The sequence below is a fragment of the Amblyomma mixtum genome, chromosome 6, assembly GCF_055824585.1.
Source record: "Amblyomma mixtum isolate Tamu chromosome 6, ASM5582458v1, whole genome shotgun sequence".
Taxonomy (NCBI): Eukaryota; Metazoa; Arthropoda; class Arachnida; order Ixodida; family Ixodidae; genus Amblyomma; species Amblyomma mixtum.
Window position 1 is genome coordinate 456,125 of NC_143017.1, and position 66,103 is coordinate 522,227.

Genomic DNA, 66,103 nt, shown 5'->3' on the forward strand with positions numbered 1-66,103 from the left:
GCTGGGCATCTTGCCAGACTCCCTCGCAATGTTATTGTGGCCGCATGGCAGTGCGCGCACTCGCGAGCGAACTTTGGTGAGCCTCTGTGTTTTCCTCGAACAGGCGGGCTTGACGTCCCGTCTGTTCTCCGCCAGGTAGTTGTGTGCAGTGACGTGAACATTCCACGCGCGCTACCTTGGACGGTGAACAGCTGGACGCCCCCACTCCAGCTGTTTTGTGCAATGTGTCGTGCGCGCGTGATGGACCATCGATCGCCCAGATCAACACGCGCGTGCGACCTGTATATATGTATATTTAATCTAGTTATCGTGCGCGTGTGACGGAGCAGTGGTCACTCAGAGCTCCACGCGCGTGCGTGTTGTACATATGTATATTTTATTCCTTGTAGATATGTAAATAGAATGATTGAAAGTGTACCCCTCCCCCTGTCCTTTCTACTGTCCCCTCACCACTTTTCTTTCACTTCTACACTCTGCCTGCTATCCTTTATTTCGCTGCCCCAGCTCAGGTGCTTCCTGTCGCGATAGCAGATGCCGGGGCAGCAAATATTCTTTTATCTTCCGTATCAAATGCATAATAAATAATCACTTACTACTACTACTTTCGAGACCCTCCGTTCAGCGGCACCCAGAATGCTGGAAACCGCCCGGTTTCGAGGATCCCTGGAGGCGCGCGTAGCGAGCGGTTGTATACGGCGTCGCTCCGCGCTAGCTCAGCTATTTCACCACGTGGTCATCACTCCTGATGCCCTAATTGAGCCCCGCTATTAATTATAGCAACAGCCGCGCTGCCGGCGCCGCACGGCGCTTAGGGGGCTTGCAACATGGAGCCCCCGCGATTTCCCCACGCGAGTCGATCGCAGCGAAGCTCCGAGCACGTGGCACCACCGCGATCCTACAGTCTTAACGCCAGGCCATGCACTATAAGTGCCCTACAAGACTTACTGATCGCGGTGGAGCGCGCGAAGCAAGAGATGCAGCTTTCTTCATCTCGGGGTGCTGCCTCGACCGCTTGGAAGCCGCTGCCACCGAGAGTGTGGCCGCAGCCACCACGTGCTCGCGATAGCGAGCACGCATCTCATCAGGAGGCCGCTGTCTTCCCTGCTGCTGCGGCGAGCGCCCGAGACCTCGGGGCAGGCACCGCGAGAGGACCCGCAGACCTGGCGTTGGAGGCGATGGACGAGAGCTCGCACAGGAAGCGGGTCCGATCGCCGTCTCCCCCACCACGACGCAGCGTGGATGGCGTGCAAGGCGCTGCTGATGCAAGCCTGGAAGGCATGGCCAAGCGCACGCATACCACGAATTCCCCGGACCACGTGGAAGCGGCCGTTGACCTCGAGCATCGAGCGGCCCACGCGCGAGATTCCCCTCCCGCGGCGGCGCTTTCCCCCTCGCAGGTCCCTCTCTCCCAGCCAGCTGTCACCGGAACCGGATGGCGCGCTGCGGCGGCGGCGCCACCAGCGGGGCCCGCATCGTCAGCTGGCCAGATTTCGTCTGCTAGCAGCGAGCACGCGCCGCCTCCCTGCTCGTCTCAACCCGTGGCCTCTCAGCAGCGGGACCTGATCCCGTGGCGAATGCAGACCACCAAGGCTCAGAGACGACGCAGGGCGGCCCTGGCTCGAGCCGCGGCTGCTGTGGAGCTGCCTGCGAGCCTGGTGGGCACGGTGCTGTTCCGGCCAGCTGACCGAGGGGCTGCCTTCACCAAGCACCAGGGCTGGGAGCTGGCAGAGGAGATCGGGCCCCGACCTGGCGTCCTGGCGGTCCGGGTCAATACCCGCCGCAATGTGGTGGCCGTGGACGCGGGGAGCAGCGACGCCTTCCAGGCCCTGCTAGCCACCACGGTCATCAGGGGCGTCCAGGTCCACGCTCGAGAACCCTCCCCTCGAAACCAGTGCGCGGGCCTCGTGTTTGGCGTGGACGAGAGGAAGACGGCGGAGGAGCTGCTCGCGGCGTCTGAATCATCAGTGCCGATGACGTCGGCGTCGCTGTCTGGTGGCACGCTCACCATCAGATTCGCGGCGCCGACGCCACCGGCATTTGTATCTATTTACAGACGCCGCCTTGCTGTCCGGCCCTGCCGCCCGCGGCCCCTGCAGTGCGCGAAGTGCGCGAGCCTGGCGCACGCAACCGGGGCCTGCCGGGCTCCCTCACGCTGCACACGCTGTGGCGGCCCGCACGAGACCGGGGCTTGCACCACCAAGAAGCCTCGGTGCATTAACTGCGGCGGAGCTCACGCGGCCACGGACCCTGCGTGCCCGCACTGGCAGCGTGAACGCCATGTGGCCACCTTGATGGCCACATCAGAGGCGCCCCTCTCCAGGCGGGCGGTTCGGGCCGTGGTGCAAGCTGAGACAGCCCCGCGAGCCGCACAGCAGCAGCAGCAGCAGAAGAGGGAGCAGCGCGCGCCGCGCCCTCTCTCGTACGCGCAGGCAGTCGTCCGGGGCGAGCAGCAGCAGCAGCGCCACCGGTCCAGCCAGCGGCCGCGCCGCCAACTAAGCCAGCAGACGGCAACCGGCTCGGAGGAGGAGAGGCGCAGCACGCTGGCCCCGCAGCGCGCTGCGCCGCGCGCGCCAGCTGATTCACGGGACCAGCTGATTCTACAGCTACAGCACGCGCTGCGCGCGATAAGCGCCCTGTTTCCCGAGGGCAGCGATGGACAACGGGCCTGCTTAGAAGCTGCAGGTGCCCCCGCACGGATAGGCCAGCATCATGGCTAGTCGCCGGGCTCCCCCCCGTATCCCATCCATCCTGCAGTGGAATGTACGCTCTCTTGCAGCGCGGTACCCTGAGTTGCGAGTTCGCATCGCGGAGGATGCTCCGGAGGTTATCGCGCTGCAAGAGACGTACATTCGTCTCCAAGAAGGGGAGCCGCAGATGCGACTGCCTGGATATATTGGCTATCACTCACCAACAACGTGCGAGGAACCCACCTGTGCTGCAGTGCCGTGTTGTGACCGTGCCCATCGCCCCGGGAAATCGCGGTGCGCGATTTACGTGCGCAGTGACGTTTTGCATACTCTCGTCGGTTCGGCGGCGGCGACAACCGATGCCCAGGAGTGCGTGGTGGTGACAGTGCGCGTCGGTGGTGTTGACACGTCGGTGGCTTCTGTGTATGTGCGCCCAGCTGTCGCGTGGAACGCGCTGTGTTTTCGTGCGGTTTCCTCGTGCTGTGCCCCGCGTCAGATCATCTGCGGTGATTTTAACGCTCATCACAGTGCGTGGGGCAGTGTGCGACATTCCGCGCGAGGAGACGACCTGCACGACGCAGCAACGCAGCTGGGACTCACTCCCCTGAACACCGGCGAGCCCACCTTTCGACGACGCGGAACACCCGGCTCCTGCATCGACGTTGCCTTCGCATCCAGAGGGATAGAGGCGACATGGCATCGATCACCATCACTCTGGGGCTCAGATCATTACTCCATCCTAATTGAGCCCACTGCTACGGAGGCCCGCGCCAAAAGAAGCTACTCCATCGTCAACTGGAGCGCGTTCAGGCAGGCGGTCGATGAAGCGGCCGTCACTGGAGCCGACTTCTTCTCGAGTCTGGTTCGGAGCGCCCTAGCAGCCACCAGACGAGCAGAGGTGCGGGCAGGACAACCCACACCAGATATCAAGCTGCTCGGTCTGCGCGAGAAACGCGACCGCGCAGAAAACAGGGCGCGACGAACCGACCGAGCGGCCGATTGGACCGTTTACAACCGCCTGGACGCAGTGGCGCGGCGCCACTCTCACAAATTGTACCGACGGCAGTGGGCTTCGCTATGCCAAAGGATGGAGGAAGACACCAGCTCGCGGAGGCTATTCGACATGCTGCGACGAATTACGAAGCAACAGGTGAACCCTCAGCCTTTGGCCGCGCTTGCCATCTCAAGCGGCCTTAGCTATGAACAGCTGGCAGAGAGGTTCGCCGATCGCTTCGCGCCGCCCAGCCTCACGAACGACGCGAGCTCAGACCCACCTGAGAGCCCCGGAAGCGATGCCAGCCTCTTCCCCGTCACCTCAGATGGCCCCTGTGACGCGCCTTTCAGCGCGGCGGAACTGAACAATGCGCTCGCGCGATGCCGCCGTCGCTCGGCGCCCGGGCCGGACGGGGTGACTTATCAGATGTTACGCAACCTGGATGCGAAGCAACGAGAGGTCCTCCTGCAGCAGATCAACTTGGTGTGGGAACGCGGGGAACTCCCGGAGGATTGGCGCACTGCGGTCGTCTGTCCCATCCGAAAGCCAGGTCGCCCACCCACGGAGCTGAGTGGATATCGTCCAGTGGCTCTAACATCGGCGGCTGGTAAGCTCATGGAGCACATGGCATTGCAGCGTCTGAACGAGCGGGCCGCGGCGGCCGATTTGTTTGACGAGCGGCAGACGGGTTTCCGCGGAATGCGGTGCACGGCTGATTCCATCTCGGACGTTGTCACTGCCCTCGAGCACGCCAGAGTGGCAGGCCAGGTAGCGCTGCTGCTGCTACTGGACGTCTCGGGAGCATTTGACAACGTTCACCGCGCACCGATTCTAGCGTTGCTTGAAGCGGCCGGCGTGTGCGGACGTCTTTTGCGATATGTTCGCGGCTTCCTGAGCGGTCGTACCATGCGCGTGAGAGTGGGGGGGAAACTCTCTGAGCCTCGTCCGGTGGATCTGGGCGTGCCGCAGGGCTCTGTTTTGTCACCAATCCTGTTTAATGTGGCCATGTCGGTGGTGCCGGGTTCCCTTCCCACGGGCGCCCGACATCGCGTGTACATGTCCATATATGCAGATGACATTGCTCTGTGGTGCCTGGGACCACCGGGCGAGGCGCTCCGCGTGCGGGGATGCCTTCAGGGGGCCCTGACCGCAATCGACGCCTGCTTACGCGGTCTCGGTCTGTCGCTGAGTGCGAGCAAATCGGTAGCCATGGCCTGCGTTTCACGCTCGCGTGCGCGCCCAACGCCACTGTCACTGGACGGGACTCCCATTCTTTGGCGAAAAACGGTGCGGTACCTCGGCTTGGACATCGACCAGCGCCTTTCTTTCCGCCCCGCGGCGACCAAGGCCTGTTTGCAGATGAAGAGGATCTCCGCCGCCGTTCACAAGCTCACCGCTCGAGGCCAGGGCATCTCGCAACAAGCCGCGCTGCGTCTGTACAACGCCGCAGCCTTGGGGGCGATGCTGTATGCATTGCCGCTCGTCTCGGTGCGCAAGCCATGTTGGACGAAACTGGAGCTCCAACACAGGAAGTCCCTGCGCGTGTGTCTCGGTGTACCGCGCACTTCACAGTGCGCTGCAACGCTAGCCGAGGCAGGAGCGTGGCCACTTCAGCTCCAGGCCACGCGCAGGGCTCTGAATCACATCGATCGGCTCCACCGCGCACCAGACGGCGGCTCGCTGCTACAACGCCTGCGCACGCGCCCTCGTTCACGCATGGGCGCGGCGTTGCTCGAGTACGAGACCCTCACCAATGGCTCGCCCCCTTACGACACCTGTGTGCCCTGGCCGGCTGCCACGGAGATACAGCGAGAAATCGTCGGCATCGCGGGAAAGCGGAGCACACCCCTCTGCGCTGTGCAGCAGCTAACCAGGGCCGTCATGCACGAGGAATTACAGGACCATCTCCTCGTGTTTACAGACGGCTCAGTGGTTCGTGACAGCTGCTCGCTCGCAGCGGCCGCCACCATCCCTGCCCTGCGACTGCACAGCCAACAGCACACAAACTATTTGGGTTCTTCCACCACGGCGGAACTCGTGGGACTCCAGCTCGGGTTGGAACTCGTGCTCACCATCGTCCCTCCGCCGCCCAAGTGTGCTGTTTTGTGCGACTCCCGCGCCGCCCTCAGCCGGCTGCAGAACATCGGCCGTGGTACCCCGTTAGTGCGCGCAATCCGAGCGTGCCTTGCGCAACTGGCACAGCTTGGATGTGTTGTGCGCGTTCAGTGGGTGCCCGGCCACTGTGGAATCGCCGGCAACGAGGACGCTGACGATCTCGCGACCGCCGCACACCAGCTCCCTTCCAGCAACCTACCCCTCGCGCTAGAGGACGTGCGTGCGGTCATTCAGACTCATCTCCGACGGCAGCACCCCGATCCCCGCATCGCAGAAGGTGAGCGCATTCATCTCGTCACCGGCTGTCGCTCGCTCACGCGGGCGCAGCGCGCAATGATCCTTCGACTGCGAATTGGATGCGTGTGGAACGGGGAACGACGTGCGCGTCACGGGTTCGCGACGAGTGCAGCGTGTGTCGGGTGTGGTTGTGACGAAACACTCGAACACTTGCTACTTCGCTGCACCGCGCTCATAGATGCCCGTCGCGACATGCTTGCGGCCTACCGGGCGCTGGGCATCTTGCCAGACTCCCTCGCAATGTTATTGTGGCCGCATGGCAGTGCGCGCACTCGCGAGCGAACTTTGGTGAGCCTCTGTGTTTTCCTCGAACAGGCGGGCTTGACGTCCCGTCTGTTCTCCGCCAGGTAGTTGTGTGCAGTGACGTGAACATTCCACGCGCGCTACCTTGGACGGTGAACAGCTGGACGCCCCCACTCCAGCTGTTTTGTGCAATGTGTCGTGCGCGCGTGATGGACCATCGATCGCCCAGATCAACACGCGCGTGCGACCTGTATATATGTATATTTAATCTAGTTATCGTGCGCGTGTGACGGAGCAGTGGTCACTCAGAGCTCCACGCGCGTGCGTGTTGTACATATGTATATTTTATTCCTTGTAGATATGTAAATAGAATGATTGAAAGTGTACCCCTCCCCCTGTCCTTTCTACTGTCCCCTCACCACTTTTCTTTCACTTCTACACTCTGCCTGCTATCCTTTATTTCGCTGCCCCAGCTCAGGTGCTTCCTGTCGCGATAGCAGATGCCGGGGCAGCAAATATTCTTTTATCTTCCGTATCAAATGCATAATAAATAATCACTTACTACTACTACTTTCGAGACCCTCCGTTCAGCGGCACCCAGAATGCTGGAAACCGCCCGGTTTCGAGGATCCCTGGAGGCGCGCGTAGCGAGCGGTTGTATACGGTGTCGCTCCGCGCTAGCTCAGCTATTTCACCACGTGGTCATCACTCCTGATGCCCTAATTGAGCCCCGCTATTAATTATAGCAACAGCCGCGCTGCCGGCGCCGCACGGCGCTTAGGGGGCTTGCAACATGGAGCCCCCGCGATTTCCCCACGCGAGTCGATCGCAGCGAAGCTCCGAGCACGTGGCACCACCGCGATCCTACAGTCTTAACGCCAGGCCATGCACTATAAGTGCCCTACAAGACTTACTGATCGCGGTGGAGCGCGCGAAGCAAGAGATGCAGCTTTCTTCATCTCGGGGTGCTGCCTCGACCGCTTGGAAGCCGCTGCCACCGAGAGTGTGGCCGCAGCCACCACGTGCTCGCGATAGCGAGCACGCATCTCATCAGGAGGCCGCTGTCTTCCCTGCTGCTGCGGCGAGCGCCCGAGACCTCGGGGCAGGCACCGCGAGAGGACCCGCAGACCTGGTGTTGGAGGCGATGGACGAGAGCTCGCACAGGAAGCGGGTCCGATCGCCGTCTCCCCCACCACGACGCAGCGTGGATGGCGTGCAAGGCGCTGCTGATGCAAGCCTGGAAGGCACGGCCAAGCGCACGCATACCACGAATTCCCCGGACCACGTGGAAGCGGCCGTTGACCTCGAGCATCGAGCGGCCCACGCGCGAGATTCCCCTCCCGCGGCGGCGCTTTCCCCCTCGCAGGTCCCTCTCTCCCAGCCAGCTGTCACCGGAACCGGATGGCGCGCTGCGGCGGCGGCGCCACCAGCGGGGCCCGCATCGTCAGCTGGCCAGATTTCGTCTGCTAGCAGCGAGCACGCGCCGCCTCCCTGCTCGTCTCAACCCGTGGCCTCTCAGCAGCGGGACCTGATCCCGTGGCGAATGCAGACCACCAAGGCTCAGAGACGACGCAGGGCGGCCCTGGCTCGAGCCGCGGCTGCTGTGGAGCTGCCTGCGAGCCTGGTGGGCACGGTGCTGTTCCGGCCAGCTGACCGAGGGGCTGCCTTCACCAAGCACCAGGGCTGGGAGCTGGCAGAGGAGATCGGGCCCCGACCTGGCGTCCTGGCGGTCCGGGTCAATACCCGCCGCAATGTGGTGGCCGTGGACGCGGGGAGCAGCGACGCCTTCCAGGCCCTGCTAGCCACCACGGTCATCAGGGGCGTCCAGGTCCACGCTCGAGAACCCTCCCCTCGAAACCAGTGCGCGGGCCTCGTGTTTGGCGTGGACGAGAGGAAGACGGCGGAGGAGCTGCTCGCGGCGTCTGAATCATCAGTGCCGATGACGTCGGCGTCGCTGTCTGGTGGCACGCTCACCATCAGATTCGCGGCGCCGACGCCACCGGCATTTGTATCTATTTACAGACGCCGCCTTGCTGTCCGGCCCTGCCGCCCGCGGCCCCTGCAGTGCGCGAAGTGCGCGAGCCTGGCGCACGCAACCGGGGCCTGCCGGGCTCCCTCACGCTGCACACGCTGTGGCGGCCCGCACGAGACCGGGGCTTGCACCACCAAGAAGCCTCGGTGCATTAACTGCGGCGGAGCTCACGCGGCCACGGACCCTGCGTGCCCGCACTGGCAGCGTGAACGCCATGTGGCCACCTTGATGGCCACATCAGAGGCGCCCCTCTCCAGGCGGGCGGTTCGGGCCGTGGTGCAAGCTGAGACAGCCCCGCGAGCCGCACAGCAGCAGCAGCAGCAGAAGAGGGAGCAGCGCGCGCCGCGCCCTCTCTCGTACGCGCAGGCAGTCGTCCGGGGCGAGCAGCAGCAGCAGCGCCACCGGTCCAGCCAGCGGCCGCGCCGCCAACTAAGCCAGCAGACGGCAACCGGCTCGGAGGAGGAGAGGCGCAGCACGCTGGCCCCGCAGCGCGCTGCGCCGCGCGCGCCAGCTGATTCACGGGACCAGCTGATTCTACAGCTACAGCACGCGCTGCGCGCGATAAGCGCCCTGTTTCCCGAGGGCAGCGATGGACAACGGGCCTGCTTAGAAGCTGCAGGTGCCCCCGCACGGATAGGCCAGCATCATGGCTAGTCGCCGGGCTCCCCCCCGTATCCCATCCATCCTGCAGTGGAATGTACGCTCTCTTGCAGCGCGGTACCCTGAGTTGCGAGTTCGCATCGCGGAGGATGCTCCGGAGGTTATCGCGCTGCAAGAGACGTACATTCGTCTCCAAGAAGGGGAGCCGCAGATGCGACTGCCTGGATATATTGGCTATCACTCACCAACAACGTGCGAGGAACCCACCTGTGCTGCAGTGCCGTGTTGTGACCGTGCCCATCGCCCCGGGAAATCGCGGTGCGCGATTTACGTGCGCAGTGACGTTTTGCATACTCTCGTCGGTTCGGCGGCGGCGACAACCGATGCCCAGGAGTGCGTGGTGGTGACAGTGCGCGTCGGTGGTGTTGACACGTCGGTGGCTTCTGTGTATGTGCGCCCAGCTGTCGCGTGGAACGCGCTGTGTTTTCGTGCGGTTTCCTCGTGCTGTGCCCCGCGTCAGATCATCTGCGGTGATTTTAACGCTCATCACAGTGCGTGGGGCAGTGTGCGACATTCCGCGCGAGGAGACGACCTGCACGACGCAGCAACGCAGCTGGGACTCACTCCCCTGAACACCGGCGAGCCCACCTTTCGACGACGCGGAACACCCGGCTCCTGCATCGACGTTGCCTTCGCATCCAGAGGGATAGAGGCGACATGGCATCGATCACCATCACTCTGGGGCTCAGATCATTACTCCATCCTAATTGAGCCCACTGCTACGGAGGCCCGCGCCAAAAGAAGCTACTCCATCGTCAACTGGAGCGCGTTCAGGCAGGCGGTCGATGAAGCGGCCGTCACTGGAGCCGACTTCTTCTCGAGTCTGGTTCGGAGCGCCCTAGCAGCCACCAGACGAGCAGAGGTGCGGGCAGGACAACCCACACCAGATATCAAGCTGCTCGGTCTGCGCGAGAAACGCGACCGCGCAGAAAACAGGGCGCGACGAACCGACCGAGCGGCCGATTGAACCGTTTACAACCGCCTGGACGCAGTGGCGCGGCGCCACTCTCACAAATTGTACCGACGGCAGTGGGCTTCGCTATGCCAAAGGATGGAGGAAGACACCAGCTCGCGGAGGCTATTCGACATGCTGCGACGAATTACGAAGCAACAGGTGAACCCTCAGCCTTTGGCCGCGCTTGCCATCTCAAGCGGCCTTAGCTATGAACAGCTGGCAGAGAGGTTCGCCGATCGCTTCGCGCCGCCCAGCCTCACGAACGACGCGAGCTCAGACCCACCTGAGAGCCCCGGAAGCGATGCCAGCCTCTTCCCCGTCACCTCAGATGGCCCCTGTGACGCGCCTTTCAGCGCGGCGGAACTGAACAATGCGCTCGCGCGATGCCGCCGTCGCTCGGCGCCCGGGCCGGACGGGGTGACTTATCAGATGTTACGCAACCTGGATGCGAAGCAACGAGAGGTCCTCCTGCAGCAGATCAACTTGGTGTGGGAACGCGGGGAACTCCCGGAGGATTGGCGCACTGCGGTCGTCTGTCCCATCCGAAAGCCAGGTCGCCCACCCACGGAGCTGAGTGGATATCGTCCAGTGGCTCTAACATCGGCGGCTGGTAAGCTCATGGAGCACATGGCATTGCAGCGTCTGAACGAGCGGGCCGCGGCGGCCGATTTGTTTGACGAGCGGCAGACGGGTTTCCGCGGAATGCGGTGCACGGCTGATTCCATCTCGGACGTTGTCACTGCCCTCGAGCACGCCAGAGTGGCAGGCCAGGTAGCGCTGCTGCTGCTACTGGACGTCTCGGGAGCATTTGACAACGTTCACCGCGCACCGATTCTAGCGTTGCTTGAAGCGGCCGGCGTGTGCGGACGTCTTTTGCGATATGTTCGCGGCTTCCTGAGCGGTCGTACCATGCGCGTGAGAGTGGGGGGGAAACTCTCTGAGCCTCGTCCGGTGGATCTGGGCGTGCCGCAGGGCTCTGTTTTGTCACCAATCCTGTTTAATGTGGCCATGTCGGTGGTGCCGGGTTCCCTTCCCACGGGCGCCCGACATCGCGTGTACATGTCCATATATGCAGATGACATTGCTCTGTGGTGCCTGGGACCACCGGGCGAGGCGCTCCGCGTGCGGGGATGCCTTCAGGGGGCCCTGACCGCAATCGACGCCTGCTTACGCGGTCTCGGTCTGTCGCTGAGTGCGAGCAAATCGGTAGCCATGGCCTGCGTTTCACGCTCGCGTGCGCGCCCAACGCCACTGTCACTGGACGGGACTCCCATTCTTTGGCGAAAAACGGTGCGGTACCTCGGCTTGGACATCGACCAGCGCCTTTCTTTCCGCCCCGCGGCGACCAAGGCCTGTTTGCAGATGAAGAGGATCTCCGCCGCCGTTCACAAGCTCACCGCTCGAGGCCAGGGCATCTCGCAACAAGCCGCGCTGCGTCTGTACAACGCCGCAGCCTTGGGGGCGATGCTGTATGCATTGCCGCTCGTCTCGGTGCGCAAGCCATGTTGGACGAAACTGGAGCTCCAACACAGGAATTCCCTGCGCGTGTGTCTCGGTGTACCGCGCACTTCACAGTGCGCTGCAACGCTAGCCGAGGCAGGAGCGTGGCCACTTCAGCTCCAGGCCACGCGCAGGGCTCTGAATCACATCGATCGGCTCCACCGCGCACCAGACGGCGGCTCGCTGCTACAACGCCTGCGCACGCGCCCTCGTTCACGCATGGGCGCGGCGTTGCTCGAGTACGAGACCCTCACCAATGGCTCGCCCCCTTACGACACCTGTGTGCCCTGGCCGGCTGCCACGGAGATACAGCGAGAAATCGTCGGCATCGCGGGAAAGCGGAGCACACCCCTCTGCGCTGTGCAGCAGCTAACCAGGGCCGTCATGCACGAGGAATTACAGGACCATCTCCTCGTGTTTACAGACGGCTCAGTGGTTCGTGACAGCTGCTCGCTCGCAGCGGCCGCCACCATCCCTGCCCTGCGACTGCACAGCCAACAGCACACAAACTATTTGGGTTCTTCCACCACGGCGGAACTGGTGGGACTCCAGCTCGGGTTGGAACTCGTGCTCACCATCGTCCCTCCGCCGCCCAAGTGTGCTGTTTTGTGCGACTCCCGCGCCGCCCTCAGCCGGCTGCAGAACATCGGCCGTGGTACCCCGTTAGTGCGCGCAATCCGAGCGTGCCTTGCGCAACTGGCACAGCTTGGATGTGTTGTGCGCGTTCAGTGGGTGCCCGGCCACTGTGGAATCGCCGGCAACGAGGACGCTGACGATCTCGCGACCGCCGCACACCAGCTCCCTTCCAGCAACCTACCCCTCGCGCTGGAGGACGTGCGTGCGGTCATTCAGACTCATCTCCGACGGCAGCACCCCGATCCCCGCATCGCAGAAGGTGAGCGCATTCATCTCGTCACCGGCTGTCGCTCGCTCACGCGGGCGCAGCGCGCAATGATCCTTCGACTGCGAATTGGATGCGTGTGGAACGGGGAACGACGTGCGCGTCACGGGTTCGCGACGAGTGCAGCGTGTGTCGGGTGTGGTTGTGACGAAACACTCGAACACTTGCTACTTCGCTGCACCGCGCTCATAGATGCCCGTCGCGACATGCTTGCGGCCTACCGGGCGCTGGGCATCTTGCCAGACTCCCTCGCAATGTTATTGTGGCCGCATGGCAGTGCGCGCACTCGCGAGCGAACTTTGGTGAGCCTCTGTGTTTTCCTCGAACAGGCGGGCTTGACGTCCCGTCTGTTCTCTGCCAGGTAGTTGTGTGCAGTGACGTGAACATTCCACGCGCGCTACCTTGGACGGTGAACAGCTGGACGCCCCCACTCCAGCTGTTTTGTGCAATGTGTCGTGCGCGCGTGATGGACCATCGATCGCCCAGATCAACACGCGCGTGCGACCTGTATATATGTATATTTAATCTAGCTATCGTGCGCGTGTGACGGAGCAGTGGTCACTCAGAGCTCCACGCGCGTGCGTGTTGTACATATGTATATTTTATTCCTTGTAGATATGTAAATAGAATGATTGAAAGTGTACCCCTCCCCCTGTCCTTTCTACTGTCCCCTCACCACTTTTCTTTCACTTCTACACTCTGCCTGCTATCCTTTATTTCGCTGCCCCAGCTCAGGTGCTTCCTGTCGCGATAGCAGATGCCGGGGCAGCAAATATTCTTTTATCTTCCGTATCAAATGCATAATAAATAATCACTTACTACTACTACTACTACTTTCAAACGCGCGTCGGTTTCGCGCGTGGCAAACGTGACGCAAGTGGGTGTGGAACCGGGGTCTAGCACAAGATTACGCTGCGCCTGTCCTTTAGGTTTGCCGCAAAAGCAAAAGCAAGCCTCTGGAAGGAGGCGGGCGTCCGCGGCAGCGTCCACTTTGACACCACAGCAGCACGGTGTCGACGCGGTTGCGGCTGGTTCCGTGTGGCGTTGGCGCACTGCAACGAGCCTCCCCGCTTGCCGGGGGCGCGGTGTTGAAGGAACGCAACGACAGCTTGTAGAAATACGTCTGCACTTTGCGCACACCAAATGAGGGGCGAAATAACTGAATAGCGCGCTAGCCAGAAACAGCGGCGCAATGACCGCTTGGATGCACGGAACATGTACTGCCAGACACATGATCAGCTGATTTTGTGAACTGCAAAAACAAAAACAAAAAAAAAGGAAGGGAGAGTCAAGGTCTCCTACCAAAGAGGTTGATTCGTAGACGGCTGCTCGCTGTGCAGTCAGTAGGGCTTCTCGTTTGCGTTCCGTTGTTATTGAGTTATTAGTACCATGTTGGCAACATCGTGTCAGCACGGAATAAAACGGTCTGTTTTCTCTGCCTAGATGTAAAGCATTCATAAGCTCTCCCCCCAATGAGAAAATGCCTGTGCGACACCAAGCGTACCTCATGAATCCATCACAAGCTGTTGAATATCGCGCCACTCTTCCCAGTGATACGATACGAGGTCGGCATTTCTTCCTGGAAAGCGGCATCACGACTACGTCCCGTTCCGTTCCGTTGCAAGCAAGCCTTTACGACAAATTATTCCAATGACCGGCGCAGCTCGCAGCACTAATGATGCCGCCATGGCACACTTCTTGCTGCACCACCTTTGTTGAGCTTAATGCGAACTGAACTGTGTCGTCAACCAACTTGTTCGACGGGACAGCGGCGCAACTCGCAGCCAGACACCTGAACAGCGCAAAGCAGCCCACAGGGTACACAGCAGGTAGATCGACGCACCTCGGCAAAGCTGTAAGGGTTGAAGAGAGAAGCGCTTGGGCGCAGAACGCAATAATACATGCAACTCAAAGGAAGCGCAACAAGAGAGACGGCAGATTTAGACATATTGACAAACCCACCCCTTAGGGCATGAATGCCACCTCAGAGTGCGTCGTCGCTTCCAAGGAGGTTCGATGGGTGCACTGTGCAGTCGACAGATCAGTTCGCTTCAAATTTCAAGCTGCACCAGCCAAAACGAGTTCCCAGTTATCGTTATTGAGCACGAAAAATCGCCTGGAGAGCAGCGCGCGCTTAGGGCTGTCTCTGTACACATTGCGTGTGTGTGTCTACCAGCCAAGGAACACTCGCCGACTAACCCGCGTTACTTACAAGTTACTTACTGAAGATGATTCAATGCATCCACAAAACACACACAAAAAAAGGCGAGCAGAACGAGAACCCACTTCTGATGGATGCGGTTATTTACTTCCCTCAAGTTTCCAGAGTTTCCAGTGTTCCCACATCCGCAGCTCATGCACCTCCGAATTTCCTGTAGTTTAAATCCATTAAATGTTTGCACTCTCTTCTTGCAGATAAAAAGGTGCGGAATTGAGAAAACAGTTTGCCCTGCGCAAAGTTGGCAAACCATAGCGAGACACATACCATGACGTACGATTGCACGGAAGGAAAGAGCCGCGAACACTGCGTGGAAAGCGTGCATCATGCCTAACATTTCCCATGCATCTCCAGGCAGTATTCTTCCAGTAACAGGTGGCCAAAGTTAGCAAAAACAGTAGAGCACGCATTGAAGGCACCCCCACCCCTCCGTGATTGAGGTGCATTTCCTGCGGTCGCTTTATAAGCGAACAGAAGCCCATCCATGGATTTTATTTAGGTCACCGGGCAGTGTAATGAGGAAAAACATTTTATTTCGTTCGTCCCTTGCATTTTTCTTTTTCTTCCAGAACCCCGGAGAATGGCACTGCGCGACGCCGCCCAACACTGTTAACAACACATAGTTTCTTGCCACTGGCTACAACTCGAAGTGAACGGGTTTCGGCACCAAAACTTTTGTTGTACTCCGGACGCCGAACGACGAGCAGCTAGCTTCGCTGACTGCTCGGGCGTTCCGAGAGATGTGTAGTTGCTTGCATTTGATTCTTGTATTTAACGCGTAAAATAAATTCAACGAGTTAAGTTTCAACGACTGGATCAAGTCTGATCATTTGTGATTAGGCTAACGAATAGCGGCAGCTACGCATAGTTACAACAAAACATTCTTTGGATAGTAGTGCGCCCCGTCCCTACTAACATCTCGTCCCTATCTTCTGTTCTCTTTCTTGAATAATGCAATGCCCCTCCAAACTCCCGCACTAGCAAAACGGCGCCAGCCAGTAGGGCAACAAAAAGCAAGCCAAACGGAATGAAAAGCCACAACTAAACCAGACTGAGCAGGGCGCACTCGCAATTTCCTCAATTACGTGCAGCAAACAAGACTGAAAAATTTATCCAAACGCTTCAGTCGCCGTACGTGCGACCCGAAATTAAAGCGCCTGAGACTCAAAACGCCATTTAAGGGGAAATCAAAGTGTACGCAAGCCGGGAGCTGCTTCCTCCCCAAGGGAATGCATACCTTCCAGCAGCGCGGTGCACGCAACTTAATCGCCGACGCTTCGCGCGGCCGCGGCGCCACCTTCCTCCAGCTTGCGCAAGTACCTACGCCTCCGAGACCAGCGCCCGGAATCTTGGAGGCAACGGTGCGGCTCCCGCCTCTACTTTCATCCTTTTCATGCACTCCAAAACGCAGGCAGCGCGCTATAGACGCCTGTCTGGACGCCGCAGTTGGGGCACACAAGTTCACAGCCGCCCCAAATAGCAGTTGAGCTGAAAGCTGCACTGGTTGCTTCAAAAAAAACGCACCTCGGAAGTCACCGGCTGCAGAGGGAAACGGTCCTACGGACGGACGGCCAGACTCGCTCAAAAGGCAAGCAGTGAGCTAGCGCGACGTCGCTGTGCCTCTCCCAGGCTCTCTTCGCCATCCACTCTAAATGCTAACACATCCGAGACGCCTTTCACGCACCTGACAGCACACCTTGCTTGAACACACTGCCCTTATTCAAAAGAGGAAAGTGACTCGCGTCAATCAATACACTCATTTTCTGTGGATCGCGCAAACGTTTTCCGCGACACTGACTTTGTAGGAACCGTATGTACACACCACGCATGCAATTTCAGCGTCGTCGGGCATCAAAAATTCGAGGAACAACTGACGACACACACTGGGCACAACAACAAAAGCAACTTTATTTCGCAATGGCGCAAAAGTATTTATATTTGCTGCATTGGTTGGCGCAACAACAAAACACACATGCCCGTAATGAGCTGCGATGCGTTTCAATTCACGCAAGCAATTTCGAGGCTGGCTGGTTCCCTCACCGCGTGATGTAATTGTTTACAAGAAGCCGTGCAGCTAGCTATGCCGCTATTTTGTCCGCATCATCGCAGTTATGCTCCCCAGGTGTTTGGTAGCTGAATTTCATGCACAAGACGTTGTTTGCATTCGCCAGGCGTGTTTACCTGCCTGTCTGTGGCTGCGAAACGAACCGCCGACGAATGTAAATAAATCGCTTCGCCTGCGATTATGAGAGGCCGCGCGCACATAAACAAGGAAATGTGTACAGGGGTTGGTTTCGAAAGAAAGCATAATGCCTCTTTTCACCAGACCCGTTCGCAGCACGCACACACGATTGATTCATGGCGAAAGGTAGGTTGTAAACTTATGGCCGCGAAGCTGAAGCGAAAAATGTCGCGCACACACACGTGCGAAAGCCACACACGGCGGCCGCCCTGCCAAAAACGATGCTGCCTCAGATGGCTACTACTATGGCTGCAGACAGTGAGGCACGGCGCAATCAACTGCTCACCTGAGACCGCTGCAGCTTGCTGTTGTGGCATAATCCGCTCGCTTCCGCAGGCGACAACAAGTAGGCAAAGAAAAAAAAAAACCCATAGAGACAGAGAGAGAGGAACAAACGAGAACCGGAGCTCTGGTTCGCAACCAACAGCTGCCAATCCAGCATTTGGGTAGCCCTAAAAAGGGGTGTTTGACGACGACACGGAGCTGGAGTAGAGGGTGCACGCCGCACAGGGTCCCTTCTTCCTGACGCGGCGACTACCAGCGTGGCCGGCCTAGCCCCCGAAGCCGTACAAGGTGCGGCCCTGACGCTTGAGCGCGTAGACGACATCCATCGCGGTGACAGTCTTGCGTTTTGCGTGCTCCGTGTACGTGACGGCGTCCCGGATCACGTTCTCGAGGAACACTTTCAAAACGCCGCGGGTCTCCTCGTAGATCAGGCCCGAGATGCGCTTGACACCGCCTCGGCGCGCCAGACGACGGATGGCAGGCTTGGTGATGCCCTGGATGTTGTCCCGCAACACCTTGCGATGACGCTTCGCGCCTCCTTTTCCGAGCCCCTTGCCGCCTTTGCCACGACCAGACATCACGATGCAGAAAAGCGCGACCGCTCGGCTCCGATGCAAAACAGAGAATAATAATAGTGATTATTGTCGCGGTAGTGCGCTGGGGGAAGGGGGGGGGAGAAGTGTGGGAAAGCTCAGCCTGGTAATTGCCTCCACGTGGGGGTCACCTCAACCGGGCTTTGCTGGGAAGGGGATAATAGAATAGGGGAGAAGAAGCGGGTCGGGGTCGTGACTGGGCACAGGGCAGGAGAGTCCGGCGCGAGGGCAAGGCAGAAGGCGTCGCTGAGCAAGGCCAAGGGCACGGCGGTACCTGTGCATGTCGGCACAGTAACGTCCCCGTGGTAGACGGTGGCGAAGCGGTCGGCTCTTCCCGAGGTCCAGAAGAATCCGGGGAGTCAGCCGTGGTTGCCGCCGTCCTCGGCTCGCACGGGCGACCGGATCCTACCTCGGGAGCCGATCATCTAAGGCCACACACGGGGCGCACACACACAACACGCACAGGCGCAGTCACTGCCGTTCGTCTAGGCGGCGAACGCGAGGAAACGGGTCGGGCCGTAGGCCGGGGCGTGGCAGCGGCCGCGGTCGTCCGCGATGAGCGGGCCCGTTGCAGACGGCGGCGAAGCGACAGGCTGGTCCCGAGGTCCAGAAGAGTCCGGGGAGGGGGCCGGCCGTGGGAGCTGCCGTCCACAGCAGACACGGGCGGCCTGATCCATCCTCGGGGGCCGGTCGGCTAGTGCCGCAACTGGGCGCACGCTCGCAAAACTGCGCGAGCACGGACACGGTGGGACCGGAGGCCGGCGCACGGGGAGAAGCGTGAGCGAGCCCCGGCGATGCTGCTCGCTCGAGCGTCAGGCACGGACTGCCGTCCACGTGGGGGAGAGCGAAGCGGCCGCGTTGGGATTGGCCCGAAGGCCGCGCGGACGTCGCGGAGAAAGGGCGCGGCTCAGCCAATGAGAGGGGCGCGCGGCGTGCACGCAGAATGCTGGAAAACGCGCCGCGCGCTCGGGCGCTGAAATGTCGTGCACCTCACAGACTTGAGCGCAGGTCACACGCTCCAATAAATGTCAGCAAGTGACGTAAGGCTTTGGTCTGGCTCCCACGATGGCGTGGGGGGAACAGCAGGTCGTCCAGGGTGTCGCACGGCAGGCCGAGATCTCTGTACCCCTGTTGCATGTGTGAGCGCTCCCGTGAGAACGCAGGGCACGCGCACAAAATATGGGTCAAAGATTTCTCTTCACCGCACTGCGAGCACACTGTTGAGGGAGGGTCACAGAATCGGTGAAGACGGTCTACAGACCACCCAGAGCCGGTGCGCAGGCGGAGGAGCAGGATGAAGTCAGCCCACGCGAGTTTGCGCGGGTCTACTGTAGTAAACCTGGCCGCGGTGGCCACTCGTGGGTCCGGGTGGAGGCGCCGATTGGTGCGTCGCAGGGTGAGTTTCGCGTTGTCATAGGGGGTGACGAGACGCGACAGGGGCACTTTCGGGTCGAGAGCCGCCCTGGCTAGTTGGTCAGCCGCCTCGTTCCCCTCGACGCCGACGTGGGAGGGGACCCACTGGAGAATTATTTGGCAGCCGCGGGCACCGAGCAAGTGGAGCTTTAGCGCTGTGAGCTGGAGCAGGCGCGAGCCCTTCTCGGGATGTTGAAGGGCTTGTAGTGAACTCCGGGAATCCGTGAGGATGGCTGCTTGGCTGACGGCCGGGTTGGAGCCAAGAATGTCGGCCGCGAGCGAGATGGCTGTCAGCTCAGCTGAGAGGGACGATGAGGGTGTTTTGAGTCCGATCTGCCGGACGGCGTGCAGAGCGGGAGCAATGCAGGCTGCTGCGGCCCGTCCCATCTCCTCGCTGACGGAGCCATCTGTGTACAGGATGGTGTGGCCTGCGAAGTCTTCGTGCACTTTCGCAGCGACTTCCTGCTGCAGGGCGCATCGCGGGGTGCTTCGTTTGGAGATGACGCCGTGGAGCGTGGTGGCTATGCTCGGCGGCCGATAAATATGCGGCGGCGGGAAGCGGGGCGGTGGTGGTGGGCCGAGCAGCTGATGAATCTGCTTAACAGCCTTGCCCATTTGCGTGCGGGACTGAGCTCTGAGATGTTTGAGCAGAGCCGCACAGGTGCCCGAACGCTGCATGCGAACTACGTGGTTCAGAGCAGTCAGTTGAGCGCGCAAGGACACGGGCCATGTGGCTGTTTCAGCATAGGTTGCTGCGACTGGCGAGTTCCGCGGGAGGCCATAGAATTGACGCAGTGCGTTGCGGTGCGCCTTGTCGACCTGGTTCCACTGTGCCTGCGACAGGCCAACGAGTGGGAGGGCGTAGAGTGTTCTGGCAGTGGCGACCGCTTCGTAAATGCGCAGGCAGAGCGCGGGAGAGCAGCCACTGCCTTTAGCGAGGAAGCGCCGCGCGATGCGGGCGACGAGGGCTGCTTGGCTGCGGATGACTTTGAGCGCGGGTCCCCAGGTGAGGCGCGAATCGATGACCAGGCCCAGATAACGCACGCTCTTGCGCCACGGGATAGGAGTGCCGTTCAGGGTGAGAGGGGCTGTTCGGTTGTGCGCCGCCGCGTTGTTGGGGTGCACCATGAGCGCCTCGCTTTTCCCGGGCGAGAGGGTGAGGCCGATGCCCTTTAGGTGGGTCGCAATCGCGTTTAGGGCATCCTGGATTTTGATGCGGGCTGCGCGCCCGCGGCGGGTTGTGGAACGCGCGAAGACTGCAATGTCGTCCGCGTACACTGCGATGCGGACAGTCTTTCTCGCGCGTGGCGGGATGCAGTCTGTCAGGTGGGCGAGGACGATGTTAAAGAGGAAAGGGCTCAGCACACTGCCTTGAGGCACGCCGCACGGAAGGTGGTGTTGCGAGCTGGTGATGTTGTTGACTCGCACACACATGCGGCGGCTCTCGAGGAAGGAGCGGATGTAGGAGAAAAGCCTTCCTGTGATACCTATGGCTGCGAGTGCATCGGTGATGGCCCAGTGTGGCACTGAGTCAAATGCGCTCTTGACATCGAGGAGGACGAGGAATCCCGCCTCTCCGCAGGCGCGGGCCTGTTCCAGTGTGGCGACGACGTCCGAGATGGAGTCAGCTGTGCAGCGTTGGTGGCGGAAGCCGCTCTGCACTGGCGAAAGCGCTCCGCAGGCGGTTGCAATCCACTGCAGCCTGCGCAGGGCAATGGACTCCATCGTTTTCCCCGCGGCCGAAGTGAGGGAGATGGGCCGGTAGGAAGTGAGGAGCTTCCTCTGTTTGCCCCGTTTGAGAATGGGCACGACCACTGCGGTTTGCCAGGCCTCTGGGAGGGCGCCGCTTGTCCAAACTTCGTTGAACGCCGCGAGGAGAGCCCGGCGCAGCGGGGCATCGAGGTTCCGAAGCATCTGATATGTAATGCCGTCCTCCCCGGGTGCGCTGCCTCGCTTGCGCACTGCGAGCACAGTTTGTAGCTCCCCGATGGTAAGGGGGTCCTCGCAGAGTGAGGTAATATGCACCTCATCACGCAGCGAGACGCGGTGCGCGGGGGGAGGGGGCAGCGCTGGACGTGCTGCTGGCGCTTCAGGGATAAATTGGAGCGCCAGGCGCTCAGTCAGCTCCTCGGTGCTGATGCCCAGGTGGATGGCTGCGGCGAGGACGGGGTGTCTCGGCAGTTTGGGCTGCAGCATTCCTCGAACGATGCGCCAGGCCCGCGGCTGGTATCGCGGGTCACTGAATGTGAAGCACAGTGCTGCCCAGCTTTGAAGGCGGCGGCGGCGGGCGTGTCGTCGGCACACGGCGTCGATACGGTTGTAAACTGTCTTATCGGACGGCCGTCGAGATCGTAACATGCGCCTTTGTGCTCGCCGGCGCGGGGCGCGGAGATTGAGGAGTTTGATGTCGGGCACGGGGGTGCCGAGAGGTACTGTGCAAACGGTGGAGGCCTCCCTCGCGCACTGAACCACGGCCTGTAGGAAGTTCGCGTCAGGTGGGATGGCGGCGCATCTTTCGCGAAAGAGTTCCCACCTGGTCACCACATAAGAGCGCGTGCGTGGGCGCGTGATGGCTGGCAGCAGTGCTATGGGGAAGTGGTCCGATCCATGGGTGTCCGGCGCGCACTGCCACACATAGTCCTGCACGCAAGCTGGCGAGGCAAATGCGACATCGATTGCCGTGGGGGCTCCCGGGGCGTTTAGGAAGGTGGGATCGCCGCGGTTTAGGAGGACGAGGCCCGCAGTGAGCGCTGCATCAAAGATGTCCTTGCCGCGACGATCGCACCGTCGCGAGCCCCACGCAATGTGGTGGGCATTCAAGTCACCACACAGTATGCAGTCCCTGGTGAGCCGTTGGGTGAGGCGCGTGAGTACGGTCGGATCGCACTGGATGCGGGGGCGGATGTAGACACTCGCCACCGAGGTGTCGGTGCCCCGAATCCGCACAGTCACCGCCACACACTCTGTAGACGCGCCGGCGAGGTCCGTGACGTCGTGCACCACGTGTGGAAGTTCGGCGCGCACATACACAGCCACACGTGGCTTGCCGACGGGATGGGAGGGGTTGCGGCACGGGAAATCAATGCAGGCCACTGCACCGCACTCCGAAGCACTGCTGTAGCCAACATAACCAGGGAGCGAGACGTCCTCGGCGCGGCAGTAGGTTTCCTGCAGTGCCAGGACGTCAAAAGGGTGCAGCGGCAGGTGTTCTGCCAGCTCAGCTGATCGGCGGCGCAGGGAGTTACAGTTCCACTGCAACACACGCGGCCGAAATACAGCTGAGCTAGCCATGGTTGGTTAGGGCTTGGTGGGCAGCCAGGGCTGCGTCGCACAACTGACGGGCTGGGGAGGTGGCTGGGAGATAGTCAATTATAGCACTGACCGCTGCCAAGAGAGCCGCGATGACTGCATCTTTCCCACGCTCTGCAGTTGCGCCAGCTGGCCGCGGTGTGCTGTCGGATTTACCTCGCAGCGCGTCACTGTATGATTTCGGCTGTGGGCTGGTTGGGGAGGGTTGGGTCGTGGTTCCAGCCCCCTCTCTAGCGTTTGGCAATGCTGCGGGCGTGGTGGTGGTGGCAGGTGCGAGCTGCGTACTTCTCACCGCGCGCTGGGCCTCCCGCCGTGAGGTAGGAGCGGTGGTTTTGGTGAGAATGATGGCCACTTTGCGTTCTTCCTGCCAGCGGGGGCAGCGGGGCTCACTGGCTGGATGTGGTCCACGACAGTTCACACACCGTGGCTTGGGCGAAGAGCATTCCACGATGAGGTGGGTCTCTGCTCCACAGCGGCAGCAGCGCGACGAGGCAGTGCACGCCGCAGTCGCATGTCCGAATGCCCAGCACTTGCGACACTGCACAGGGCGCGGGAGGCAGGCTCGAACAGGGCGTCGCAGCTTGAACAGTGCCACCTCGCTGGGGGGGGTGTGTCCTTCGAAATGAAGGATTAAATTTTTCCCCCTCCTGGCGCACCCAACGAGTGGAGCTCTGCTCTCGATATTAGCTGCGAGCTCGTTCTCTGGGATGTTGACATCCACCCCATAGAGCATCCCCGTGCAGGTGTTCGTGCGTGCCGCGCGGGCGCGAACTTGGACACCACACACAGAGGTAATTCCCAGGAGCGGCTGTAAATCCGTCGCGGGAGGTGCGTCCACGGCCACAACGTTGCGACGGTGATTCACGCGCACAGCCTGAACTCCTGGTAGCTTGGAAAGTTCCGCTGCAATTGCGTCGCGCGACGAATCCAAAAAGTTTGCCTTTTTGCCCACGGGTCTGAGGAGCACAGTTTCCGAGCGGCCGCCGTCAGCTGGCCGTTGGGCGAGGGGAGCGAAACGGGTTTCCACGCCGAGGGAGAGGGCAGCGCGCCTCTCTGGGCCAGCAGACGACGCCGCGGGAGAAGTGCCGCTGCCGTTCGGGTGGCGCTGCTGTTGCGACGACTCTGGTGCGCGGGGGTTGGGAGAGGGAGTGGACGAGGAGGAAGCCGCTCGGACGGGCGTGGGCAGCTGGCTCACTGCATTTGCCTCTGCCAGGGAGGGGAAATCCTCCGTTGGGGGGGGTGCTGCCTTGGGTGGCTTGAGCAGGCAGTGGCTTGCTTTCTTTGTTGGTTTGAGAGGCTTGTTGGTGCTGCTGCTCGCTGCGTTCTGTGTGCCCAGGGTGGTGGAGGGGGCTGAGAGGGAGGAAGGCCACTGAAACTGGTCTGCAGGGGTTGTTGGCCGCGGGCTACTGCTGCCGGTGGGAGAGGGGAGGGCCGCCTGTGCAGTTGGGGCGAGCTGACTATATCGGGCCTCTTCTGGCGTGGAGGGGGAAGCCTCAGGGGGGGGCGGCGTTGCTTTCTTAAGCTTGCGCCCACCGCGCTTGGTTTTTTTGGATTTCTTTGAAGTTTTCTTGCTCGCTGCAGCAGTGCGGGCTGTTTTCCGGGCACCCTTGGCTGGGGGGAGAGGGGGTGAGAAGGCTTGCTCCCACTGTTTCTCCTCGGGTGCTGCCTGGGTAGAGGAACCGGTATGGTTGCGATGCCGTCGCGGTGGCGCCGGAATTTGCGAACCCCGGTGGTCATCGGGAGAGACACTGTTGATGCGCGCCGCTGGGAGCGCGATTTGGGGCAGGACGAAGGAACTGGCCAAGTCGTTCTCCAGCAAGGATGCACAGCCATGAGCAGTAAAGATGCTTTGAGAGGCATTCGCTGCTCCTTCTTGTAGGAGGAGGATGGAGCTTTTTTCGCCTGCCTCCACAGGGATGGTGACAACTGTGGATGGCGTTGGTGTTGAGGTCAGGGGGCTGTCGTGGGATGATTCCGACATGTCCGCAGGGGTGTTGGGGGAGAGCGGGCGTTGGCCAGCGCTGACAACCTGTCGAGCCTGATGTTGTAGCTTGATGATTTTGGTTGCGTCGGCGTATAGCTGGTGGAGCATACGCGAGCAGCCGACGCTGCCAGAGCGGCGGTGTGAGCTTCGGAGGCCTCTTGGTGCACCCTCCATCGTCTAGTTAAGACGGTTTGGTTGTCTAATTAAGTTAGAGAGCTAGTAGAGAGCCCCATGGTGGGGAGATGATAGGAGACTAGAGGACTCAGAATCAGAGGACAGAGAATGCCCACAGAAGAGAAAGAGTAAGTGAAAGTACAGAGGAAACAAAACAGAGAAACGCGACCGGACGCCGGGCAACCAAACAGAGAGGAAAAAAAGAAACACAGAGAATGCAGGCAGCGAGCCGCGCTATGTGGTTCTTGGTTGGTGAAGAATAAGTCGTGCAGTGCTTGCTGGTTGTCTCCTCTTGGGGTCAGGATCGCTGCACTGCACTGGGTTGGGGACGGGAGGAACAGATGATAGAGTAGAATACGGGCACGGAGACGAGACGGACGCGGGTCATGTCGCGGGAGAAGAGGCACGAGCGGAGGCGCGTAGAGCGACCCCGCAGGGCGCGCGGACCGCCGGGAGACGCAGCCACCGGTTGGTTGAGCGCCGAGCCAATAGGAAAGAAGGCGCTAGAATGCTGGAAAGCGGGCAAAAAGTTGCGCGCGGTGCCAGTTTACAGTGGAATTCAAAGAAAATGAAGTCCCAGATGGCTGCAGGCTTGGAGAGCGCGCAAATAATCACAACACAGCACAGGAAATCGTCACAACACAGAGGCTTCGTGATAGGAGCGTCGTTAGAAGTGGCGTAGTGCTGCGCTGAGGGGAGTAGCGCCCGTGAGACGGAAAGGTGGCTTTGCGCTAAAAGCGCTTCTGAAGCCCTGCGGTGTCAATAAACTTGACTAGGGCTGTCAGTGCACTTTGCGCTTTGCTGGAAGGGCCTTCCGGGAAAGTCAGAGAGCCCACGGTGTCCGATGGGAGTCCCAGTTTGGAATATTTTGCGCGCATTTCTGCGCGTGCCGAGGCGTGAGCAGGGCAGTGGCAAAGTAGATGCTCGACTGTTTCAATGTCATGACAGTCTTCGCATAGAGAGTCGCCTTCTCTGGTGAGTCGTTGGCGTCGCTCTGCCGTCCATACGCAACCAATTCGAAGTCGCAGGAGGGCGGAAAGGGCTCCTCTTCCAAATGCGTGAAATGGGAGAGGCCGAGGACTTTTCCCGGATGCGATGCGCGGATCCGGATGGGAGTGAGAAACTCTGCGGCGGATGATATGCCGAGCGACATCGAAGGCTGTGATAGCGTCCGAAATTGGAGCAGAGGCGTTGGAGTGAGCCTGCTTGGCTAGTTGGTCAGCAGATTCGTTCCCAGACAGACCCACATGTGAGGGGATCCATTGGAGTACGAGATCACAGCCACGGGCACTGGCAGCACAGAGTTTATGATGCAGCCGTTGCACACAGGTTGCGTTGCGCTCCGGGTGTTGGAGTTGCATGAGAGCGAGGCGCGAGTCGGTTAGAATTGCCACACTCGTGAGTTCAATGTGGTCAATAACGATGTCCGCAGCGAGATGAAGTGCGGCTATCTCGGCTGTTGTTGAAGATGCGAAAAATGGTATGCGGCATTGTCTTGCGATGCCGAGGGTGGGTGCGACGCATGCGGCTGCAGCAGAGTTGCCATCGTGCGTCACCGAGCCGTCGGTGTAGAGAGGTGTTCTCAAATTGAAATCCATCTCGATTCGATGTGCGGCTTCTTGTTGGAGTGCGCAGTGTGGTGTTCGTTTTTTAGAGCGAACGCCTGTTAGATATGGGAAGATTTCCAAGGAAGGCTTCACATGTGGTGGGAAACTTTGCGGGGCCGGTGCAGCATCCGTTGGGACGGCGGCTTTGAAGGCGGCGAGAGCCTGTCCCATGCGTGATCGTGGCAAGGCACACAGATCAGCAAGAAGATGAGAGGTCCCTGGGGCACGGTGAATTCGCTCGATGTGGTTCAGAGCGGTGATTTCAGCGCGCAGTGAGATGGGCCACACTCGGAGCTCCGTGTGTGTGGGACCAATTTGCGAGCTGTGTGGAAGGCCTGCGAATCGCCGGATTGCGTTGCGCTGGTCCACGTCCAAGTGTTTCCACTGCGCTGGACGAAGACGGAGGAGAGGGAGCGCATACAGTACGCGAGCCGAAGCGATGCCCTCGTAGAGACGGAGCGGTAGGAGGGGGGTGGCGCCGCTTCCCTTGGCAAGAATGCGTGCTGCTACTGCTGCGATGCGTTTGTTTTCATTCCGCAGCTTGCCTGTAGTCTCGTTGTAGGTGAGCTTGGCATCAATTGTTATGCCCAGGTATTTCCCACTGGCTTTCCAAGCGAGGGGGACGCCTTGGAGAAGAAGAGGTCTGGTGGTTTTGCAGGTTACTGGGCGAGGGTGAAACATTATCGCAACAGTCTTCTCAGGCGAGAGAGAGAGGCCGATGTTGTTAAGATAATCCACTGTGGCGTCGAGCGCAGCTTGGAGATCACGCCGCAATTCTGGGCCGTAAAGTGTGGGGCCGGAGGCAACTATGGCAATATCGTCGGCGTATATGGCCATGCGCAATTTGTGCTGCGTGCTGGGCAGGAATTTTGGAAGCTGTGCAAGTGCCAGATTAAAAAGAAACGGGCTGAGAACGCTGCCCTGGGGAACTCCTGTTTTGACAGCGCGAGCGGCGCTGACTGTGTTGCCGATGCGGACTTGAAAGGTCCTGTCACTGAGGAATGCTTTGATGTATTGAAGGAGTTTGCCCTTGATGCCCAGCCAGTGTAGGGATGCGATGATGGCTTCATGAGGCAGGAGGTCGAACGCGTTGCGTATGTCCAGCAAGACAAGGTAGGCCCCGTGGCGATTAGATTTGGCCTCCTCGAGGATAGATGCGACCTGAGCAATGCAGTCCGCGGTGCAACGTCTTGTGCGAAATCCGCTCTGTTCGGGGGCGAGTGCGTTTCGGGCGTGTGCTATCCACTCCAGGCGGCGCAGTGCAACAGCTTCGAGAGTTTTCCCCGCAGCAGATGTAAGGGAAACAGGACGGTAGGATGTCAGTGATCGAGCAGGTTTTCCTTTTTTTAATATGGGCACGACGAGCGCTTTTCGCCAGTCCACAGGAATGGTGCCGTTGTTCCATGCTTCGTTGAAAGCTGCGAGCAGAGCTGGTCGTTGTTGTGTGTCAACGTTGAGCAGCATTTGATAGGTTATGCCGTCAGCTCCTGGAGCACTGCGGTTGCACTTTCGACGGTGTTCAAGGACATTGTTGAGTTCGTGCAGAGCGATTTCTGCACTGCACAATTCGTCGATGACGCTCGCAGTTCGTCCGGTGACAGCCGGGAGGGGTACGCTTGGAAAAACAATGTTGTGCGACGCACCGCTGGTTGTTGAGAAGTGGTCTGCCATGGCTTCGGCTAGGGCATTAACGCTGAGGCCGCGTGCGATGGCGATAGCCAGGGCAGGACATCGGGGTACAGAGGGATTAAGCATAGCATGGAGAATTTTCCATGCCCGTCCGGGTCGGCGGGTGTCATTCAGGGCGGTACACAGGTGGGCCCAGCTTCGTCTGCGGCAGTGAATGGCGTGACGACGGCAGGCAGCATCTAACCTGTTGTATAATGTCCAATGATCAGGCTTTTTGGTGCGTAAAGCTCTTCGCTCTGCTACACGTCGTGCTGCTCGCAGATTTAGTAATTTTAAATCTGGCGCCGGTGTACCCGCTGGAGCCGTGCAGCGCACGGTTGCCGCACGCGCGCATGACGCAACGTGTGAAAAAATGTCTGTAGTGTCAGGACGCGGAGCACTGCACAGACCACGAAAAACGTCCCACCTCACAAGGTAGTAGGTGCGTGTTGCTGGACGAGCACAGTATGAGGGGTCGAGCACTATAGGAAGGTGATCGGAGCCTTGAGTGTCCGGTTCGCACTTCCATTGGTAGGAGCACCCTCCCGAAGTGAGAGTCAGGTCTATGGCACTGTGTTGGCCCACTCTCTGCACACGAGTGGGGCTTCCAGTGTTTATGATGTTTAAATTGCACTGGAGAGCGGCTGCTAGGAGGTCACGTCCACGTCGGTTGGTGTTGGCACATCCCCAGCTGTTGTGGTGTGCATTAAAGTCACCACAGATGACGGAGTCAGGTCCAAGGCGGTTGGAGAGCGCGATGAGAAAGTTTGCATCCCAATGCGTTGCTGGGCGGACGTATACACTAGACACTGCGGTGTCGGTGTTGTGTATGCGAACGATAAGAGCACAACACTCCACTGCGTCGTTGACAATGTCTTCAACCGATATGGTGACATGCGGGAGCGTGTTTCTGACGTATAGCGCTGTCCGTGGTTTTCCGCGCGGGTGGGCGGGATCACTGCATGGGAACACATCACATGCTGCCAGTGCACAGCTAGTTGGTCCGCTGTAGCCTATGTAGCCAGGTATCTTTAGCTCCTCCGCGCGTGCGTAAGTCTCTTGTAATGCAAGTATGTCGCACTCAAAACGCGGAAGGAGCTGAACCAATTCAGCGTGACGGGGGCGCAAGGAACGGCAGTTCCATTGCCTTATGCGCGGCCGGGGGATTGTTCGCTGATTAGCCATGCTGGCTCAAGGCCTGTTGTGCGGCCAGGGCCGCTGCACACAACTTGCGCGCAGTTGATGACGGCGGGAGCTCCTCGATGATCGCCTGAACAGCCGCAGTGAGTGCGGCGATGATCGTGTCACGCTGGTCGGAAGGTGACGATGTGGTTGATGGAACAGCACGTGGTCCTAGGACAGCGTCGCGGAAAGAGCGACCCGTGGTTGCGGCGGTGGGAGGAGCGCAGGGCGCCGAGTTGCGTGCAGCAGCTGAATCTGTGCATTGCGCCGAGCTGAGAGCGCTGGGCTGGTCTTGGCTGCTAGGTGCAGCAGTTGCTGGCGGTGAGGGGGAGTTGGGTTCCTTGCCTTGCCGTTCTCGGACAATTCTATCGGCCTCTTGTCGTGTGAGATGTTTTTCGCTCGTGGCGAGGACGATGGCAACTTGTCGCTCGTGTTGCCAGCGTGGGCAGCGGGGCTCAGTGGTTGCGTGCGTGCCGCGGCAATTAGCGCAGCGTGGTTTCGGGGCGTCGCAGTTATCGGTGGCGTGGTCACCGCCGCAGCGAAGGCAGCGAGCCTTGTTTCGGCAAGTTGCCGTGGTGTGCCCGAAGATGCCGCAGCTGTGGCATTGTAGCGGGCGAGGGAGACGGGCGCGGACTCGTCGCCGGAGCTTGAATAGGGCCACCTCTTGTGGGGGTTCGATGCCAGCGAAGCGGACAATGATGTTGGCACCACTGCGTGTGCAGCTGATGACGGGGACCTTGCTGTCGAGGCCAGCTGCGATATCTTCTTCGGAGAGGCCACGGTCGACACCAAAAATGACGCCAGTGCAGGTTTTGGGGCCAAGGTGTTTGGCGCGCACCCTGACGCCGCAAATCTCTTCCACGGCGAGGAGAGGAGCTATATCGGCTGTCGGAAGGGCGTCGACGGCGCAAACATTGCGGTTGATGTTGACACGCACTGCTGTGACACCAGGAAGGTGGGAAAGTTGCGCTGCAAGTGCGTCGCGCGAAGTGTTCTTAAATGTCCCTTTGTTTCCCAGAGGGAAATAGAGAACAGTAGCGGGCTTCGCCTTGTTGCACTCCTGAGGCCTTGGCGCTGAAAAGCGGCCAGTGGAGAGGGGGACGATGTCTGGAGCTCCCGAAGGGGGTGCCTGTCTGGGCTTGGTTTGCTCAAAAGGACGGAAGGCGAGACGGCGCTTCTTCCTTTTGTCTGGTTTGCGACCTTGCTCTTTGGAAGGGAGGGCTTCGGTCTCGCCGTCTGAGGGGCGAGGGGGCGAGGGGGGATCCTGCTGAGGGGGGCCACGCTTGGCTTGTAGGTAATCTTCTTCAGAGAAGGCATCCACTATTGTGGGAGTGGAGGTGGTGAAGGTGTTCTTTTCTTTGGCTTCAGAACAGCTGATGCCAGGGCGAGGACTGGGAGGGGAAGTCTGTGTTGCTGCAGCGAGCTTCCCTTCTTGCGGAGGAGGCGTTTGGCTGCTCTGAAGGGGCGCAGTGCTTGGCTGTAGAGGAGGAAAATCCTCTTGGCCTTGAGGTGTGAGTTGTAGGGCCTCTATTTCTTCATTTTGGCAGTTCGGAGGTGGAGTAACGGGGTTCTCGGATGCACTGGAAAGTTGTGCCTGTGCATCGGTTGCCGCGAGATGAAGCGGTGATGGAGAGGCCTGAGAGGGATTCTCGATGGGCTCTGTGGTTTGGATGAAGGCAGGTGCGATTTCAGTGCCCTCGGGGCTCATAAAATAGTAGACTATTGTGTCTTCTCCACTTGCGGTGGACACGTTTGAAAGTGCAGCAGTCGGAGTGACGGGTGCTACTTGAGTAGTTGGCTGCGACTCGGCATTGAGTGGCTTGCGTGAGGTGGGACTTGGCTCAGTCTTGCTGTCGGCTTTGGGCGAGCGGTGAGCAGCAGAGAGTAGGCGACGAGCGTCGTCTTGAGATTCAATAATCTTCTGTGCCTCGACGTAAAGTTGTTGAAGCATGCGCGAGCAGCCGACGCTGCCGGCGCGGCGGTGGTGGCGGCCGGGAAGCCGGGCGCTAGCAGTTGGAGGCAGCTTCTCCATGGTCCGTTGCGGACAACAAAAAAAAAAGGTAAAAGAAATTAAGAAAAAAGGACCCCATGGTGGGGTGAAAGGCGCGACGTTTACGCGACGTTAGGTAGGAGTGGTAATACAGCAGCGATAAGGAAAGATGCTGCAAGATAATACTAGAGGAGTGGGCTGATGGCTGCGGGAGACGTATATAATTGCGTCCGCTCGTTAAGAGAGTAAGACAAAGAATCGCAGCGAGCCGCGGGGCGTTCGGTCGCGGAGCGCAGCGACGACCGCCATTGGCTGGCGCCTCGACCAATCAGGGTCCGTCTTCGCGAGCGGCGCCTCGCTAGCATCACTGAGCCCTTTCGCAGGACTCTCGCGCAACTACGACCATGGGCAAACTCCTCGCGGGCAGAGCGACTGAGCACAAGAAAAAAAAAAGAAACATTCGGCCTCATGTGCGATGCTGACGCAACAACAACAACAAACTAAAAAAAAAAGAACCGCGCGCCTTAGAGGGGCCACAGGAGTGCAGTAACGCGATGACCACTGTGGCTGTATAACGCTGGTAGTAATCCGATCTGCATTTGCAGCTCGGTCAAGAGGATGGAAAATGAATGTTGGAGAATCCTGCTTTGTTTTCGTATTTCCTTTTTTTTGCTGCGTGTGCGCCCGTTGGAAACAAACAGGCGCTCGCTGCTTTTGTTTCTTTCATCTCGCAGCACGGTGTTTCCAGCCCTTTGGACAACCAGACGCACCGCAGAGTGCGCTGCAACGACGAACACAGCCCGAGCCTGTCACATTACAAGTTCAAACTGCGAAATCGCGCGCCTCATTAAAACACATTAATGGCAGTCGAATCGCGTGCCGCCCTTCCTCATCTCTTTTTCGCGAGTTAACTCTTCCGTTCGCTTGCGCGCCAGGATTCAAGAGGCCACCATGGGAGCGCGCGCGACGGCGCTTCGCTGTGTACTCCCCTCCTCTACCGGTCGCTAGGATGCTGAAAAGCGACCAGTTTGCCCGGCGGGCAAAATTCAAACGCTTGTATCTCGGAAAGTAATGCATGCAGGATTTCCAAATTCGGCATACGTGTAGAACACGTTTCGGATCATTTCTCTGGCTAATTTCAGTTCGCTGCACCGACTACGAGCAGTTCGAGCGCCCCTTTCCGTTTTCCGACCATTCCCCGGCTGTGGTACCGACGAGCGCTACTCGGCTCCTGCTTCTCCTTCTTGGCTGTAATCTCTCGAAGCTTTCATTTTGGCTTATCTTCTCGCGGAATGACAGAAAAAACCACCACAGGCAGCGAAATATGCACACACACACACACACACCTACCTGACTGAGCTCAGGTCTCTGCATGCACTAGCAACGTAAAAAGGTGGCAAATAACTGCTCCTTCCCATGCGTAGCCCGAACGTTTTATGGAGCCCATGAGCGAGTGCACTGCACACGACTTTGTTACTATTAGCGAAACGTAAGGGACGCATGACACCCGTGCAACCGCGAGCACATAGTAAATATTTGCACGCCTGTCGTGCGCGCCCAACAACAGAAGAAAGAAAAAAAAATTGTGTATCTGCCACACAGATATTATTCAATACACAATTCGGCACGAGCGCAAACTGTAGGGCGAAAAGAAAGGCACCCGAACTTCTGTCGTGCCGCTTGCAGGAACATTAAGCGCGTGCAACTTGTCTTCCTCGCGCGTCCACACGTTGCAGTGTGGTCGAGCGCGGAGCTTCGTTTCTGTCTGCGCTCATTTCCTATAGCTATGATGCCCGCAGAGAAGTAAAGGAAGTTGCGCGCCCCGCACAGGGCTGTTAATACGCTTATCGCTACACTTTCTACCTCCGTCCCATTAAACTCAAACGCCGCGGCTGGCTTTTTTTTTTCTTTCTGCCTTTAAACACAACAAACATTCACCACCTGCTGGAGGTTTGCATGGCGCTGAAGCCGACAAGGAATTTAGCACCTTGGGCCACCTCACAGTTTACTGCTGGGCTTCGTTACAAATTTTATTTTTGTCACCTATTTCAGGATCCCTATGCAACAGACGTTGCCGAAAAAATCACTCGCGGTCGACTCCCCAACGTCCGCAAGGGGTTTTGCGCAAGTTCAGTCAACCCATTGCACTGTGCATACATTTCAGGACTCAGTAGTGTGTTGTGAACGCGTCTGAACCGAATAGCATTTCTAAGGCTTTCTTCCTTTCTTTTTTTTTCTTTCCCCCCTGCAGCTAAAGTGTACTGTAGGCCACTTTAAGCCCACGCGTTATGGGAAACAGAGCTGAACTCAAGCAAGAAATAAAACGCAGTAACAAGACGGCCACACCGCAGCGCTGAAAGAATACGCGACTGCCGCAGAACAAACAGCTGGTGGGGCCCTATAGAGGGAACCTATTCACGTGCACAGCAGTCAAAACGAGAGATGCCTTGGTATTTAAAACCACTTCAGGCTGCCACGCGAGGGGAATAAGAAATAAATAAATAAATATTATACACACATCACGCTCATAGAGAGGAAAAACAGGACCGGTGCATCGCTGCCTGCAGGCAGGCTCGCCAATGCAAACACTTTGGTTGGCTCTGATAAGAGCCGTTGAGGTGAGGGCCGGCAGCAGGCGCAATGTGCCACCCTACTTGGAGCTGGTGTACTTGGTGACAGCCTTGGTGCCTTCAGACACGGCGTGCTTGGCCAGTTCGCCAGGCAGCAGAAGACGCACCGCGGTCTGGATCTCCCGGCTGGTGATGGTCGAGCGCTTGTTGTAGTGGGCCAGGCGGGAAGACTCGGCCGCGATGCGCTCGAAGATGTCGTTCACGAAGCTGTTCATGATGGACATGGCCTTGCTGGAAACTCCAGTGTCTGGATGCACCTGCTTCAGCACCTTATAAATGTAGATGGAGAAGCTCTCCTTCCTGCGGCGCTTCTTCTTCTTCTTGTCCGTAGCGCGCACATTCTTCTGAGCCTTTCCGGCCTTCTTCACGGCCTTCCCAGAGGGCTGAGGCGGCATGTTGACAGCGACGTCGACGCTCGGCAACACGGACGGTGTCGAAAGAACGCGCGCCAAGGGGCGCGCGGCGCTTTTATACTGGCACGGTGGTGTTCAAGCGACCCGAGCCAGGCCGCCGCGCGATTGGTCGACGCAGCGATAGCTCCGCCCCAATCCGCGTCGGGCTCGCGGCGCGGGGAGAGAGCGCGGTATTCGTTTGACAGGGGTCCCCCAGGGCTCAGTCCTGAGCCCTCAGCTCTTCAACCTGGCCATGGCCGGGCTACCAGCTGCCCTCCAGACCAGGTCCTCCCACAAGGTCCAGTGCTCCATCTACGCGGACGACGTGGCACTTTGGGTGAGAGGGGCACCCAAGAGGATCCGGTCGATGCGCACCGCCCTCCAGAGAGCCCTAGACTCCTCAAGGACGTACCTGAAGTCCATCGGCCTCACCGTGTCCCCTACCAAGACTGAGGCTCTCCTCTACCACCCAAAGGGTCTCCGGGCACGCATTAACACCCTGAGGCTTGATGGGACCCCACTCACGTGGAAGGATCAGGTCCGCTACCTAGGTCTCCAAATCGACCGTCGCCTCTCATGGCTCCCAGCCACAAGGGCCCTCCTGCCTCGTCTGCGGCAGGTTGGAAGGGCAGTCCAACAGCTCCTTGCCAGGGGTCACGGCTGCTCTCCTTCCTGGGCCCTCCGTCTCTACCATGCGGCTGCCACTTCACTGGTGACCTACGCCCTCCCACTGGTGACACTACCACCAGCCCGCTTGAAGTCCCTGGAGCAACTCCACCGCTCCACACTGAGGCAGTGCATGGGCCTTCCTCGGTGTTCCCCCATTGCGGCCACCCACTCAGAGGCCGGGACCTGGCCACTGTCTCTTCTCCTCCTCCAGACTGGGCTTCGTCACATGGACCGGCTGCACCACTCGCCAGACGGTGGGGCCCTCCTGACCCGTTTCAGCCATGCCCCGTCTTCCCGCATGGGGCTCCTATGGAGCACCTTCACCCGGCTCCTTGCCCCCCCTGCAGCCCAAGATGCAACCCCCCCGCCACCCACCAGGCCTCCGCTCTCCATCTCTGTGGACCTCAAGGACTGCAGCAAGAGGCGAACGCCGGCCGCCGCCCTCCAGCAGAGCATTTCCGCTCTGCTACACGAGACGCTGGAAGATCATCTCCAGTTTTTCACAGATGGCTCAGTCCTCCCGACCACAGGACAAGCGGCGGCAGCCTGCGTCGTGCCAGCCCTAGGCATAGCCCTGGCCTGCCGGCTAGGATTCCCAGCCAGCTCTACAGCAGCCGAACTGGCCGGACTCCACCTGGCCGCAGACATCCTCAGTCTGATCCCTGGGCAGCAACCAACCGTCATCCTGACGGACTCAAGGACTGCCCTCCAACTCCTACGGCAGGGACAGACAAGGCAGGACACCGTTGCCCGCCTCAAGGCCCGACTGATGACCATCGAGGACTCTGGCCGACCTGTTTCCCTGCAGTGGGTTCCCTCCCACGTCGGCATTGCGGGTAACGAGGCGGCCGACCAGGTGGCCGGTGCTGCTCACACCAGCGGCTCTCCCATCAACCCGGCAGTCACCCAACTCGACTTTGCCCGCCCTGCTCTCAGGAGGGCCATCCAGGGTCTCCACCCAGACCCCCGACTGGCCGCGGGGGAGCGCTTCCTAAGGGTTCCTGACGACCTGCCGCGTAAGGAGCGCTCTCTAATCCTGCGGCTCCGAACGGGCTCCTCCTGGACACAGGCCCGTCTCCATCGCCATGGTAGAGCGTCCTCCCCAGCCTGCTCCTCCTGCGGGGCAGATGAGTCCCTAGACCACCTCCTCTGCTCCTGCCCGAACCTGGACGCAGCACGCACCACCATGGTCCAAGGATACCGCGCCCTGGGCCTCTCTGCCAACTCAGTCCAAGACCTGCTCCACCCCGTCCGCAGCCCCATCGCTGCCTTCAGGATACTCCTGAAATTCCTCCAGGTGACAGGCCTGGCCACCAGGCTCTAAACCGTAACCCCCTCCCCAGCCATCCAGCTGTATCCCCCTCCAGGGCCCCTGCCCCCGTGCACCAGTCCCGGTGCATAGGACCCCTCCCCGGTGCGAGCTGCACCACACGCTGAAGAAGCCCTGACAAGTGTCGACCATTGCGCGCGTGCTACTTGCGAATCCCCCCCTCCCCCATCCCTACACCCCCCACCCCGCTCCAAGCAGTGCCCCCGTTCAAAAGGGTGGCAGAATGCGAGCGTACCCCCCCACCGTAGCCACCAGTAGTAGTAGTAGTATTCGTTTCGTTTCTCTTCTCGTTCGGACCTTCGTAGCGAGCAGTCGCTTCCCACGCGCGCTCCCTTCGCCGTTCGCCTACCACCTCGTGTGAGTCGCCCCGCAGCCGTTGGCGTGGTCGTCCGCGTGCGCCGCTCGAACCACCGAGCACGCGCGTGTGCGCTCGCCTGCGCCGCATGCCGGCCCTTTTTCCAAGTCGTTGTCGCGACTGCAGGATTACCGTGAGTGAAGTGTGCGCTCTGATATGTGTGTGCCCTGTGGCTTGGTTCGCTCTGGCGACCGGTGCTTCGCCACGTGTTTTGTGCGCGCCCTGCTGCTCAGCACCCCTGCTGCCTCGGCGACACCCCACGGGCCTCCTATGACGCACCTGACCACAACGTTGCTGTAGACAGGACTCTTGCGACCCATCGACAGTACGGTGAGTGAGTTGCTCTTATACAACTCCGAACACTCGATACTATCATGTGGGCGCCCCCCCGCACTCTCAGAGTGTTTGACAATTGCCTTTAATTGTTTTACTGGCACGTTCCAGTCCCCCACGCTTATGCGAACTCCCAAAGTGTTTGGCGTGTGACTTTTTTGACGTTTTCGTAACACGTGTCATCTCCTCAGTGTCTTGGAAAGTGTCCTGCCCTTGTGTGCTCGCACGTGGCTCTCCCCCGCGCACGCTCGCATGCCCTACTACCACGTGGGCGCCCCCCCGCACTGTCGCGCACTCTCAGAGTGTCTGACTAATGCCTTTTTTTAGTTTTTACTAGCACATTGCTGTCCCCCGCGAATACGCGATTTCCCAAAGTGTTTGGCGTGTGTCTTTGACCTTTTCCTAACACGTTTCATTTCACGGTTTGCTGTTACTTGCCATTCCGCGGCATTGTCACGCGATCCCAGCGTGTTGGCAAGCGTCCTATCTTTGTGTGCTCGCACGTGGTCGTACCCTGCGCTCAGGTGCATTCCCTACTACCTCGTGGGCACCCCCGCATTCTCGCGCGCTCTTAGTGTGTTTGACTAATGCCTTTTTAGTTTTACTGGCACGTTGCCGTCCCCCGCGCTTACGCGATTTCCCAAAGTGATTGGCTTGTGACTTTTTGACCTTTCCTGACACGTGTCGTTTCACAGGAGGTCTCATTTCACGGTTTACTGTCACTTGGCAATCCGTGACACTGTCGCGCGATCCCAGTGGGTTGGCAGGTCTCCTGTTTTTGTGTCCTCGCCCGTGGTTGTCTCCTGCCCTCAGGCTCATTCCCTACTACCTTGTGGGCGCCCCCCGCATTGTCGCGCACTCTCAGTGTCTTTGAATAACACCTTTTATTCCTTACTGGCACGTTCCCGTCCCCCGCGCTTACGCGAATTCCCAAGGTGTTTGGCGTGTGGATTTCGGCCTTTTTCCTAACACGTGTCATTTCACAGGAAGTGTCATCTCATTGTTTTTCTGTCACTTGGCATTCCCCGACACTGCCGCGCGCTTCCAGTGTGTTGGCAAGTGCCCTGTCTTTGTGTGCTCGCACGTGGCTGTCCCCTGCGCTCACGCGCATTCCCACCGTGTCAAAAAAGTGCTTCCTCATTCCATCTCTGCCCCTTGTCATCATTGGCGCCGTTGTGCACTTCCTGAGTGTCTACCGGGTTCCCGATTGATCCATTTCTCACACGTGGCCATCCACCCACGCTGTCGCGCCTTGGGTGTTCTCGCCCAGTGACTGTCGACTTCTTGTCGAGATCTAGACACTCCCCGCGCAACCGCGCCCTTACATTGTGTTTGGAGAGTATCTTCCCACTGTCTAAAAGCTTTTGACTTTCCTTCATGCTCTTGCCCTCGTCCGGACTCACTGGTCAGTGACTGTGCTGTGCTGTGTGTGTGTGCTGGTGCCTGTGCTTGGTAGGGAGTCGCACCTCGATTCCCGCGGACACTAGGTGTATGTGTTTCTCCGTCCGTGTGTCCATACTTGTGCCTGGGTGAGAAAGAGGGGCAGCTCGTCTCCTGCGGTCGCTTATTGGCTCCAAGCGTCTGTACCCCCCACAAGACACCCCTGCCGTCGCGCTCCACCAGGCCACCAACAGTCCCCTACGTGTGAGGGACACGTGTTGCCCGTACCACCCGGCTGGCTGTGTCCACATACGTCGCGCAAACCCCTCCTTCAAGTCATGGAGGAGACAACCCCCAAGACCCCTCCGCTCCCTGCTGAACACTCTGCGGCAGCCCCTTCCCTCCAAGGCGAGGCCGAGCTCGTAAACCGTGGCCGGGGCCTCCTAAGGGGCGCAGCCCAGCGCCGGGCCACCAGTGTGGACTGCGGCCCAGAGTTCATTTTCCGCCACCTCCGTCTCGGAGTCGACCTCCTCCTGGCTGAGTGGAGAAGGGGAGAACATCTTCTGGCTGCACCTGCCATTCCACCTCCTCCTCCACAAGCGTCCAGGGCAACCCAGCAGTCACAGGCTGCTCCTCCGGGTACCTCTTCTAAAGGACAGAAGAAGTCCACATTGGCCCTGACATCCCCGGCCATCACTCGGTCCCGTACCCATTTCCTCAAGACCACTGCCCCCCCCGCCAACCCACGCACTGCCAAGCGGGTTCAAAGGGACCGTGGACCAAGAGAACCCTCCCATCAGGGCCCCCCGTCCATCGCTCCCAACCCGGACAACAAGCAGGCTGTCCCCCCACCTGTAGCCACTCACGTAAAGGCCCCAGCCCTGAAGGCCCTGCTCCAAGCTGCCTGCTCAGCGCAAGAGTCCCCTACGGCGCTGGAGTCCCCTACGGCGCTGGAGTCCCCTCCAGCGGACAACCCCCCGATGCCCGCTGACACACCTGCCCCTTCTGGAACCACAGAACCCTCCTCAGACTCCCACCCAGCTCCCACCCAGCCCTCCACTCAAGAGAACGAGCTCAGGGACAACCTGACCCCAAGCATCAACACCAGCTCCCCAGAAGCCACACAGCAAGGTCCCCAACCCTCGACATCATCCCAAGAGGCGGAATACCTACTACTACCAGTAGTAGTAGTAGGTATTCGTTTCGTCTCCTCGGAGCATTCGTAGACAGCGGACCTGCGTCGCTCGCCTCTCTGAACCTCGGAGCCTCGTTTTCGCCCGGTCGTGCCAGTGTCGCCCTAGCAGCCAACGCGGCCGGTCGCGCGCGGCGCGCGCTCCGTCGAGTTCGTGCGCGCCTCGAGGCCGCGGCGTTTGCCGCCGGCCCTTGCAGCCCTTTGCCATACTGTGCCCTCCGTGATTGTGTGTGCCCGTGCCCTGGAGCCCTGTGTTTTGGATTACCACTGCTAACCAAGTGTTCCTCGGCCCCTCCACCATACCAACTACCTGGTGTGGTCTTCGTCGTGCCTCTTCAGGAGCCTGTGTCGACGGCCGAAAGAGCAAGTTTTTGCCACTTTTCTTAGGCCTTTTTCCGCCTACCCAAGTGCTTTGCCTCTCCTGATTTCGTCTTTATTCCGAACTCGCTCATTTTAAAACTAAGTCTCCCTCACTATCCTCTATTTTGCTTTTAAATCTTTCTACCCTTCGCTGCTTACTAGTTTGTTTTTTTTTTTTAGCGCTCGCATTTCGCTTTATCGTTCTTCCTTTTCTCTGACTATTCCTTTGTCCCACCGCTAGCCCTATTCCTTTCACGCCCATCTCCTAAGCCTTTTTTTTTTTTTTTTCTCCCCCCGTCTCGCGAGGAACTCACCAGATCACTCCAACCTTCTTATTTCATTTACTTCTACACCTGTCTTTCCTCTTTAATTCCACTCTTCCTGTTCGCGTGTGCACTTGTTTTTACTCGAGTTTTTTCACGTGTTTTTGTCGAGTCTTCTTACTCGTCTGCTGCACGTGTTATACTTGTGTTTTTTTTGTTTGTTTTTTTTTTCACTTGTGTTCCCCTACCCCTTTTTCTACTACCTCTCCTTTTCCCTACTCTTCTCCGCGTCCTCACTTGTTTTCACTCGTGTATTACTCGCGTTTAACCCGTGTTTTTACTCTTGCGTTTGACTTGTTTCCCCCGCGTGTTGACTTGTTTTCACCCGTGTCTTACTCGTGTTTAACCCGTGTTTTTACTCGTGCGTTTTACTTGTGTTCCCCCGCGTGTTCACTTGTTTTCACCCGTGTTTTACTCGTATTTAACCCGTGTTTTTACTAGTGCGTTTGACTTGTCTTCCCCCGCGTGTTCACTTGTTTTCACTCGTGCATTACTCGTGTTTTACCCGTGTTTTTACTCGTGCTTTTGACTTGTGTTCCCCCGCGTGTTCACTTGTTTTCACCCGTGTTCTTACTCGTGCGTTTGACTTGTGTCCCCCTAACCCTATTTCTTCAACCTCCCTCTTTTCCTACTCTTCTCCGCGTGATCACTTGTAATTACTCGTGTTTTGCTCGCGTTTTTTTTTACCCGTGTCTTACTCGTTTTTTACTTGTGTTCCCCTACCCCTAGTTCTACCTCCTTCCTTTCCTACTCTTCTATCCGTTTCACTTGTTTTTTCGTTTTTATTTAACCGTTTTTCTGGTGATTTTCTTTTCGCCCTATTTTTTATATTTCCCTTCTTGCCCCCCCTTCTGCATTGCTTTCTTTTCTCCTCCTGTTGTTTTTTGCCGTACTCCATACTCGCAGGGGACCCCCATAACATTATGGGGGACCACACTGCGAGTGACGAGTCTGTCCCTGGCACAAGTCTCTCCCCACGCAGCCCAAGGCGCACCCTCCACCACCAGCGGTCTGCCAGTCTAACTGTTGAACCCAAGTACTTCCTCCGCCACCTCCGCCTGCGGGTGGCAGCCCTTCTAGCAGAGGCCAACCGGGGTCAACGGGTCCTCCAGACGCCGGATCTCCCGGGCCGTCACCAGGCCTCCCCACCCCCCTTGGAAACCACTGTCCAGGCTACTGCCAGCCTGCAGCACAGCCCTTGCAGCTCCGGGCACCCCTTGCCAGCGCGCAGTGCTTCCCCCTCGCCTGCGCGCAGCGCTTCCTCCTCGCCAGCGCGCAGTGCTTCCCATCCTCCTGCACGCAGTGCTTCCCCCTCGCCAGCGCGCAGTGCTACCCCCTCGCCAGCAGTCACCCGACAGAGGGCCCAGTTCCTGAGGGACCACCCGGACCTGCCCCCCGGCCCCAGGCGACAGCCCAGGAAACCCCGACGCCCCAGGCCTCGCCTGGAGCCGTCCCCGGAGCACCTGCCCGCAGGGAGCCCCCAAGCAACTGTGTCCACTCAGCTGCCCGTTGCCGATCCCTCTCTAATCACCCCCTCCGTTGAGGTCTCTTCCCCAGGAGGGCCCACAGACCAGAGATCCCCGGCACTAGAGAAGCTGCTCAACGCAGCCATTCAACAACTACAGGTTGCCTCCTCCCGGTCCAGCACCCCAACCCCACCGGTCCATGCCCCTGAGGAGTCTCTCTCCCCCCCTGGCCATGGCTCGCCAGAGGTAAGTGGCGAGCCCTCGCTACTTAACCCTCCTCCCTCTGCTGCAGCCAGTCAGGACCAACGTGGGCCAGACGGATGGATCCTGGTGAACCGCAAGGCCAGGCGTTCAGGAGCCCGTCCACGGCCCCGTGTGGCCACTGTCCTCTTCCGGCCCCGCCAGAGGTCCTTCTCTCTCAGGGACGTTGTCAAGGAGGACTACAGCGCCTTCCTGTACTCCCTGCCTGGCGTCCTGGAGGTACGAGTTAACCGCAGGCGCAACATCATCGCCGCGGACGTCTCCACCCCAGAGGCCAGGGCGGCCCTCCTGGGTCTCAGCTCCCTGCTGTCGACGCCAGTCCGGGCTTTCGAGGCCTCCCGCCCGGATGGCTTCATCGGGGCCGTCTTCGGTATTGACCCGGAGGTGACTGAACAGGACATCGCCGACACCATCGAGTCCTCGGTGGAGATCCTGGCCATCCGTCGCCGTGGCCGTGCTGTCACCGCCCGTTTCGCAGCTGAGCCCCCGGACCAGGTCCAGATTGCCGGGATACTGTTCCCGGTCCACCCTTTCAAGGCCCGGCCCTTGCTGTGCTCTCGGTGTGGGGGCTACAACCACGTGGCCGCCTCCTGCTCGAAACCGCAGCGGTGCACTTTCTGCGGGGGCCACCACCACCACCGGGCCTGCAGAGCAGACGTCCCCCGCTGCATCCACTGCGGTGGACGCCACTGCGCGGAGGACCCCTCCTGTCCCATCTGGAGGGAACAGAGTAAGGTGGCGACTGCTCTCCGCAGGCATGCAGAGCCTGGGGCCCGCCGGGCGGCCAGGGTCCAGATCCGCCGCCAGCAGCAGCCTCCCAGGGAACCGGGACCCGGATCCTCCAGGGTCACCCAGGGGCTCAGCTACGCCAGGGCCCTGCGGACTCGGGGCCCCGGACCTTCCCGCCCTGCTGCCGGGGTCCCAGCCCGCTCTCCAGCGCAGGATGCCCAACAGACGGTGACGGCAGCCCTGCGGCTTGCTGTCCAGGCCCTCTTGCCACAGCTCCCCCGTGACTCGGGCGCACGTCAGATGTGCCTGGCTGTCCTCGCCGCCGAGGGCCCCTCCACCCAACACCATGGATCGCCGTAACTCGGCCCCCTCACGGCCTCGGGTCATGCAGTGGAACGTGAATTCGCTGCGTGCCCGGCGGGCCGACATAAAAGACCTTGTTCTGCAGGGCTCCCTGGACTACGACATCATGGCTCTCCAGGAGACCCGGATCCCTGCAGAATCCTCCCGTCTCCCAGGGTACACTGGGTACTCGGGCCGCTCCTGCTGCTCCCTCCAGGACTGCAGTGACGCCCCCTGCCGGGACGACGCCCACCCCCAGGAGAGACCCCGCACGGCCATCTATGTCAGGAATGGGATCCCCCATACTGTCCTGGCAGCCGATGACCCTGACTGGGTCACCTGGAGATCTGTGCTGTGCGCGTCCGCATGGGCAGCACGGACACCACAGTGGCCTCAGTCTACCTCCCACCCAGTGTGCCTTGGGACCCTTCCTGCCTCACGGCCCTTCATGCACGACTTGGTAGGGATGTTCTAATCTGTGGAGATTTTAATTCTCACCACAGGGATTGGGGCAGCCGTACCACGTCCGCCAGAGGCAGGAAGCTTCTGGATGCCATCACTGCAGCCAGTCTCAGGGTCCTGCAGCCCAGGGCCCCTACCTTCATCCGACCAGGCCGTTCGTCCATCATCGACCTAGCCTTGCTGTCGGACGCCTGCCACTACACCTGGGATAGAGCTCCGGATTCCCTGGGCTCGGACCACTTCCCCATCCTTCTGAACCCTTCCTCTCGAAGGCGCAGGAAGGAAAAAGTGTACAAAATCACCAAGTGGCCCATGTTCAGGGAACTCGCAAAGGACATCCCCCATGCAGAGGACTTCCTGACCCTGCTGGGCAAGTGTGCACAAACTGCTACTGTGTCCTGCTCTACCTCAGTGCAGGCCCCTGTCCCAGACCTTCGCCTCCTGGGACTCCGAGCTGCCAGGAGACGAGCCGAGCGGAAGGCGGAGAGCACGTCGCTCCCAGAGGACTGGAAGGCCTACCGGCGGATTGATGCTGTCTGCCGTCGCCAGGCGAACCGCCGGGCTAGGGAGGGCTGGGCTGGCGTCTGCCAGTCCATCCGCTCGGCACGGCAATCGGCGACGGCCTGGCGACTCCTGCGGTCCCTCCTCCAGGTCGCAGCAAACCGACACCCAGTCCTCGGTGCCGCCATTGCCCGGGGGGTGTCGTACCAGGCACTGGCGGAGCAGCTGGCCGACCACCTCACCAAGGCTGCCCACCCGAGTCCAGGCCCCCCACTGGGACCTCCGTCCCAGTGTCGAACCCAACTTCCTCCTGTCCTTGCAGGTGCTGTTGGCGTAGCCTCCCTCTGCACTGACCCGATCACCCCACACGAGCTGCTCAGGGCCCTCCATCGGTCCAAAAAGAAGAGCGCTCCTGGGGCAGACGGGCTCACATTGCAGATGCTGCGGAACTTGGATGCCCCGGAAAAGGCCCGCCTGCTGACCGTGTTTAACGACATCTGGTCGAGCGGCATCCTCCCGGAGAGCTGGACCACGGCCATCGTGGTCCCTATCCTCAAACCCCGCAAGCCCTCCAAGGAGCTGTCGTCCTACCGACCCGTCTCGCTGACCTCAGCTGCCTGTAAGACCATGGAGTCGGTGGCACTCCAACGACTCACCTGGATTGCTGAGGCTACTAACTTTCTTCCCGAGAACTTGACAGGTTTTCGCAGGCACCACTGTACCGCAGACTCCATCGCGGACGTGGTGTCATCCCTCGAGGAAGCGAAGTTCCACGGAGACGTTGCCATCCTTGTCCTCCTGGACGTCCAGTCGGCCTTCGACGGTCTGCCCCACAGCACCATCGAGATGGCCTTGGACGAGCTGGGGGTGACAGGTAACCTCCGGCGGTTTATAACCTCCTTCCTGTCCAATCGTTCTATGCAGGTTCGGGTTGGCCGCACTCTGAGCAGTCCTCGCCCCATCACCACCGGGGTCCCTCAGGGGTCTGTCCTCAGCCCTTTCCTCTTCAACCTGGTCATGGCAGGCCTCCCTCGCTCCATCCAGCAGGACCGCCGCCACAGAGTTCTCTGCTCTGTATACGCGGACGATGTCGCCCTCTGGGTCCGAGCTCCGAGGAGGCAGATTACCTCTGCCAGACAGGCACTCCAGCGTGCCCTCAACGGGGTGCAGCAGTTCCTGGCGACCAAGGGGCTGTCTCTCTCAGCCACGAAATCTGAGGCTTTGTTTATACATCCGAGGGGAGCACGAGCCACGGCTCAGATTGCTACCCTCAAGATTGATGGCACTAAGCTCCCTTGGAAATCGCAGGTGAAGTACCTTGGTCTCACCATCGACCACCGGCTCTCCTGGATTCCTGCTGACAAGGCCCTCCTGTCCCACATGGAGCGAGTCGGCCGAGCAGTACTTTCCATCGTCGCCCGAGGCAACGGCTGCACCCCCACCTGGGCCATCCGACTCTTCGAGGCAGCGGCGACATCAGCCATCCTTTACGCCCTCCCCCTAGTTACGCTCCGGAGCACCCGCCTTAATCGCATGGAGCTCTCTCGCAGGAAATGGATCCGCCGCTTCCTGGGGGTTCCACCGCGATCGCAGGTCCCGGCCACGCTAGCAGAGGCGGGCATCTTCCCGCTGGACCTCCTGCTCCTGCAGATGGGCCTGACCCACACGGACCGGCTCGCCCACGTTCGTGATGGCGGTGCCCTCCGTGCTCGCCTGCAGGCCAATGCCGACTCTAGGATGGGGAAGCTCCACGCACTCTACGTGGAGACACTTGGCCCTCCCCAGGGCCTCCCAGTCCTCCCCCCTCTTCCAACCCGACCTCCTCTGCAGGTCACCCTGGACCTTGACGGCGTGACCAAGCGCCACTCCCCTGCTGCAGCACTCCGCCAGACCACTGCTGCCTTCCTGGAAGAGTGCAAAGGGACCACCCTCCTCTTCACCGATGGCTCGGTCCTGCCAGCCACAGGGCAGGCAGCGGCGGCTCTGGCGGTGCCCCAACTGCAGCAGACCCGGTCCTGCAGACTTTCCTTCCCGGGCAGCTCCACGGCAGCTGAGCTGGCAGGTCTCCACCTGGCAGCAGAATTCATCGGGTCCACCACCCCACCAGGCCCTGTCGCTGTCCTGTGCGACTCCCGACCTGCCCTCCAGCTCCTGAGCAGGCCACACATCTCGCAGACATCGGCGAGTGTCCTGCGTGCCCACCTGCACGCACTGGAGGATGCAGGCTACCAGGTGTCCCTTCACTGGGTCCCTGGCCACACCGGCGTCCAGGGCAACGAGGACGCCGACTCCCTCGCCAAGGCTGCCCACAACGATGGATCGCCAGTGACCACCAAAGTGGCCCCGCATGATTTTGCCCGGCAACTACTCAGGCGAGCGGTAAGGGCAAAGCACCCTGACAGGCGTATCTCTGCGTGCAGGCCCTTCCACCGGCTCCCAGACAAGATCCCGCGCAGAGAACGTGCTCTCCTGCTCCGACTCCGCATCGGATGCTCATGGACGCCGACACGCAAGTTCGTCGTTGGTATGGCCTCCTCCCCTGCCTGTCCATCGTGCGGGGATACAGGCACCCTGGGTCACCTGTTGGGTGCATGCCCTACTTTTGCCCTGCCTCGTAGCCGTCTCTTTGCAGGCTACCGTGCCCTCGGCCTGCCAGCAGACACGGAGGACCAGCTGCTGTTCCCGGCCCGGAACCCTCTGCCCGCCTGCCGGCTCCTGCTGGCCTACCTCAAGGAGACCGGCCTGGACATCCTTCTGTAGCCCGAGGAACCTGGACCTGCAGCCCAAGGCCTGCGGCCTCCTGGACCTGCAGCCTTGGACCTGGACTCTTCTAGACCTTCGGCTCCTCCCAGCCACATGAAGGTCTAGGAATCTGCCTCCCCCAGCCCGGTGCTTGCACTCTATCCTAGTGCACCGAGGCTTCCCCCGGCGCTGTTGTTGCGGCGGCGGCGCTACTCCAAGACCCTTCCCCCTGCAAGGACACGGACCGCTCCCGTCGAGGCGACGACCATACCCCCTCCCCTCTCCCCTCCCTACATCCCCCTACCCCTTCCCCTGGTCCCCAAGAGTGATGCCACCAACTGGCCAACATACGTCGGGACCAGTATCCCCTCCCAAGAATACCCCAAAGCAATCATCATCATCATCATCATTCGTTTCGTTTCTATCCAACGTGCTCGCACGCAGTGGTCGTCGCTGATTCTCCTGCTTCTCGAGCGTACTACAACAACAGTCACCATGTCCGGCCGCGGCAAAGGAGGCAAAGCCAAGGGCAAGAGCAAGACCCGCTCCAGCCGCGCGGGACTCCAGTTCCCCGTTGGCCGAATCCACCGTCTCCTGCGCAAGGGCAACTACGCGGAGCGCGTCGGAGCCGGCGCCCCGGTCTACCTGGCCGCCGTCCTGGAATACCTGGCTGCCGAGGTGCTCGAGTTGGCGGGTAATGCTGCTCGCGATAACAAGAAGACGAGAATCATTCCTCGCCACCTGCAACTGGCCATCCGAAACGACGAGGAGCTCAACAAGCTGCTCTCGGGAGTGACCATTGCCCAGGGTGGCGTCCTGCCCAACATCCAGGCCGTGCTGCTCCCCAAGAAGACCGAGAAGAAGGCGTGAGCGGTCCTCTGCACGTCTATGGAGGCGCGCCCGCCGCAGCGATAGCTCGCACCTAACGGTCCTTATCAGGACCAACCAAGTGCCTGCCACGGCGGGGCCTCGCTCTGCGATCCCTTTGCTCTGGACCACTGCGTCCCTCTCATGCTGCTTTCCTTTACTGCCCGTTGGGCGTCACTGACACTACTCGACCACATGCGGCCGCGCACACAGGTTCGCTGTCCTTTCTTTTTTTTTTTTTTTTTTCAGCCCGCTACAGGCCAGTACAGCGCACCGAGAGCAATGTTATTAATGGACTACACGAGAAAAGCGCGTCTCGTGGTTTCCTTCCAGTGGGCTGGGCTTGGGAATATCACCAAACGGCATGATTGGCATGTCGCAAGGGATCGTTTAAAGGAAAAGTAATAAACAGCCCAGCGACGAGGCACAAGACAGAATAAAGATGGACAAGCGCTTGTCCGTCGTCGCTGCGCCGTTTTTTTTTTTTTTTTAATTCTTCAATATGCACCAATTCGCTCAGTTTTTGTTTTTCTGCTGTGTAGTTTCAAGGAGCTGCTGCATTTACTTGTGCGGACAGCAGTTCTTATTTTTCTTCTTCTTCTTGTTTTTCGACTGCATCCCATTCGGTGCGCGCGAGTTGTTATCGGCACAAAAAAAAAATAATAAAATAACTAACCTGCGGGAAGCCGCCGGGGTGTAAAAGTGCAGGCGAGTTCAGTACAAGGGCAGTGCGGAATCACTTTCAACACACTCACCCATTTCGCAGGAACAGACAGTCAGAGTAAAAAAAAGAGAGAGAGGTACCGGGGTCCTGAGCTCGTGTTCGTCTCGACCGTGCGCCCGTGGCCAACGCAAACGTTTGGGTGGTCCTGAGAAGGACCGTTGTGGAGCGTTGCTGCTGCTGCTGCTGCTGTGGCGGCGCCTCGAATACGCTTTTAGGCGCGCTCGCCACGGATGCGCCTCGCCAGCTGGATGTCCTTCGGCATGATGGTGACGCGCTTGGCGTGGATCGCGCACAGGTTGGTGTCCTCGAAGAGACCGACAAGGTATGCCTCGCTGGCCTCCTGAAGTGCCATGACGGCCGAGCTCTGGAAGCGCAGGTCGGTCTTGAAGTCCTGAGCGATTTCTCTCACCAGGCGCTGGAAGGGCAGCTTGCGGATGAGAAGTTCGGTCGATTTTTGGTATCGGCGAATTTCACGAAGTGCCACGGTGCCAGGCCTGTAACGGTGAGGCTTCTTCACTCCCCCGGTAGCTGGCGCACTCTTGCGAGCAGCCTTTGTGGCCAGCTGCTTACGGGGGGCCTTGCCGCCAGTGCTCTTGCGCGCGGTTTGCTTGGTACGGGCCATGGTGACGAGCGCGGACGCTGGAAACGGGAGACTGCCTCCGGAGACGGACGGAGATCGACTGCGCCGCGCGGCGGTGCTGCTCCGCAGCGCCCCCCCTCTCTCCCACCTGATTGGTCGCCTGACGGACCGATGGCTACCCTCCGTTCAGCGGCACCCAGAATGCTGGAAACCGCCCGGTTTCGGGAGGATCCCTGGAGGCGCGCGTAGCGAGCGGTTGTTTACGGTGTCGCTCCGCGCTAGCTCGGCTATTTCACCACGTGGTCATCACTCCTGATGCCCTAATTGAGCCCCGCTATTAATTATATCAACAGCCCGCTGCCGGCGCCGCACGGCGCTTAGGGGGCTTGCAACATGGAGCCCCCGCGATTTCCCCACGCGAGTCGATCGCAGCGAAGCTCCGAGCACGTGGCACCACCGCGATCCTATAGCCTTAACGCCAGGCCATGCACTATAAGTGCTCTACAAGACTTACTGATCGCGGTGGAGCGCGCGAAGCAAGAGGTGCAGCTTTCTTCATCTCAGGCTGCTGCCTCGACCGCTTGGAAGCCGCTGCCACCGAGAGTGTGGCCGCAGCCGCCACGTGCTCGCGATAGCGAGCACGCATCTCATCAGGAGGCCGCTGTCTTCCCTGCTGCTGCGGTGAGCGCCCGGGACCTCGGGGCAGGCACCGCGAGAGGACCCGCAGACCTGGTGTTGGAGGCGATGGACGAGAGCTCGCACAGGAAGCGGGTCCGATCGCCGTCTCCCCCACCACGACGCAGCGTGGAGGGCGTGCAAGGCGCTGCTGATGCAAGCCTGGAAGGCACGGCCAAGCGCACGCATACCACGAATTCCCCGGACCACGTGGAAGCGGCCGTTGACATCGAGCGTCGAGCGGCCCACGCGCGAGATTCCCCTCCCGCGGCGGCGCTTTCCCCCTCGCAGGTCCCTCTCTCCCAGCCAGCTGTCACCGGAACCGGATGGCGCGCTGCGGCGGCGGCGCCACCAGCGGGGCCCGCATCGTCAGCTGGCCAGATTTCGTCTGCTAGCAGCGAGCACGCGCCGCCTCCCAGCTCGTCTCAACCCGTGGCATCTCAGCAGCGGGACCTGATCCCGTGGCGAATGCAGACCACCAAGGCTCAGAGACGACGCAGGGCGGCCCTGGCTCGAGCCGCGGCTGCCGTGGAGCTGCCTGCGAGCCTGGTGGGCACGGTGCTGTTCCGGCCAGCTGACCGAGGGGCTGCCTTCACCAAGCACCAGGGCTGGGAGCTGGCAGAGGAGATCGGGCCCCGACCTGGCGTCCTGGCGGTCCGGGTCAATACCCGCCGCAATGTGGTGGCCGTGGACGCGGGGAGCAGCGATGCTTTCCAGGCCCTGCTAGCCACCACGGTCATCAGGGGCGTCCAGGTCCGCGCTCGAGAGCCCTCTCCTCGAAACCAGTGCGCGGGCCTCGTGTTTGGCGTGGACGAGCGGAAGACGGCGGAGGAGCTGCTCGCGGCGTCTGAATCATCAGTGCCGATGACGTCGGCGTCGCTGTCTGGTGGCACGCTCACCATCAGATTCGCGGCGCCGACGCCACCGGCGTTTGTATCTATTTACAGACGCCGCCTCGCTGTCCGGCCCTGCCGCCCGCGGCCCCTGCAGTGCACGAAGTGCGCGAGCCTGGCGCACGCAACCGGGGCCTGCCGGGCTCCCTCACGCTGCACACGCTGTGGCGGCCCGCACGAGACCGGGGCTTGCACCACCAAGAAGCCTCGGTGCATCAATTGCGGCGGAGCACACGCGGCCACGGACCCTGCGTGCCCGCACTGGCAGCGTGAACGCCATGTGGCCACTTTGATGGCCACATCAGAGGCGCCCCTCTCCAGGCGGGCGGTTCGGGCCGTGGTGCAAGCTGAGACAGCCCCGCGAGTCGCACAGCAGCAGCAGCAGCAGAAGAGGGAGCAGCGCGCGCCGCGCCCTCTCTCGTACGCGCAGGCAGTCGTCCGGGGCGAGCAGCAGCAGCAGCGCCACCGGTCCAGCCAGCGGCCGCGCCACCAACTAAGCCAGCAGAGGGCAACCGGCTCGGAGGAGGAGAGGCGCGGTACGCTGGCTCCGCAGCGAGCTGCGCCGGGCGTGCCAGCTGATTCCAGGGATCAGCTGATCCTGCAGCTACAGCACGCGCTGCGCGCGATAAGCGCCCTGTTTCCCGAGGGCAGCGACGGACAACGGGCCTGCTTAGAAGCCGCGGGTGCCCCCGCACGGATAGGCCAGCATCATGGCTAGTCGCAAGGCTCCCCCCCGTATCCCATCCATCCTGCAGTGGAATGTACGCTCTCTTGCGGCGCGGTACCCTGAGTTGCGAGTTCGCATCGCGGAGGATGCTCCGGAGGTTATCGCGCTGCAAGAGACGTACATTCGTTTCCAAGAAGGGGAGCCGCAGATGCGACTGCCTGGATATATTAGCTATCACTCACCAACAACGTGCGAGGAACCCACCTGTGCTGCAGTGCCGTGTTGTGACCGTGCCCATCGCCCCGGGAAATCGCGGTGCGCGATTTACGTGCGCAGTGACGTTTTGCATACACTCGTCGGTTCGGCGGCGGCGACAACCGATGCCCAGGAGTGCGTGGTGGTGACAGTGCGCGTCGGTGGTGTTGACACGTCGGTGGCTTCTGTTTATGTGCGCCCAGCTGTCGCGTGGAACGCGCTGTGTTTTCGTGCGGTTTCCTCGTGCTGTGCCCCGCGTCAGATCATCTGCGGTGATTTTAACGCTCACCACAGTGCGTGGGGCAGTGTGCGACACTCCGCGCGAGGAGACGACCTGCACGACGCAGCAACGCAGCTGGGACTCACTCCCCTGAACACCGGCGAGCCCACCTTTCGACGACGCGGAACACCCGGCTCCTGCATCGACGTTGCCTTCGCATCCAGAGGGATAGAGGCGACATGGCATCGATCACCATCACTCTGGGGCTCAGATCATTACTCCATCCTAATTGAGCCCACTGCTAAGGAGGCCCGCGCCAAAAGAACCTACTCCATCGTCAACTGGAGCGCGTTCAGGCAGGCGGTCGATGAAGCGGCCGTCACTGGAGCCGACTTCTTCTCGAGTCTGGTTCGGAGCGCCCTAGCAGCCACCAGACGAGCAGAGGTGCGGGCAGGCCAACCCACACCTGATATCAAGCTGCTCGGTCTGCGCGAGAAACGTGACCGCGCAGAAAACAGGGCGCGACGAACCGACCGAGCGGCCGATTGGACTGTTTACAACCGCCTGGACGCAGTGGCGCGGCGCCACTCTCACAAATTGTACCGACGGCAGTGGGCTTCGCTATGCCAAAGGATGGAGGAAGACACCAGCTCGCGGAGGCTATTCGACATGCTGCGACGAATTACGAAGCAACAGGTGAACCCTCAGCCTTTGGCCGCGCTTGCCATCTCAAGCGGCCTTAGCTATGAACAGCTGGCAGAGAGGTTCGCCGATCGCTTCGCGCCGCCCAGCCTCACGAACGGCGCGAGCTCAGACCCACCTGAGAGCCCCGGAAGCGACGCCAGCCTCTTCCCCGTCACCTCAGATGGCCCCTGTGACGCGCCTTTCAGCGCGGCGGAACTGAACAATGCGCTCGCGCGATGCCGCCGTCGCTCGGCGCCTGGGCCGGACGGGGTGACTTATCAGATGTTACGCAACCTGGATGCGAAGCAACGAGAGGTCCTCCTGCAGCAGATCAACTTGGTGTGGGAACGCGGGGAACTCCCGGAGGATTGGCGCACTGCGGTCGTCTGTCCCATCCGAAAGCCAGGTCGCCCACCCACGGAGCTGAGTGGATATCGTCCAGTGGCTCTAACATCGGCGGCAGGTAAGCTCATGGAGCACATGGCATTGCAGCGTTTGAACGAGCGGGCCGCGGCGGCCGATTTGTTTGACGAGCGGCAGACGGGTTTCCGCGGAATGCGGTGCACGGCTGATTCCATTTCGGACGTTGTCACTGCCCTCGAGCACGCCAGAGTGGCAGGCCAGGTAGCGCTGCTGTTGCTACTGGACGTCTCGGGAGCATTTGACAACGTTCACCGCGCACCGATTCTAGCGTTGCTTGAAGCGGCCGGCGTGTGCGGACGTCTTTTGCGATATGTTCGCGGCTTCCTGAGCGGTCGTACCATGCGCGTGAGAGTGGGGGGGAAACTCTCCGAGCCTCGTCCGGTGGATCTGGGCGTGCCGCAGGGCTCTGTTTTGTCACCATTCCTGTTTAATGTGGCCATGTCGGTGGTGCCGGGTTCCCTTCCCACGGGTGCCCGACATCGCGTGTACATGTCCATATACGCAGATGACATTGCTCTGTGGTGCCTGGGACCACCGGGCGAGGCGCTCCGCGTGCGGGGATGCCTTCAGGGGGCCCTGACCGCAATCGACGCCTGCTTACGCGGTCTCGGTCTGTCGCTGAGTGCGAGCAAATCGGTAGCCATGGCCTGCGTTTCACGCTCGCGTGCGCGCCCAACGCCACTGTCACTGGACGGGACTCCCATTCTTTGGCGAAAAACGGTGCGGTACCTCGGCTTGGACATCGACCAGCGCCTTTCTTTCCGCCCCGCGGCGACCAAGGCCTGTTTGCAGATGAAGAGGATCACCGCCGCCGTTCACAAGCTCACCGCTCGAGGCCAGGGCATCTCGCAACAAGCCGCGCTGCGTCTGTACAACGCCGCAGCCTTGGGGGCGATGCTGTATGCATTGCCGCTCGTCTCGGTGCGCAAGCCATGTTGGTCGAAACTGGAGCTCCAACACAGGAAGTCCCTGCGCGTGTGCCTCGGTGTACCGCGCACTTCACAGTGCGCCGCAACGCTAGCCGAGGCAGGAGCGTGGCCACTTCAGCTCCAGGCCGCGCGCAGGGCTCTGAATCACATCGATCGGCTCCACCGCGCACCAGACGGCGGCTCGCTGCTACAACGCTTGCGCACGCGCCCTCGTTCACGCATGGGCGCGGCGTTGCTCGAGTACGAGACCATCACCAACGGCTCGCCCCCTTACGACACCTGTGTGCCCTGGCCGGCTGCCACGGAGATACAGCGAGAAATCGTCGGCATCGCGGGAAAGCAGAGCACACCCCTCTGCGCTGTGCAGCAGCTAACCAGGGCCGTCATGCACGAGGAATTACAGGACCATCTCCTCGTGTTTACAGACGGCTCTGTGGTTCGTGACAGCTGCTCGCTCGCAGCGGCCGCCACCATCCCTGCCCTGCGACTGCACAGCCAACAGCACACAAACTATTTGGGTTCTTCCACCACGGCGGAACTGGTGGGACTCCAGCTCGGGTTGGAACTCGTGCTCACCATCGTCCCTCCGCCGCCCAAGTGTGCTGTTTTGTGCGACTCCCGCGCCGCCCTCAGCCGGCTGCAGAACATCGGCCGTGGTACCCCGTTAGTGCGCGCAATCCGAGCGTGCCTTGCGCAACTGGCACAGCTTGGATGTGTTGTGCGCGTTCAGTGGGTGCCCGGCCACTGTGGAATCGCCGGCAACGAGGACGCTGACGATCTCGCGACCGCCGCACACCAGCTCCCTTCCAGCAACCTACCTCTTGCGCTGGAGGACGTGCGTGCGGTCATTCAGACTCATTTCCGACGGCAGCACCCCGATCCCCGCATCGCAGAAGGTGAGCGCATTCATCTCGTCACCGGCTGTCGCTCGCTCACGCGGGCGCAGCGCGCAATGATCCTTCGACTGCGAATTGGATGCGTGTGGAACGGGGAACGACGTGCGCGCCACGGGTTCGCGTCGAGTGCAGCGTGTGTCGGGTGTGGTTGTGACGAAACACTCGAACACTTGCTACTTCGCTGCACCGCGCTCATAGATGCCCGTCGCGACATGCTTGCGGCCTACCGGGCGCTGGGCATACTACCAGACTCCCTCGCAATGTTATTGTGGCCGCATGGCAATGCGCGCACTCGCGAGCGAACTTTGGTGAGCCTCTGTGTTTTCCTCGAACAGGCGGGCTTGACGTCCCGTCTGTTCTCCGCCAGGTAGTTGCGTGCAGTGACACGAACGTTCCACGCGCGCTACCTTGGACGATGATCAGCTGGACGCCCCCACTCCAGCTGTTTTGTGCAATGTGTCGTGCGCGCGTGATGGACCATCGATCGCCCAGATCAACACGCGCGTGCGACCTGTATATATGTATATTTAATCTAGTTATCGTGCGCGTGTGACGGAGCAGTGGTCGCTCAGAGCTCCACGCGCGTGCGTGTTGTACATATGTATATTTTATTCCTTGTAGATATGTAAATAGACTGATTGAAAGTGTACCCCTCCCCCTGTCCTTTCTACTGTCCCCTCACCACTTTTCTTTCACTTCTACACACTGCCTGCTATCCTTTATTTCGCTGCCCCAGCTCAGGTGCTTCCTGTCGCGATAGCAGATGCCGGGGCAGCAAATATTCTTTTATCTTCCATATCAAATGCATAATAAATAATCACTTACTACTACTACTACTTTCGGAGGAGATCCCTGGAGGCGCGCGTAGCGAGCGGTTGTTTACGGTGTCGCTCCGCGCTAGCTCAGCTATTTCACCACGTGGTCATCACTCCGGATGCCCTAATTGAGCCCCGCTATTAATTATAGCAACAGCCGCGCTGCCGGCGCCGCACGGCGCTTAGGGGGCTTGCAACATGGAGCCCCCGCGATTTCCCCACGCGAGTCGATCGCAGCGAAGCTCCGAGCACGTGGCACCACCGCGATCCTATAGCCTTAACGCCAGGCCATGCACTATAAGTGCCCTGCAGGATTTACTGATCGCGGTGGAGCGCGCGAAGCAAGAGGTGCAGCTTTCTTCATCTCAGGCTGCTGCCTCGACCGCTTGGAAGCCGCTGCCACCGAGAGTGTGGCCGCAGCCACCACGTGCTCGCGATAGCGAGCACGCATCTCATCAGGAGGCCGCCGACCTGCCTGCTGCTGCGGTGAGCGCCCGGGACCTCGGGGCAGGCATCGCGAGAGGACCCGCAGACCTGGCGTTGGAGGCGATGGACGAGAGCTCGCACAGGAAGCGGGTCCGATCGCCGTCTCCCCCACCACGACGCAGCGTGGATGGCGTACAAGGCGCTGCTGATGCAAGCCTGGAAGGCACGGCCAAGCGCACGCATACCACAAATTCCCCGGACCACGTGGAAGCGGCCGTTGACATCGAGCGTCGAGCGGCCCACGTGCGAGATTCCCCTCCCGCGGCGGCGCTTTCCCCCTCGCAGGTCCCTCTCTCCCAGCCAGCTGTCACCGGAACCGGATGGCGCGCTGCGGCGGCGGCGCCACCAGCGGGGCCCGCATCGTCAGCTGGCCAGATTTCGTCTGCTAGCAGCGAGCACGCGCCGCCTCCCAGCTCGTCTCAACCCGTGGCCTCTCAGCAGCGGGACCTGATCCCGTGGCGAATGCAGACCACCAAGGCTCAGAGACGACGCAGGGCGGCCCTGGCTCGAGCCGCGGCTGCTGTGGAGCTGCCTGCGAGCCTGGTGGGCACGGTGCTGTTCCGGCCAGCTGACCGAGGGGCTGCCTTCACCAAGCACCAGGGCTGGGAGCTGGCAGAGGAGATCGGGCCCCGACCTGGCGTCCTGGCGGTCCGGGTCAATACCCGCCGCAATGTGGTGGCCGTGGACGCGGGGAGCAGCGACGCCTTCCAGGCCCTGCTAGCCACCACGGTCATCAGGGGCGTCCAGGTCCACGCTCGAGAACCCTCCCCTCGAAACCAGTGCGCGGGCCTCGTGTTTGGCGTGGACGAGAGGAAGACGGCGGAGGAGCTGCTCGCGGCGTCTGAATCATCAGTGCCGATGACGTCGGCGTCGCTGTCTGGTGGCACGCTCACCATCAGATTCGCGGCGCCGACGCCACCGGCATTTGTTTCTATTTACAGACGCCGCCTTGCTGTCCGGCCCTGCCGCCCGCGGCCCCTGCAGTGCGCGAAGTGCGCGAGCCTGGCGCACGCAACCGGGGCCTGCCGGGCTCCCTCACGCTGCACACGCTGTGGCGGCCCGCACGAGACCGGGGCTTGCACCACCAAGAAGCCTCGGTGCATTAACTGCGGCGGAGCTCACGCGGCCACGGACCCTGCGTGCCCGCACTGGCAGCGTGAACGCCATGTGGCCACCTTGATGACCACATCAGAGGCGCCCCTCTCCAGGCGGGCGGTTCGGGCCGTGGTGCAAGCTGAGACAGCCCCGCGAGCCGCACAGCAGCAGCAGCAGCAGAAGAGGGAGCAGCGCGCGCCGCGCCCTCTCTCGTACGCGCAGGTAGTCGTCCGGGGCGAGCAGCAGCAGCAGCGCCACCGGTCCAGCCAGCGGCCGCGCCACCAACTAAGCCAGCAGAGGGCAACCGGCTCGGAGGAGGAGAGGCGCGGTACGCTGGCTCCGCAGCGAGCTGCGCCGGGCGTGCCAGCTGATTCCAGGGATCAGCTGATTCTGCAGCTACAGCACGCGCTGCGCGCGATAAGCGCCCTGTTTCCCGAGGGCAGCGACGGACAACGGGCCTGCTTAGAAGCCGCGGGTGCCCCCGCACGGATAGGCCAGCATCATGGCTAGTCGCAAGGCTCCCCCCCGTATCCCATCCATCCTGCAGTGGAATGTACGCTCTCTTGCGGCGCGGTACCCTGAGTTGCGAGTTCGCATCGCGGAGGATGCTCCGGAGGTTATCGCGCTGCAAGAGACGTACATTCGTTTCCAAGAAGGGGAGCCGCAGATGCGACTGCCTGGATATATTGGCTATCACTCACCAACAACGTGCGAGGAACCCACCTGTGCTGCAGTGCCGTGTTGTGACCGTGCCCATCGCCCCGGGAAATCGCGGTGCGCGATTTACGTGCGCAGTGACGTTTTGCATACTCTCGTCGGTTCGGCGGCGGCGACAACCGATGCCCAGGAGTGCGTGGTGGTGACAGTGCGCGTCGGTGGTGTTGACACGTCGGTGGCTTCTGTGTATGTGCGCCCAGCTGTCGCGTGGAACGCGCTGTGTTTTCGTGCGGTTTCCTCGTGCGGTGCCCCGCGTCAGATCATCTGCGGTGATTTTAACGCTCATCACAGTGCGTGGGGCAGTGTGCGACATTCCGCGCGAGGAGACGACCTGCACGACGCAGCAACGCAGCTGGGACTCACTCCCCTGAACACCGGCGAGCCCACCTTTCGACGACGCGGAACACCCGGCTCCTGCATCGACGTTGCCTTCGCATCCAGAGGGATAGAGGCGACATGGCATCGATCACCATCACTCTGGGGCTCAGATCATTACTCCATCCTAATTGAGCCCACTGCTACGGAGGCCCGCGCCAAAAGAAGCTACTCCATCGTCAACTGGAGCGCGTTCAGGCAGGCGGTCGATGAAGCGGCCGTCACTGGAGCCGACTTCTTCTCGAGTCTGGTTCGGAGCGCCCTAGCAGCCACCAGACGAGCAGAGGTGCGGGCAGGACAACCCACACCAGATATCAAGCTGCTCGGTCTGCGCGAGAAACGCGACCGCGCAGAAAACAGGGCGCGACGAACCGACCGAGCGGCCGATTGGACCGTTTACAACCGCCTGGACGCAGTGGCGCGGCGCCACTCTCACAAATTGTACCGACGGCAGTGGGCTTCGCTATGCCAAAGGATGGAGGAAGACACCAGCTCGCGGAGGCTATTCGACATGCTGCGACGAATTACGAAGCAACAGGTGAACCCTCAGCCTTTGGCCGCGCTTGCCATCTCAAGCGGCCTTAGCTATGAACAGCTGGCAGAGAGGTTCGCCGATCGCTTCGCGCCGCCCAGCCTCACGAACGACGCGAGCTCAGACCCACCTGAGAGCCCCGGAAGCGATGCCAGCCTCTTCCCCGTCACCTCAGATGGCCCCTGTGACGCGCCTTTCAGCGCGGCGGAACTGAACAATGCGCTCGCGCGATGCCGCCGTCGCTCGGCGCCCGGGCCGGACGGGGTGACTTATCAGATGTTACGCAACCTGGATGCGAAGCAACGAGAGGTCCTCCTGCAGCAGATCAACTTGGTGTGGGAACGCGGGGAACTCCCGGAGGATTGGCGCACTGCGGTCGTCTGTCCCATCCGAAAGCCAGGTCGCCCACCCACGGAGCTGAGTGGATATCGTCCAGTGGCTCTAACATCGGCGGCAGGTAAGCTCATGGAGCACATGGCATTGCAGCGTCTGAACGAGCGGGCCGCGGCGGCCGATTTGTTTGACGAGCGGCAGACGGGTTTCCTCGGAATGCGGTGCACGGCCGATTCCATCTCGGACGTTGTCACTGCCCTCGAGCACGCCAGAGTGGCAGGCCAGGTAGCGCTGCTGCTGCTACTGGACGTCTCGGGAGCATTTGACAACGTTCACCGCGCACCGATTCTAGCGTTGCTTGAAGCGGCCGGCGTGTGCGGACGTCTTTTGCGATATGTTCGCGGCTTCCTGAGCGGTCGTACCATGCGCGTGAGAGTGGGGGGGAAACTCTCTGAGCCTCGTCCGGTGGATCTGGGCGTGCCGCAGGGCTCTGTTTTGTCACCATTCCTGTTTAATGTGGCCATGTCGGTGGTGCCGGGTTCCCTTCCCACGGGCGCCCGACATCGCGTGTACATGTCCATATATGCAGATGACATTGCTCTGTGGTGCCTGGGACCACCGGGCGAGGCGCTCCGCGTGCGGGGATGCCTTCAGGGGGCCCTGACCGCAATCGACGCCTGCTTACGCGGTCTCGGTCTGTCGCTGAGTGCGAGCAAATCGGTAGCCATGGCCTGCGTTTCACGCTCGCGTGCGCGCCCAACGCCACTGTCACTGGACGGGACTCCCATTCTTTGGCGAAAAACGGTGCGGTACCTCGGCTTGGACATCGACCAGCGCCTTTCTTTCCGCCCCGCGGCGACCAAGGCCTGTTTGCAGATGAAGAGGATCACCGCCGCCGTTCACAAGCTCACCGCTCGAGGCCAGGGCATCTCGCAACAAGCCGCGCTGCGTCTGTACAACGCCGCAGCCTTGGGGGCGATGCTGTATGCATTGCCGCTCGTCTCGGTGCGCAAGCCATGTTGGACGAAACTGGAGCTCCAACACAGGAAGTCCCTGCGCGTGTGCCTCGGTGTACCGCGCACTTCACAGTGCGCCGCAACGCTAGCCGAGGCAGGAGCGTGGCCACTTCAGCTCCAGGCCGCGCGCAGGGCTCTGAATCACATCGATCGGCTCCACCGCGCACCAGACGGCGGCTCGCTGCTACAACGCTTCCGCACGCGCCCTCGTTCACGCATGGGCGCGGCGTTGCTCGAGTACGAGACCATCACCAACGGCTCGCCCCCTTACGACACCTGTGTGCCCTGGCCGGCTGCCACGGAGATACAGCGAGAAATCGTCGGCATCGCGGGAAAGCGGAGCACACCCCTCTGCGCTGTGCAGCAGCTAACCAGGGCCGTCATGCACGAGGAATTACAGGACCATCTCCTCGTGTTTACAGACGGCTCTGTGGTTCGTGACAGCTGCTCGCTCGCAGCGGCCGCCACCATCCCTGCCCTGCGACTGCACAGCCAACAGCACACAAACTATTTGGGTTCTTCCACCACGGCGGAACTGGTGGGACTTCAGCTCGGGTTGGAACTCGTGCTCACCATCGTCCCTCCGCCGCCCAAGTGTGCTGTTTTGTGCGACTCCCGCGCCGCCCTCAGCCGGCTGCAGAACATCGGCCGTGGTACCCCGTTAGTGCGCGCAATCCGAGCGTGCCTTGCGCAGCTGGCACAGCTTGGATGTGTTGTGCGCGTTCAGTGGGTGCCCGGCCACTGTGGAATCGCCGGCAACGAGGACGCTGACGATCTCGCGACCGCCGCACACCAGCTCCCTTCCAGCAACCTACCTCTTGCGCTGGAGGACGTGCGTGCGGTCATTCAGACTCATCTCCAACGGCAGCACCCCGATCCCCGCATCGCAGAAGGTGAGCGCATTCACCTCGTCACCGGCTGTCGCTCGCTCACGCGGGCGCAGCGCGCAATGATCCTTCGACTGCGAATTGGATGCGTGTGGAACGGGGAACGACGTGCGCGCCACGGGTTCGCGACGAGTGCAGCGTGTGTCGGGTGTGGTTGTGACGAAACACTCGAACACTTGCTACTTCGCTGCACCGCGCTCATAGACGCCCGTCGCGACATGCTTGCGGCCTACCGGGCGCTGGGCATACTACCAGACTCCCTCGCAATGTTATTGTGGCCGCAAGGCAATGCGCGCACTCGCGAGCGAACATTGGTGAGCCTCTGTGTTTTCCTCGAACAGGCGGGCTTGACGTCCCGTCTGTTCTCCGCCAGGTAGTTATGTGCAGTGACGTGAACATTCCACGCGCGCTACCTTGGACGGTCAACAGCTGGACGCCCCCACTCCAGCTGTTTTGTGCTATGTGTCGTGCGCGCGTGACGGACCATCGATCGCCCAGATCAACACGCGCGTGCGACCTGTATATATGTATATTTAATCTTGTTATCGTGCGCGTGTGACGGAGCAGTGGTCGCTCAGAGCTCCACGCGCGCGCGTGTTGTACATATGTATATTTTATTCCTTTTAGATATGTAAATAGACTGATTGAAAGTGTACCCCTCCCCCTGTCCTTTCTACTGTCCCCTCACCACTTTTCTTTCACTTCTACGCTCTGCCTGCTATCCTTTATTTCGCTGCCCCAGCTCAGGTGCTTCCTGTCGCGATAGCAGATGCCGGGGCAGCAAATATTCTTTTATCTTCCATATCAAATGCATAATAAATAATCACTTACTACTACTACTACGCCCGGTTTCGGAGGATCCCTGGAGGCGCGCGTAGCGAGAGGTTGTTTACGGTGTCGCTCCGCGCTAGCTCAGCTATTTCACCACGTGGTCATCACTCCTGATGCCCTAATTGAGCCCCGCTATTAATTATAGCATTAGCCGCGCTGCCGGCCCCGCACGGCGCTTAGGGGCATCAAGGCATGGAGCCCCCTCGCGTGTCTCATGCGAGTAGGTCGCAGCGTAACTCCGAGCACGTGGCACCACCGCGATCGTATAGTCTTAGCGCCAGGCCATGCACTATAAGTGCCCTACAGGATTTGCTGATCGCGGTGGAGCGCGCGAAGAAAGAGGTGCAGCTTTCATCATCTCAGGCTGCTGCCTCGACCGCTTGGAAGCCGCTGCAACCGAGAGTGTGGCCACAGCCACCACGTGCTCGCGACAGCGCGCACGCATCTCATCAGGAGGCCGCTGACCTGCCTGCTACTACGACGAGCGCCCGGGACCTCGAGGCAGGCACCGCGAGAGGACCCGCAGACCTGGCGTTCGAGGCGATGGACGAGAGCTCGCACAGGAAGCGGGTCCGATCGCCGTCTCCCCCACCACGACGCAGCGTGGATGGCGTGCAAGGCGCTGCTGATGCAAGCCTGGAAGGCACGGCCAAGCGCACGCATACCACAAATTCCCCGGACCACGTGGAAGCGGCCGTTGACATCGAGCGTCGAGCGGCCCACGCGCGAGATTCCCCTCCCGCGGCGGCGCTTTCCCCCTCGCAGGTCCCTCTCTCCCAGCCAGCTGTCACCGGAACCGGATGGCGCGCTGCGGCGGCGGCGCCACCAGCGGGGCCCGCATCGTCAGCTGGCCAGATTTCGTCTGCTAGCAACGAGCACGCGCCGCCTCCCAGCTCGTCTCAACGCGTGGCCTCTCAGCAGCGGGACCTGATCCCGTGGCGAATGCAGACCACCAAGGCTCAGAGACGACGCAGGGCGGCCCTGGCTCGAGCCGCGGCTGCTGTGGAGCTGCCTGCGAGCCTGGTGGGCACGGTGCTGTTCCGGCCAGCTGACCGAGGGGCTGCCTTCACCAAGCACCAGGGCTGGGAGCTGGCAGAGGAGATCGGGCCCCGACCTGGCGTCCTGGCGGTCCGGGTCAATACCCGCCGCAATGTGGTGGCCGTGGACGCGGGGAGCAGCGACGCCTTCCAGGCCCTGCTAGCCACCACGGTCATCAGGGGCGTCCAGGTCCACGCTCGAGAACCCTCCCCTCGAAACCAGTGCGCGGGCCTCGTGTTTGGCGTGGACGAGAGGAAGACGGCGGAGGAGCTGCTCGCGGCGTCTGAATCATCAGTGCCGATGACGTCGGCGTCGCTGTCTGGTGGCACGCTCACCATCAGATTCGCGGCGCCGACGCCACCGGCGTTTGTATCTATTTACAGACGCCGCCTTGCTGTCCGGCCCTGCCGTCCGCGGCCCCTGCAGTGCGCGAAGTGCGCGAGCCTGGCGCACGCAACCGGGGCCTGCCGGGCTCCCTCACGCTGCACACGCTGTGGCGGCCCGCACGAGACCGGGGCTTGCACCACCAAGAAGCCTCGGTGCATTAACTGCGGCGGAGCTCACGCGGCCACGGACCCTGCGTGCCCGCACTGGCAGCGTGAACGCCATGTGGCCACCTTGATGGCCACATCAGAGGCGCCCCTCTCCAGGCGGGCGGTTCGGGCCGTGGTGCAAGCTGAGACAGCCCCGCGAGCCGCACAGCAGCAGCAGCAGCAGAAGAGGGAGCAGCGCGCGCCGCGCCCTCTCTCGTACGCGCAGGCAGTCGTCCGGGGCGAGCAGCAGCAGCAGCGCCACCGGTCCAGCCAGCGGCCGCGCCGCCAACTAAGCCAGCAGAGGGCAACCGGCTCGGAGGAGGAGAGGCGCGGTACGCTGGCTCCGCAGCGAGCTGCGCCGGGCGTGCCAGCTGATTCCAGGGATCAGCTGATTCTGCAGCTACAGCACGCGCTGCGCGCGATAAGCGCCTTGTTTCCCGAGGGCAGCGACGGACAACGGGCCTGCTTAGAAGCCGCGGGTGCCCCCGCACGGATAGGCCAGCATCATGGCTAGTCGCAAGGCTCCCCCCCGTATCCCATCCATCCTACAGTGGAATGTACGCTCTCTTGCGGCGCGGTACCCTGAGTTGCGAGTTCGCATCGCGGAGGATGCTCCGGAGGTTATCGCGCTGCAAGAGACGTACATTCGTTTCCAAGAAGGGGAGCCGCAGATGCGACTGCCTGGATATATTGGCTATCACTCACCAACAACGTGCGAGGAACCCACCTGTGCTGCAGTGCCGTGTTGTGACCGTGCCCATCGCCCCGGGAAATCGCGGTGCGCGATTTACGTGCGCAGTGACGTTTTGCATACACTCGTCGGTTCGGCGGCGGCGACAACCGATGCCCAGGAGTGCGTGGTGGTGACAGTGCGCGTCGGTGGTGTTGACACGTCGGTGGCTTCTGTGTATGTGCGCCCAGCTGTCGCGTGGAACGCGCTGTGTTTTCGTGCGGTTTCCTCGTGCTGTGCCCCGCGTCAGATCATCTGCGGTGATTTTAACGCTCACCACAGTGCGTGGGGCAGTGTGCGACATTCCGCGCGAGGAGACGACCTGCACGACGCAGCAACGCAGCTGGGACTCACTCCCCTGAACACCGGCGAGCCCACCTTTCGACGACGCGGAACACCCGGCTCCTGCATCGACGTTGCCTTCGCATCCAGAGGGATAGAGGCGACATGGCATCGATCACCATCACTCTGGGGCTCAGATCATTACTCCATCCTAATTGAGCCCACTGCTACGGAGGCCCGCGCCAAAAGAAGCTACTCCATCGTCAACTGGAGCGCGTTCAGGCAGGCGGTCGATGAAGCGGCCGTCACTGGAGCCGACTTCTTCTCGAGTCTGGTTCGGAGCGCCCTAGCAGCCACCAGACGAGCAGAGGTGCGGGCAGGACAACCCACACCAGATATCAAGCTGCTCGGTCTGCGCGAGAAACGCGACCGCGCAGAAAACAGGGCGCGACGAACCGACCGAGCGGCCGATTGGACCGTTTACAACCGCCTGGACGCAGTGGCGCGGCGCCACTCTCACAAATTGTACCGACGGCAGTGGGCTTCGCTATGCCAAAGGATGGAGGAAGACACCAGCTCGCGGAGGCTATTCGACATGCTGCGACGAATTACGAAGCAACAGGTGAACCCTCAGCCATTGGCCGCACTTGCCATCTCAAGCGGCCTCAGCTATGATCAGCTGGCAGAGAGGTTCGCCGATCGCTTCGCGCCGCCCAGCCTCACGAACGACGCGAGCTCAGACCCACCTGAGAGCCCCGGAAGCGATGCCAGCCTCTTCCCCGTCACCTCAGATGGCCCCTGTGACGCGCCTTTCAGCGCGGCGGAACTGAACAATGCGCTCGCGCGATGCCGCCGTCGCTCGGCGCCTGGGCCGGACGGGGTGACTTATCAGATGTTACGCAACCTGGATGCGAAGCAACGAGAGGTCCTCCTGCAGCAGATCAACTTGGTGTGGGAACGCGGGGAACTCCCGGAGGATTGGCGCACTGCGGTCGTCTGTCCCATCCGAAAGCCAGGTCGCCCACCCACGGAGCTGAGTGGATATCGTCCAGTGGCTTTAACATCGGCGGCAGGTAAGCTCATGGAGCACATGGCATTGCAGCGTCTGAACGAGCGGGCCGCGGCGGCCGATTTGTTTGACGAGCGGCAGACGGGTTTCCGCGGAATGCGGTGCACGGCTGATTCCATTTCGGACGTTGTCACTGCCCTCGAGCACGCCAGAGTGGCGGGCCAGGTAGCGCTGCTGCTGCTACTGGACGTCTCGGGAGCATTTGACAACGTTCACCGCGCACCGATTCTAGCGTTGCTTGAAGCGGCCGGCGTGTGCGGACGTCTTTTGCGATATGTTCGCGGCTTCCTGAGCGGTCGTACCATGCGCGTGAGAGTGGGGGGGAAACTCTCCGAGCCTCGTCCGGTGGATCTGGGCGTGCCGCAGGGCTCTGTTTTGTCACCATTCCTGTTTAATGTGGCCATGTCGGTGGTGCCGGGTTCCCTTCCCACGGGCGCCCGACATCGCGTGTACATGTCCATATATGCAGATGACATTGCTCTGTGGTGCCTGGGACCACCGGGCGAGGCGCTCCGCGTGCGGGGATGCCTTCAGGGGGCCCTGACCGCAATCGACGCCTGCTTACGCGGTCTCGGTCTGTCGCTGAGTGCGAGCAAATCGGTAGCCATGGCCTGCGTTTCACGCTCGCGTGCGCGCCCAACGCCACTGTCACTGGACGGGACTCCCATTCTTTGGCGAAAAACGGTGCGGTACCTCGGCTTGGACATCGACCAGCGCCTTTCTTTCCGCCCCGCGGCGACCAAGGCCTGTTTGCAGATGAAGAGGATCACCGCCGCCGTTCACAAGCTCACCGCTCGAGGCCAGGGCATCTCGCAACAAGCCGCGCTGCGTCTGTACAACGCCGCAGCCTTGGGGGCGATGCTGTATGCATTGCCGCTCGTCTCGGTGCGCAAGCCATGTTGGACGAAACTGGAGCTCCAACACAGGAAGTCCCTGCGCGTGTGCCTCGGTGTACCGCGCACTTCACAGTGCGCCGCAACGCTAGCCGAGGCAGGAGCGTGGCCACTTCAGCTCCAGGCCGCGCGCAGGGCTCTG

The 66,103-nt window shown here is 60.9% G+C and overlaps 15 protein-coding genes across 15 annotated transcripts in view; 9 read left to right on the forward strand and 6 right to left on the reverse strand.

The window, feature by feature from the left end:
• LOC149338060 (uncharacterized) overlaps window positions 1-415 on the forward strand; it is a 3,416-nt gene extending 3,001 nt beyond the window's left edge. The window contains exon 1 of the mRNA XM_089550256.1: window positions 1-415. This exon is cut by the window's left edge and continues 3,001 nt beyond it. Coding sequence (XP_089406382.1) covers window positions 1-139 — 139 coding nt within the window. The 3' untranslated portion in view covers window positions 140-415.
• A 6,714-nt stretch (window positions 416-7,129) lies between these two features.
• Window positions 7,130-9,996, forward strand: LOC149338061 (uncharacterized). The gene has a single exon (XM_089550082.1). The coding sequence runs from the start codon at window positions 7,130-7,132 to the stop codon at window positions 9,020-9,022; it is 1,893 nt and encodes a 630-aa protein (XP_089406208.1). The 3' UTR covers window positions 9,023-9,996.
• Window positions 9,997-10,005: 9 nt separating this feature from the next.
• LOC149338062 (uncharacterized) lies at window positions 10,006-12,749 on the forward strand. Its single transcript, XM_089547499.1, has one exon. It carries the CDS (start codon window positions 10,080-10,082, stop codon window positions 12,747-12,749), a length of 2,670 nt encoding a protein of 889 aa, XP_089403625.1. The 5' UTR covers window positions 10,006-10,079.
• A 4,646-nt stretch (window positions 12,750-17,395) lies between these two features.
• Window positions 17,396-17,742, reverse strand: LOC149338063 (histone H4). The gene has a single exon (XM_089550258.1). It carries the CDS (start codon window positions 17,705-17,707, stop codon window positions 17,396-17,398), a length of 312 nt encoding a protein of 103 aa, XP_089406384.1. The 5' UTR covers window positions 17,708-17,742.
• Window positions 17,743-18,706: 964 nt separating this feature from the next.
• On the reverse strand, window positions 18,707-20,930 carry LOC149338064 (uncharacterized). The gene has a single exon (XM_089550257.1). It carries the CDS (start codon window positions 20,858-20,860, stop codon window positions 18,713-18,715), a length of 2,148 nt encoding a protein of 715 aa, XP_089406383.1. The 5' UTR covers window positions 20,861-20,930; the 3' UTR covers window positions 18,707-18,712.
• A 4,371-nt stretch (window positions 20,931-25,301) lies between these two features.
• On the reverse strand, window positions 25,302-26,200 carry LOC149338065 (uncharacterized). Its single transcript, XM_089550083.1, has one exon. It carries the CDS (start codon window positions 26,198-26,200, stop codon window positions 25,334-25,336), a length of 867 nt encoding a protein of 288 aa, XP_089406209.1. The 3' UTR covers window positions 25,302-25,333.
• Window positions 26,201-29,054: 2,854 nt separating this feature from the next.
• Window positions 29,055-31,091, reverse strand: LOC149338066 (uncharacterized). The gene has a single exon (XM_089550084.1). It carries the CDS (start codon window positions 31,089-31,091, stop codon window positions 29,055-29,057), a length of 2,037 nt encoding a protein of 678 aa, XP_089406210.1.
• A 2,608-nt stretch (window positions 31,092-33,699) lies between these two features.
• LOC149338067 (histone H2B-like) lies at window positions 33,700-34,074 on the reverse strand. Its single transcript, XM_089550085.1, has one exon. The coding sequence runs from the start codon at window positions 34,072-34,074 to the stop codon at window positions 33,700-33,702; it is 375 nt and encodes a 124-aa protein (XP_089406211.1).
• A 250-nt stretch (window positions 34,075-34,324) lies between these two features.
• Window positions 34,325-35,009, forward strand: LOC149338068 (uncharacterized). The gene is made up of 2 exons (XM_089550086.1): window positions 34,325-34,866; window positions 34,952-35,009. The coding sequence occupies exons 1-2, from the start codon at window positions 34,325-34,327 to the stop codon at window positions 35,007-35,009; spliced, it is 600 nt and encodes a 199-aa protein (XP_089406212.1).
• A 29-nt stretch (window positions 35,010-35,038) lies between these two features.
• On the forward strand, window positions 35,039-36,064 carry LOC149338069 (uncharacterized). The gene has a single exon (XM_089550259.1). It carries the CDS (start codon window positions 35,039-35,041, stop codon window positions 36,062-36,064), a length of 1,026 nt encoding a protein of 341 aa, XP_089406385.1.
• Window positions 36,065-47,011: 10,947 nt separating this feature from the next.
• On the forward strand, window positions 47,012-47,386 carry LOC149338070 (histone H2A-like). Its single transcript, XM_089550087.1, has one exon. It carries the CDS (start codon window positions 47,012-47,014, stop codon window positions 47,384-47,386), a length of 375 nt encoding a protein of 124 aa, XP_089406213.1.
• A 932-nt stretch (window positions 47,387-48,318) lies between these two features.
• LOC149338071 (histone H3) lies at window positions 48,319-48,729 on the reverse strand. Its single transcript, XM_089550260.1, has one exon. The coding sequence runs from the start codon at window positions 48,727-48,729 to the stop codon at window positions 48,319-48,321; it is 411 nt and encodes a 136-aa protein (XP_089406386.1).
• Window positions 48,730-51,159: 2,430 nt separating this feature from the next.
• Window positions 51,160-54,700, forward strand: LOC149338072 (uncharacterized). Its single transcript, XM_089550088.1, has one exon. The coding sequence runs from the start codon at window positions 52,031-52,033 to the stop codon at window positions 54,698-54,700; it is 2,670 nt and encodes an 889-aa protein (XP_089406214.1). The 5' UTR covers window positions 51,160-52,030.
• A 488-nt stretch (window positions 54,701-55,188) lies between these two features.
• LOC149338073 (uncharacterized) lies at window positions 55,189-57,191 on the forward strand. The gene is made up of 2 exons (XM_089550089.1): window positions 55,189-57,053; window positions 57,169-57,191. Exons 1-2 carry the CDS (start codon window positions 55,343-55,345, stop codon window positions 57,189-57,191), a joined length of 1,734 nt encoding a protein of 577 aa, XP_089406215.1. The 5' UTR covers window positions 55,189-55,342.
• Window positions 57,192-61,608: 4,417 nt separating this feature from the next.
• On the forward strand, window positions 61,609-63,477 carry LOC149338074 (uncharacterized; the record flags this gene model as incomplete). Its single annotated transcript, XM_089550090.1, has 1 exon — window positions 61,609-63,477. A coding segment is annotated over exon 1 (1,869 nt), but the record flags the coding sequence as incomplete, so codon positions are not given.
• Between the last annotated feature and the right edge of the window lie 2,626 nt (window positions 63,478-66,103).

What these genes read in the sequence shown, in the direction of transcription:
- LOC149338061 (XM_089550082.1), top strand. Translation starts at nt 7,130, where the DNA reads ATGGAGCCCCCGCGATTTCCCCACGCGAGTCGATCGCAGCGAAGCTCC.
- LOC149338062 (XM_089547499.1), top strand. Translation starts at nt 10,080, where the DNA reads ATGGAGGAAGACACCAGCTCGCGGAGGCTATTCGACATGCTGCGACGA.
- LOC149338063 (XM_089550258.1), bottom strand. Translation starts at nt 17,707, where the DNA reads ATGTCTGGTCGTGGCAAAGGCGGCAAGGGGCTCGGAAAAGGAGGCGCG.
- LOC149338064 (XM_089550257.1), bottom strand. Translation starts at nt 20,860, where the DNA reads ATGGAGTCCATTGCCCTGCGCAGGCTGCAGTGGATTGCAACCGCCTGC.
- LOC149338065 (XM_089550083.1), bottom strand. Translation starts at nt 26,200, where the DNA reads ATGGATTTCAATTTGAGAACACCTCTCTACACCGACGGCTCGGTGACG.
- LOC149338066 (XM_089550084.1), bottom strand. Translation starts at nt 31,091, where the DNA reads ATGGAGAAGCTGCCTCCAACTGCTAGCGCCCGGCTTCCCGGCCGCCAC.
- LOC149338067 (XM_089550085.1), bottom strand. Translation starts at nt 34,074, where the DNA reads ATGCCGCCTCAGCCCTCTGGGAAGGCCGTGAAGAAGGCCGGAAAGGCT.
- LOC149338068 (XM_089550086.1), top strand. Translation starts at nt 34,325, where the DNA reads ATGGCCGGGCTACCAGCTGCCCTCCAGACCAGGTCCTCCCACAAGGTC. An exon ending in CACCGCTCCACACTGAGGCA is followed by an intron (nt 34,867 to 34,951) that starts GTGCATGGGCCT and finishes CTCCTCCTCCAG; the next exon opens with ACTGGGCTTCGTCACATGGA.
- LOC149338069 (XM_089550259.1), top strand. Translation starts at nt 35,039, where the DNA reads ATGGGGCTCCTATGGAGCACCTTCACCCGGCTCCTTGCCCCCCCTGCA.
- LOC149338070 (XM_089550087.1), top strand. Translation starts at nt 47,012, where the DNA reads ATGTCCGGCCGCGGCAAAGGAGGCAAAGCCAAGGGCAAGAGCAAGACC.
- LOC149338071 (XM_089550260.1), bottom strand. Translation starts at nt 48,729, where the DNA reads ATGGCCCGTACCAAGCAAACCGCGCGCAAGAGCACTGGCGGCAAGGCC.
- LOC149338072 (XM_089550088.1), top strand. Translation starts at nt 52,031, where the DNA reads ATGGAGGAAGACACCAGCTCGCGGAGGCTATTCGACATGCTGCGACGA.
- LOC149338073 (XM_089550089.1), top strand. Translation starts at nt 55,343, where the DNA reads ATGGAGCCCCCGCGATTTCCCCACGCGAGTCGATCGCAGCGAAGCTCC. An exon ending in CTCGGAGGAGGAGAGGCGCG is followed by an intron (nt 57,054 to 57,168) that starts GTACGCTGGCTC and finishes TCCCGAGGGCAG; the next exon opens with CGACGGACAACGGGCCTGCT.